Here is a 72,089-nt window from a genome sequence, read left to right on the forward strand (position 1 = left end):
AAAAATAAAAAAAATAAAAAATGCCCATCATTCACATTGTATTCATATGTGGCCCCAGATTGATCTTGTACTATGCAAACACAGTGTCTCCTGCAGCCAAAATGCTGGCCAGCTCTGCCCCATTGTTGTGACCCAAAATTAGTTCACATGCAGACCCTTTTTAAAATCATTTTGCTAAATACGTGTAATCTAGACCCATCCACAAATTTACAGATTGAGACCTTTCATGAAGGCAGTATTTAATGTGTACTTAGCCTGCCACTCATCATTCCGGAGATCTAAATACACTTCCTAATAACCTCTGGCCAACCAACACAGAACAATACTTGCATGATCACAATACACCTGGCAAAAACTAAAACTAGGTAGAGCATTCTTCACATCTAGATTTAAGTGATGTGTAAAAGCATTGTGAGAATTTAATTCAGTTTGGGGGACACAATAAACATACTAAGTTGCGTTAAAAGGCTGCAAACAACAGACAAAACCACAATCCCATGGCTCTCAAGTTTCTAGGCCTCTGCTGATCCCATGTTTCAAGTTTGTACCTTATCTCTAGCTCCTCGTGCAGCTCAATGAAATAATCTCCGCGTAAGCAACGTAATCACGTCGGTTCCCTTTTATAGACTCCGCGTGTGCGTGACACATCGTCACCATTGCCATGCCCCCTAATCAATGTTAATTCTCAAAATCTGGCGTTAACTGTGTTACTGCTGTCAAATGTTCTACAAATCTCCGCGTAAGCAACGTAATCACGTAGGTTCCCTTTAAAAGACTCCGCGTGTGCGTGACACATCGTCACCATTGCCATGCCCCCTAATCAATGTTAATTCTGTAAATCTGGCGTTAACTGTGTTACTGCAGTCAAATGTTTTACTAATCTCCGCGTAAGCAACTGAGCAGAAACGGGCGCATAATCTCCGCGTAACCTACGTAATCACGTCGGTTCCCTTTTATAGACTCCGCGTGTGCGTGACACATTGCCATGCCCCCTACTCAATGTTAATTCTGTAAATCTGGCGTTAACTGTGTTACTGCAGTCAAATGTTTTACTAATCTCCGCGTAAGCAACTGAGCAGAAACGGGCGCATAATCTCCGCGTAACCTACGTAATCACGTCGGTTCCCTTTTATAGACTCCGCGTGTGCGTGACACATTGCCATGCCCCCTACTCAATGTTAATTCTGTAAATCTGGCGTTAACTGTGTTACTGCAGTCAAATGTTTTACTAATCTCCGCGTAAGCAACTGAGCAGAAACGGGCGCATAATCTCCGCGTAACCTACGTAATCACGTCGGTTCCCTTTTATAGACTCCGCGTGTGCGTGACACATTGCCATGCCCCCTACTCAATGTTAATTCTGTAAATCTGGCGTTAACTGTGTTACTGCAGTCAAATGTTTTACTAATCTCCGCGTAAGCAACTGAGCAGAAACGGGCGCATAATCTCCGCGTAACCTACGTAATCACGTCTTATTCATTCTCTAGACTCCGCGTATGTAGTACCCGCCGCCCTGGTCCCCGCCCATGACGGGACATTTCCAGATTTCCACGCCCCTAATCTCTGTGGGGATGAAAGATGGCAATGACAGGCGAGCATGCACGGAGCTCTCAGGCCAGAAGTGAGGGGACAGAGGCAGGAACGTCCCGATCCCGGCCTAAACGTTATAAGGCAACTAATATGTCTTTTGACGAAATGGTGGAGCTGGTAGAGATTATGCGGAGGAAGGACTATGATGGGCAATATGGCCCATACAAGACCCCCAACCGCAGGAAGGGGAAAATTATGGAGAAGGTGGCACGTAAAATGCAGAGGATGTTTGGCATCGCAAGGTCCAAGGAGCAGCTACGGAAGCGGTGGTCCGACTTAAAGCTTCGTGAGCCACATCAACTCAAGAAAATCAAAAAAATACTCAAAAAACGTAAGTTATTTTTTGGTTTGAGGGGTGGGGACAATTTTATTCTTTGAATGTTTGGTCAGGTACATTTCTACATCTGTATCCTTGGCCTGGTTGTACTTCTGAAAATCTGTTTAAATAATTGTATTTCTCAAAATCTCATTTGCTTGGCCAACGACTGTTAATAGGAAACCTTGTTCACATCAGGTTGCTTCTCAAAAATACGATGTTGGCCCAGGAACAACACACCTGGACATGCCTCTCTTGCCAAAAACATTGTTTGTAAACATTGTGGTCAAATTTATTAATCGAACAATTAAATCCAAGAATGGGAAATGCAAACAGTGCTACTAAGCAGGTGTTTCCATATCTGTAATCCATAGCACCTGTGTCTCCCCCAAAATATTACACGAAAATTTGGATGGTCTCAGCTCTAAATTAGAAGGGGGGGACATCCATGTGTGTCACTTTGCTAAAAATGGAATTAATCAGAGCTTGGCCTAGAAGTCATCCTAAAATATAGGTTTGGGTTGATAAGACAACTAAATATTTCAAAAAAAAGCCTCTAAACTTCTATGCAATGTGTGCGATTTATGCTCTACAATATCTGTGTGCTGGTGAGTATATACCTTTTGTTTTGTTATTTTTTCTAGGGGAAAGAAGACGCCAGCAATTTGAGGAGGCAGAGAGGGCCAGACACGCCCGGGATATGCCATCTGGCCATGTGGAGGAGGAGGAAGGAATAGAGGAGGATGTTGAGGAGGAGGTGGAAGGAAGAGATGAGGATGTTGAGGAGGAGGTGGAAGGAAGAGATGAGGATGTTGAGGAGGAGGTGGAAGGAAGAGATGAGGATGTTGAGGAGGAGGTGGAAGGAACAGTGGAGGATGTGGAGGAGGAGGAGGAAGGAAGAGAGGATGATGGCGTAATTTTAGATCTGGTAGTTGTTGAGGAGGAAGATGAAATTGAAGAAGAAGATTTTGCTGATTTTGAAGATGGTGGATTGGTGGAAGAAGAAGAAGGAGGAGTTATTGAAGATGGAGAAGTGGTGGAGGAGGAGGAAATCAACACGACATCAGGTCAGTGTCATCCCAGCTTGATAGGGCAAAACAGATGTAGATAGGGTTGCCACCTCATCCCTTTAATCCAGAACACATATGGATTACACATGTTCTGTGGCTAATGTAATGCAGATATGGCACCAGGTGAGTAAAATTACCACCTTTAAATCAGCCACAGAACCTGTGTAATTAATATGTGTTCTGGTTTAAAGTGATGAGGTGGCAACCCTAGATGTATCTCGGCCGGTCAAATGTCTAATTTTATATTTTTTACTAATTTTGTAGGGGATGAAGATGCTGTTCCCCATTTTTCTCGGGCAAGTGCGGGAATTATAATCCAGCAAGTAATGGAGTGCAGCAGCGAAATGGCAAATATGCGTCAACAGATGGTTCAGATGGAACAGAATGTGCGCAATATAATAGTCGACTGCTGTGCCGAGCTGGACACTATGCGGCAAAGAATGGTGGTTATAGAGCAAAACTATAAGAACATCATTGACATGATGGGCCGTGTCAAAGACTAAAACAACCCCCCCCGCCCATCCCCCAACCTGTTTTTATGTCTGACTCAGCAACACGCCAAAATTTGAAGATGCACACACAGTGTGTCAACATGTGCTATCTGCCATCACAGAATATAGAATATCTGTGCTTTGTGGGTACAACCCCCTCCTCGATTATTAAATATTTTTCGAGGAAAGGTTTGCTCCCACAAAACCCAGACATTGTTCACCCATGATGGCAGATAGCACATGTCGCCATTTTAAAGTCTTTTGGTGTGGTATAACTGACATTTGGCGAAAAGCACTGAATGTGTGCATCTTCAAATTTTGGCGTGTTCCGGTGTGACCTCACACCATGACTGTTTTTGGGAATGCAAAAGTGACACATTTGGGGTTGTATTTTTTGGGACATGTTTTCTATTGTATAGTTTAAAAATGGCTTCCATTCAACAAGCCATACAAAACAGAAAAAGTAAACAAAAATAAATAAAAATAATGTAAAAAAAAAAAAAAAAACCACAAAAAAAAAAAAAAAAATTGGTTAACACATCGATCCCAAAAATCAGATCAATCTTTTTAATTGATTTCCAAAAAACACAACACCAAAAAAAAAAAAAAACCAAAAATATTGTTTTTAAATATTTCCCAAAAAAAAAAAAATAGATTATTTGGTGAACAAATATGTTGAAAAAATGTGTAAAATATTTTTAGACAAAATTACGCCAAAAAATATTGAAGAAATTGTTTGGAACCAAAAAAAATCAAAAATGGATACTTAATAAAAAAATAACAAAAAAATAATAAACGTGAAAATTAAAAATGTTGGCATGTTTAAGAGCAAAAAAAATACCTTTTTGCAAAAAACCAGGAAAAAGCTGACAATAAAAAAAGTTGGTTTAAAAACATTACAAGGAGTGGCTTGATTATTTAAGATGCTGAATACCCAGTTTGGAGATGAGTGAATAATGTGCAATTGTGTTTATTTACTAAAACCTGAACCCTACATTTGGCACTAGAAGTGCACTATTTTTTGGGCTAACCAGGAAGACAGAAAAAAATACAAAAAGCAGTAATGACAAACAACTGTATAAAGTCCAATGGTCTAATTATTTATTATTTCTGTGAATATTCCTTTCTTTGGGGGGCCAAATTAGAAAGAAATATGATCTGGCATAGCAATGGCCCCCCGACCCATGAAGTACTCAACATATTTGTTGCGTACCTCACGAGCAGATTGGGTGCCAATGCCAGCGCGACCAGTGACCAGCCCAGGGAGAGGATCTGAGAGTAGTCTTGCCTCAGAAACGCTGTCGGATAGGTACGTCTGGGAATGCCTGCGTAAAAAGTTGTGCAAAATGCAGCAGGCAAATACAACGGTGTTCAATTTATATTCCGCCAAATATATCGATGTCAGGAACAGGCGGAACCGGTTGGTGAGGATCCCAAAGGCATTCTCGACTACCCTCCGAGCCCTGGACAACCGATAATTAAACACACTCCTCTCTGAGGTGAGGGTCCTCTGGGGAAAAGGCCGCATTAGGTGAGGTCCAAGCCCGAAAGCCTCGTCCGCTAGGAACACAAACGGAAGTCCTTCCACATTGTCTTCATCTGGTGGCAGTGCCAGATCACCAGTTTGGAGACGATCGTAGAATTCAGTCCGTGAGAACACTCCCCCATCTGACATCCGGCCATTCTTCCCCACGTCCACATATAGAAACTCATACTGTGCCGACACCACCGCCATCAACACAATACTATGATAACCCTTGTAGTTAAAATAGTAGGACCCCGAGTGGCGTGGGGGCACAATGCGGACGTGTTTCCCATCTATTGCTCCACCGCAGTTAGGAAAATCCCACCGCTGGGCAAATTGGGAAGCCACAGACTGCCATTCCTGTGGGGTGGAGGGTAGCTGTGGGGACAAACAAAAAATGAGATTTACTACTTTGGCACATAAACATTGCAAACATAATCTAAAATCCATCATTGTGCAACATGATCAACAGGATTCACATTTCACACAAGCATTGTGAAGTGATTTATTTTTTGTCAAAATATAGACCCACTTAATTATCAGACTCCACATCCCTCTGATGATAGAGCAAGAAACTATTTTGGGGGGGGGGGGAGGGGCAGAGCTACAATTGATTATCCAAAAAATAACCAACAATTTAGGCTAGGTGGGTTTGGGCCTAGGAAAGCATGCTGGACAGGTTTATGGTGGGTAAGGACAAAATATGCAGCTAGGCCCAAAACAAACATGTAAAGGTTAACAACATGCATGGGGAGAAAAGGGAACATCCCACACACAGCAGATTACAATCTCATGGTTATTAGGGAAGAAAAAAAAAATGACTTTCTCACACATTTAAAAAAAAAAAATTGTGTTGTTCAAATTAGGGAACTTACCTTAAGATACTCCTCCTGCAGAACATGTATGATGGCAGTACACGTCTCCGGTATGATGACCCCAAGTGACTGGGGAGAGATGCCTGTCGAGAACTTGAGGTCCTGCAGGCTCCTCCCAGTCGCCAGGTACCGCAACGTGGCAATAAGCCTCTGCTCGGCCGTGATGGCATCGCGCATCACAGTGTCCTGCCTCGTGATATAGGGGGACAGAAGATCCAGCAGACGGTTGAATACGGGGTCCGTCATGCGGAGAAAATTCCGAAAATCATCCGGATTATTCTCCTGGAGTTCCCTAAGCAGAGGCATATGAGAAAACTGGTCACGCTGGCGCAACCAATTCTTGGCCCAGAAACGCCTCCTCCCACTGTTCCTGGCCAAACAACTGATTCGCTAAGCCTGTCCATAAGCAATCCCATAACCAGCACCAATTCGCGAGAATCGACGCTGCTGCTCCATCATGGATTCAAACCGGCCGGCTGGTCAGTCAAGAACACACTCCAACAGAAAGCACTCGCAAATCCAGCACAACCTGCTAAGCCCGCACGACACACAGATACGAGCGCACAGTACGCGGAAACGTGCTGAAAGCCTGTGCCCGAATGCCAACTGCAAACCCGCAAGCAAACGCACTGAACCCGAGAATACCTACTGTCAAAACGCGGAGAATGAAAAGCACGAATCGGCTCTAACCAAACCTTCACTAGCACGCGGTCACACGGAACTAGCAAAAGCGGAACAGAGGGCGGCGCCGTTGACTTTGGTCTTCCCCTTTATAGTGACGTCTTACGTGGTTTACGTTGCATACGTTCTGGTTCGCGGAGATTTTTGGGCGCTAGTGTGTACGTTCCAGCGGATCAACAGATAAATCCGTCGATCCGCTGAAACCGATCCGCGGATAAATTTCAGCGGATGGATTCTATTGTGTGTATGGGGCCTAAGTGTAAAAGTACCATGATAACATCCAGTAAAACATACTAATAACTGTAGCAATCAAATAAACAGAAGAGAATAAATTACACTACCAATGTCAAAAAGGGAATGATAATGATTTTTGGTAGTCTGTTTTATTAAATTCTTTGGTTTTTAAATGCATAAGTTGTTCTTTTGCATGATTATGTGTATGATATCTCTATTTTGCAGTATACTTCCATGATTAATAATTTCCAAAGTAAATATTTTAATAAGAGACTCCAGCAATTCCTGTGTCTTCTCTGTATCTGTAAAACTTCACTTTACAGAGGCAGCCAAAACCATTCAGGCAGTGCTGGAATTTTATTTAAAACCTGTAAAATGTTACAAAATTCCAAAAACTATGATAGCTTCCCTTGAATGAATGAATGAATGAAAAACTTATATAGCGCGGCACATGCGAACTGAATCGCCTCTGGGCGCTGGTTGTTCGTGTCTCATGCCATCAGAAGAGCAGGGTTTTGATCTGCTTTCTGAAAGACAGGTGGTTTTGCTCCAACCGAATGCTGGTTGGTAAAGCATTCCATAGCCTGGGACCTTGGAAAGCAAACCTTCTTTCTTCTTTGGACTTGTATTTGGTTTTTGGAACCTTGACCAGATTTTGGTCAGTGGATCGCAGAATGCGGTTGGAATTGTGAGGTTTGATCTTGTCGCATAGATATCTTGGAGCCTTCCCATGGATGCACTTATGTGTCAGGCAGAGTGCTTTGAATGCAATTCTGTCTTTCACTGGCAACCAGTGAAGGGATCTCAGTGAAGGTGAGATTGATTCCCATGATTTTTTCCCATGGATTCATGTCTCTGCCTAGATCAATGTCAGAGTTTTTGTCCATAAATATCAATCAGTCTGGGTCCTTAATTAACTTGATATTAGCAAATAATTTTCCTATTTTAAGAAATATTTGCTATTGCGTTTTTTTTTATTCAAGGTATTTTGTGTGTGTGCTGCTGTCAGTATCAAAAATGATCTGCAATACAGCAACGGACTTCATGATAAGCAGGTCTCTGAATTTATCATTATCTAAGAAATATCTGTTTATCTTTAGTCACCTTGACACTGGCCACCAGGGACATATAGAGGGTCCTTGAAGGCCAGGGCACCCCTGCTTACACTGATTATATTGTAACACCCTCTAGTTTGGTAGGTGCTAGAGTGAGGATTTTTTGTTGGCAGAGTAGGTCAATTTATTCAGGCCTAGCTGGTTAATAGGCCTGTTTGTTTTCATTCTGAGCTGGGAGTGGCTCAGGGTAGCAGCTTGTGACTCATAGGCCGCATCACTGCATTGTCACCTCCTTCTTCCTTCTAGAAAGTGCTAGAAGGAGAGGAGAGGAAGAGAGGTAGGACTGCCTGGGGTGTCTTAATAAGCCTTGACCAATCCCCAACTTGGGTTGGCAGGGGGCAGGCCTCCTTAGGTACCTGAGGTCAGCCAGCTGGGGAGAAGTTGTCGGGTGGAGGGGCTGGAGTGAGAGAGTGTGGAGGCTGTCGGGCCCACAGGGAGCTCCCCGGTCGGGAGTGAGTATCCCTGGGCTGGGGCTCGGGTTCACCCAGGAGGAGTGACGAGATCCTGGAAATAGAGGCACATGAGAGAGCGAGTATAAGACAGTGGGGGAGAAGACTTCTAAGAGTCTGTCTATGTCTCTGAGTGACTGAGAGGTGGATGTCTGGCTGGCAGGGGACAGGTGAACCACTACATTCAGCAACCCCTACAGGGACATGGCTACAATAACATAATAAAAAGTGGATGTTTATTGTTCCTTCAATCATCTATTCTTCCACCCTGTCTATTCTCTTTGCTGTCTTCCCTGTGTTGGGTCTCCTTCCCCTATCATGATATATTCCCTTAGTACAGAGCCATTAGGGTTATATCCTTTTTCTCACTTTGTGCAGTGGAGGTAAAACAGATTGTAAGTATTTCCGAATTCACTCATTTAATCTACAGTACATAACATACCGTAGTTTTAAGGAAATGTGAAGGGCAACGTGCAGTTACCAGTGGAGCTGTGGGAATGGATGTACAAGATAAAAAAAAAAAGTTAAACTAAATTTCAGAAAATGTTGATGTATATTTGTCAGGCACTGGATGATATCAGCAATTACTAAAACAAATTAGACCCTGGCCACTCTGACAGCATTTGACTGTACAGTCTCACTATAACCTCACTAATCTTCACTACAGTACCTAAACAATCAATTCAATTCCTATGAACCCAGCTAATTTCTTGCACTACTTAGATGTTGGTAAGTCTTAAGATGACAGTGAATCAGATTTTGTGACCAGTATTAATCTTCTGTCTCAGTCTAAAATAGTCACAATAGTAATTGTAAAATAACAATTGTAATGATTATATTGTGACTAATTTAGCTAATCCAAAGGTATTACTTGGCACAAAAGGTTGTCCTCTACATGGGCAGGTCTAGAATAACAGGGCAATATGGGCTTAACACTCAGTAGTCTGCTTATTTCATACCAAGCTTTTTGTCAATTTTGAGGGAGGAAATAAATTCTAGGTGGGTACTTTACAGAGTAGTACACTCTGGTGTACTGTAAGGCCTTGTACTCACGACCGGATCTGTGCGCTGGAAACTGTCTGCCCGACAGTTTCCGGCGTACAAGGCTGATTTTAGTTTGGTTCCGCTGGCTTGTACACACCAGCGGACCAAATTACCGTCGTACCGGAACGCGTGCACGTAAACTACGTACGACGTCACTATAAAGGGGAAGACCAAACTTAATGGCGCCGCCCTCTGTTCCTCTTTTGCTAGTTACGGGTTTGCTCGTGTTAGTGAAGGTTTGGTTAGAGCTGATTCGCGCTTCTCGGTCTCCAGGCTTTGACAGCGTGTATTCACGGGTTCAGTGCGTGTGCTTGCGGTAACGTAGTTGTCATTCGGCTATAGGCTAGCAGGTTGTTTCTGCTTTAGCAGTTGCATCCTGTGCGCTCGTATCTGTTTGTCACGCGTTTGTCGCAGGTAGTGCTGGATTTGCGAGTGCTTTCTGTTTGAGTGTGTTCTTGACTGACCAGCCGGCCGGTTTGAAGCCATGATGGAGCAGCAGCGTCAATTTTCGCGAGTTGGTGCTGTTTATGGGATGGCTGCTGGATATGTTCATTTTTCCAGTACTTTGGCCAGAAACAGGGGGCGGAGGCGTTTCTGGACCAAGAATTGGTTGCGCCAGCGTGACCAGTTCTCACATATGCCTCTGCTTAGGGAACTCCAGGAGAATAATCCTAATGACTTTAGGAATTTTCTCCGCATGACGGACCCCGTATTCAACAGTCTGCTGGAACTTCTGTCCCCCTATATCACGAGGCAGGACACTGTGATGCGCCAAGCCATCACGGCCGAGCAGAGGCTTATTGCCACGTTGCGGTACCTGGCGACTGGGAGGAGCCTGCAGGACCTCAAGTTCTCGACAGGCATCTCTCCGCAGGCGCTTGGGGTCATCATACCGGACACGTGTGCTGCCATCATCAAAGTTATGCATGAGGAGTATATTAAGGTAAGTTTCCTGGCTGTAATAATGTTGCTAACTAACTTTATTTTTAATTTCCCAGATATGCTGTGTGTTTAACTAACGTTCCCTTTTCTCCCTATGCATGTTGATATCAGCTTTACATGTTTTTTTCTTGGCCTACCTGCATATTTGTCCCTTACCCAATATTAACCTGTCCAGCATGCTATCCTAGGGACAAACCCACCTTGCCATTTTTTAAAACAGGACTTTTTGGTTTTTGTGTCCCCCCCCCCCCTTCAAACTTTAATTGTCCCCATCAGAGGGCTGTGGAGTCTCTTAATGAAGTGGCCCTATATATTTCATTTCCCAAATTCTCCATGCACATTTTTTGAATGCAATTTTAATACTTTGAAGTGTCACAAGGATGCTTGTAGGATGTTTTTATTCCAAAGTACTAAATCTCTTTTTTTGTTTGTCCCCACAGCTACCCTCCACACCACAGGAATGGCAGTCTGTGGCTTCCCAATTTGCCCAGCGGTGGGATTTTCCAAACTGCGGTGGAGCAATAGATGGGAAACACGTCCGCATTGTGCCCCCACCCCACTCGGGGTCCTACTATTATAATTACAAGGGTTATCATAGTATTATGTTGATGGCGGTGGTGTCGGCACAGTATGAGTTTCTATATGTGGACGTGGGGAAGAACGGCCGGATGTCTGATGGGGGAGTGTTCTCACGGACTGATTTCTATGATCGTCTCCAAGCTGGTGGTCTGGCATTGCCACCAGATGAAGAGAATGTGGAAGGACTTCCGTTTGTGTTCCTAGCGGACGAGGCTTTCGGGCTTGGTCCTCACCTCATGCGGCCTTTTCCCCAGAGGACCCTCACCTCAGAGAGGAGTGTGTTTAATTTTCGGTTGGCCAGGGCTCGGAGGGTAGTCGAGAATGCCTTTGGGATACTCACCAACCGGTTCCGCCTGTTCAGGACATCGATACATCTGGCGGAATATAAATTGGACACCGTTGTATTTGCCTGCTGCATTTTGCACAACTTTTTACGCAGGCACTCCCAGACGTACCTACCCGACATCGGTTCTGAGGCAAGACTACCCTCAGATCCCCTTCCCGGGCTGGACACTGGTCGCGCTGGCTTGGCCCCCCAATCAGCTTGTGAGGTACGCGACAAATATGTTGAGTACTTCATGGGTCGGGGGGCCATTGCTATGCCAGATCATATTTCTTTCTAATTCGGCCCCCAAAGAAAGGAATATTCTCTCAAATAAAAAATAATTAGACCATTGGACTTTATACAGTTGTTTGTCATTAATGCTTTTTCTCTTTTTATCTGTCTTCCTGGTTCTCTAACTAACTTCTTCAATTTTAATGCATAATTGATTTCTCCACTTTTAGTAAATAACCACATTTTTAACAGTATTCACTCATCTACAAACAGGGTATTGAGTCTAGAAATAAGAAGCAACTCCATTTGTACATTTTGAGGTCAAGTTTTTTAATTTTTGCTTGTTCATGACCCCAAAAATTATTTTATATTTTTTTCATTACTCCCTGCTTTTGTACTTAGGAGTCTACAAAAATTTTTTATAATTTTTTTTTTTTCAGGTAATTCAACCAAAAATATTATGCAGATTATACATTTTTTAACAAGTTCACATTTTTGTTTATCAAATATAGTTAGATTTATTGTTTACATATATATATATATATATATAGAATATTTTTGGTGGGGTGTTTACCGCCTTAGTATTTTTTATTTTCGGCATATTTTTTATGCACAAAAACCAATAATTTTTTTACATTTTTTTTTTTTTGGGTGTGTTTTTCAATAAGAAAATTTGTTGTTGAGATTTAGGAGTCAAATCTCGACTTCACTAAATTCAGTGATTAGAGAGATTTATAATTCTATATATATATCTTTTTTATTTTTTGGCGTTGTTTATTCTTTATGGTCTAAACTTTATAGTATACAAAAATGTTCAACATGGTCAAAAAGTAACAAAATACAATTAAAAAAAAAAAAAAACTCACAACAGCAGTCAGTCATGGTGTGCTTTCACACTGGAACACGCCAAAATTTGAAGATACACACATTCAGTGCAAACTCGCCAAATGTCATTGGTTCAACAGACAAATGGCCACATGTGCTATCTGACATCATGGGTGATCAATGTCTGTGTTCTGTGGGAGCAAACCCTTCCTCTCAACTACTTGAGGATGGAGGAGGGGGTTGGACCCACAAAGCACAGACACTAGATATTCTGTGATGGCAGATAGCACATGTTGGCACACTGTGTGTGTATCTTCAAATTTTGGCGTATTCATTATTAAAACAGTAAAAATGTTTGTGGGGGCGGGGGATGGGCGGGGGGTGTTTCAGTCTTTGACACGGCCCATCATGTCAATAATATTTTTAAAATTAGATTCGATGACCATCATTCTTTGCCGCATATTGTCCATTTCCGTGCAGCATTCCAAAAGGACATTTGTTAAATTCTCTTCCATGACAACCATCCTTTCACGCATATTGTGCATTTCAGTGCTGCACTCCATTACCTGTTGAATAATTATAGCAGCACTTGCACGTGAAAATATTGGCACACCATCCTCCTCCCCTAAAAAAAAAAAAAAAATGGTCATTTACAACATTATTTTTCGATGAGGCCTATCTACATATGTTTTTTTTAATCAAGCTAGGGTGACACTGACCTGATGGGCTTCTCCTTTCCACCTCTTCGACATCTTCTATCACTCCTCCTTCTTCCACCACCTCCCCATCATCTTCTATCACTCCTCCTTCTTCCACCACTTCCCCATCATCTTGGACTCCTCCTTCATCCATCAATCCACCTTCTTTCAATTCGCCAAATTGTTCTTCCGCCACTTGCCCTTCATCTGCTATAAATTCTAAGTCCAAAATTACTTCTTCCTCCTCTCTTCCTTCCTCCTTTCTTCCTTCCTCCTCTCCTTCCACATCCTCTTCTCCTTCCACATCCTCTTCTCCTTCCACATCCTCTTCTCCTTCCACATCCTCTTCTCCTTCCACATCCTCTTCTCCTTCCACATCCTCCTCCTCCTCCACATGTTGAGATGGCAGATTTTGGCCTTGTCTGGCCCTCTCTGCCTCCTCCAAATGCTGGCGACTTCTTTCCCCTGAAATAAACAAAAAAAAATGTAGACTCATCAGCACACAGATATTGGAGAGCATAAATCGCACACATTGCTTAGAAGATGCTTTCATTTAGTTACTTTTATCTTTCACCAAACCTACATTTTGCAATTACTTCTATATGGCAAGCTCTGATCCTGCCCCTTTTTAGCAAAGTGACACACATGGATGTCCCCCCTAAACAGTATTTCTGGGAGACCCTACCAAAACCCTTTTTTGGTTTGGGGAGACACAGGTGCTCTGCATTGCAGATGTGAAAACATCTGCTTTATTACCACTGTTTTTAGAATGAATCCTGTTTGCCTTTCCCATTCTCATAATTTTATTTTCTAGAACTAGCTTTTACACAATGTTTACAAACAAAGTTTTTGGCCAGTGAGCCATGTCCAGGTGTGTTGTTCCTGGAATAACCGAGCCTTTCTGAGAAACTATGTGATGTTACGTGGTTTACTAAGAACACTATTTGTAAATATGTAGGTATTTATGTCATAAAAAATAAATGACAACATGTCTTTAAAATTACAAGCAGGCCAAGGAGGCAGATGGTGAAATATACATGGCAACACATTATTGCAGACAATCACCCACCCCCCCCCCCCAACCCCAATATATATTTACTTACTTTTACGCAGAATTTTAAGTATTTTCTTCATCTGATGTGGCTCCCTCAATTTTAAGTCTGACCATCGTTTCCTCAGCTGTTCCTTGGACCTGGTGATCCCAAACATCCTCTGCATTCTCCTCGCCACCTTGTCCATAATATGTGCCTTTCGGCGGTTAGGGGTCTTGTATGGCCCTAATTCACCATCATAGTCCTTCTTTCGCATGATGTAAACTAACTCCACCATTTCCTGGAACCGCATATTAGTGGCTTTGTATCTTCTTGGCCTTGATCGGGACGTCCCTGCCTCTGTCCCTTCACTTGTGGCATGAGAGCATCGTGCCCGCTCGTGTGACATCGCCATCTTTCCTTTCCCACAGAGATTATGGGCGTGGAAAAGATGAATTCTTACGCCATGGGCGGAGAAGAGGGCGGCGTTTAATACATACGCGGAGTGTAGAGAATGCAAACAACGTGTTTACGTCGGTTACGCGGAGAATCTTCGAGCGCATCCAGAACATACACAGTTAACGCCATATTTCCTAAACTCATTGATTAGGGGCCTCGCAAAGGTGACGAGGGTGGGGTTTAATAAATACGCGGAGTGTTTAAAAGGTGCACGCCGTGATTACGCATCTTACGCGGTAATTAGGCGAGCGTGAGAAACGAGGAGCGAGAGACAGGAAGGTAAGGAAATTAAAAATGTGATCAGCAGAGGCCTTGAAAATGTAGACACATGGGATGGGGGTTTGGGCTGTTGGTTGCACCCTTTTTAAGCTATTCTGTCTATGGGGTACCACAATGTTATTTTGGTATCCAAATGCTTTTGGACACCTCACAAAATAGAGATGTGAACAATGCTGTACCTCATTGACAAGTTTTTGAATGGTGTATTCAGATCAGGCAAAGTATTGTTCAAGTGTTGGTTGTACAGAGGTCATTAGGAAGTGTCTTTTATGTCATCCATTGTCAGGGGCATGAGATTTACACATGAAAGAGTGCCTAGATGAATACTGTCATTTGTAAGCATTGTTTATTTTTCTATATTAAAAATATTTACTGCAATGTTAACAATGGCTCTGCATCTAGCAAATCAATGTTTGGTACAACCAATGCGGCCGAGCTGCCAATCATTGTTTAAACAAGAGAGACTGTGTTTGTAATTAGATATAGGTAATAAATTTGAACACACATATTATATCAAGGTCAACGCTGATCCTTTTGAATATTTATTTTTCTTTGGTTTATGTTTTTTGAATCTAGAGTAAAAAAAAAATATCATATTTCAAAAAGTAAAATGGACCAACTACAAACCAAGGAAGCTATAGAGGCCTTACTTCTAAAATATCAGGACACGCCCATCCTGTGGAATTCAAAACACGCATTATATTGCAATAAAGATGTACGAGCGGCAGCACTAGAAGAGCTAGCAAACTATATGCAAACATGGGTGCCAGGATGCACTGCCAACATGGTGAAGGATAAACTTGCCAACCTCAGAAGCACATACAGGAGAACATACAAAGCTAATAAAACCAAAAAATCGGGAGCAGCAGCAAGACAAGCAAAGGAACCCAAACTGTGGTATTATAAACAGATGGCTTTTTTGCGGGACGAAATGGAAGGCAGGAAAACGATGTCGAGTCTTTCTTCCAACCTTTCCTCCATGCTACCTTCCAGCGGACCTTCCCCAGATGACCACAGCCCTGCAGAGTCGGAGGAAGAGGGCCTGGCTGACAGAGATGCAGATCTGCCACCCTTCGATGAGGAGGTATAGTAGTTTCCTCTATATTTCTGGCGTAAATAATTCTTGGTGGATTAATGATTTGATATTGTAAAAGAAAAGCCAAGCTGGGAAAAAGCAAAAAAAAAGGTGTACAGACAAATAGGTGTCAGAGATGACAACTGCAGGGGTCAGAAGTAGAGTGTATTCAAGTAATAATGAACAGAAAATACTAAACGAAAAACATGAAAATGAGTGTGGTTTTATTTAGCGAAATTGTAAAAAATTTCCTTTTTATTCCACACAGGAAGAAGAGATCAGCCAGGAGGTGGCAGATCCTCAGGTGTCTGTCAGCCAGGAGGAGGCCGGGGTCAGTGGCAGCCAGGAGGAGGCCGGGGTCAGTGGCAGCCAGGAGGAGGCTGGGCCCAGTGGCCTGCAGCAGGTCCCCCCGGCCAGGAGAACCACCACCAGCCAGTCTTCTCCCCCCCAGGTGAGGCCATCAGGCCGAAGGAGGCAGTTGAGGCCTGTGGAGGAGGCAAGCCTCCGCATGATACAGGAGGCAAGCGCCATCATGAGGGCCCCCCTCAACCCCACAGAGGCCTTCAGTGCCTCATTGGCCCATGATTTGAATGAAGGGGAGGAGGACCAGAGAAGACTGGCAAAGGCCCTGATGAACCAGGTCCTTTGGTGGATGCAGAGGGGCCTGCTGACCCCAGAGACTGGGCTATGTGACCCGGCCCGGCTTGCGGAACACCATCCTCCTGCTGCCACATCGACCCCACCTGCAAGACCCCGTGTTAGATCCGCTGGAAGGCTGCCTGGAGGGAAGGCTGGAAAGAGGAGGAAACGTTGATTCTCTGCCTTCCATTTCCTTCCACATAAAGGACATCTTGTTTGGACTACCACAGTTTGGGTTCCTTTGTTTCTGTGCTGCTGCTTCATATTTTTTGGTTTGGCTCCTGAGGCTTGGAAGTTTATCCTTCACCATGTTGGAAATGCAAGTTTGCATATAGTTTGCTATCTATTCTAGTGCTGCCGTTCTGTTTATTTTTTGTGATGACATTTGCCTGAATAAAAGGCTTTTTGCTTTCATTTGAAAACATGTCTATTGTTTGTTATACTGTGGGGATTATTAGGCAGCAAACCTTTAATAAATATACAATGGGTCATTTACAAAGGACACACTCCTTGGGGGGGGGGGGGGGACATTTGGTGTGCCAACATGGTTTAATATTCTCAAATGAAACACAAAAAAAAAAAAAAAAAAAAATACAAAGAAAAAAACATGTTAAAAAAAAAAAAAATTAAATGGTGACATAACTAGAAACAACAACAAAAAAAAAAAGATGCACATTACTTTACAAAAATGACTACTATAAATTATGGAGGACCACCAACCAAAACACACGTCTGGCATAGAAAACATTATTAAAGGATTACATCACAAGCAAGAAATGTGACATTTCAGTATGGGACAACTCTATTGAAATTGCATCAGCAAGAGAACGGGGTTATTCTAGCAAGTGAAGAATTAATAAAACGAGGCAAGAAAATGTGGTTTAGTGCGCCTTTTTAAGACATTGTTCTCTTGCTAGAATAAAAGGTTTCTAATGACGAATGTGCCATATCCCAAACAAACGCGAGTTTTACCTGAACGAGCGCTCCCGTCTCCTCATTTGGACTGAGCATGCGCGGGGTTTTTGTACGCTGCTTTTGTGTACAGACGACCGAACATGTCTGACGGACACGATTCCAGCAGACTGTTTTAAAGCAAGACCAGGAAACAGTTGTTCGTTGGAAAACGGTCTGGCCGACGATTGTTTGCTGGAATCCTGTCCGTTACTGCCTACACACGAACGAACATGTCCGCTGAAACTGGTCCGCGGACCAGTTTCAGCAGACATGTTTGGTCGTGAGTACGGGGCCTAAGGCTTAAAGTACACTAGCCTACATTTACCAAGGCTGCAGGAAAATGCAAAGCATGGCAAAAATGTGCCTGGTGGTGAAAACATTTCTTTTCCTGAACACGATTCTTTCGCGTTCTGGATAGGGATGTTGAAGATCATCAAAACACAGAAAGCGGAGACTGTGAGCCAGGCCTTCTATTAAACATCAGTGCATGCTCTTCTGGAAGAAGGGTTAAACATTCCCAAAGACACACTCCTAAACCTTATGGACAGCCTTCCCAGAAGAGTTGAAGCGTATTATAGCTGCAAAGGGACGACCAACTCAATATTGAACCCTGTGGACTAAGACTGGGATGCCATTAAAGTTCATGTGTGTGTAAAGGCAGGCTACCCAATACATTTTTTTAATATATTGTATGTGTACATGGACACAAAAGCTTTTATGGAGTTGAGTTTAGAAGTTTTGGCAAAAGAACGCCAAGAGCTCCTAAAGTCAAGTTTAGGAGCTGTCAATGTAGGCTAGAGTACATGAAGTCTAATGCCTCGTATACACGTACGGGATTTCTGACGGGAAAAGTTACCATCGGAAATCCAGAGGGGAAAGCCGAGAAGCCGCTCGGTTCAGTCTTTCCCCTACACACGGCCGGATTTCCTGACAGGAAAACTATGATGGAGCTTTGGCCGGGAATCCCGGCCGTGTGTATGCTCCATCGCAGTTTTTCCCATAGGAAAACTGCCAAAAACCGCTGGACAAAAGTGCCCCGGATTTCCTGGCGGGAAAAAAGAGAACTGGTTCTCTTTTTTTGTCCGCCGTTTTTTGGGCAGTTTTCCCCTGGCCAAAAGCTCTCCTCACAGTTTTCCCGTCGGGAAAACTGATCGTGTGTACGAGGCTTAAGGTGGAGGTTGCGATAAAAGATGTAGTATAATAGAGTAAAATCTTTAAAATAATCACCCCCCCCCAAAAAAAAACAGGTATCAATTCAAATGACTTGGAGGGGAAATCTGCTAGTAGCCATTTGCATTATACAGAAGGTTTACAGAAAATTCAGAACACCATATACTAATATTTCCTAGTCAAGAAAAGCTTTTACTCAATATATAGTGTTTTAAGAGATTTACCTGGATGAAACGCTCTTGACATAATGTGGGCTGGCTGTATATTTGAGCACATATTTAAATTGTCTACCCTTGCTGATGTATAGTAGCTCCCAATCAAAATTTTCAGTAAAGGTGTACAATCAAATTGTGACTTAACTCACTGATTACACATAAGGTAATAATTAAAGAACTTGCTTGTTTTAAAGTGCACAAAGAGAACGCTATGTGCACTACCAGTGAGTGGGTCCCTTAGTGACTATGAGCTAGTCAAAGCAGACACTGAATAGCACAGCATTACCTCATGCCTTGAAAAAGGCAGGAGAAAATGAACTGGCAGACACTTCCTCTTTATTTATTTAATTTTCATGGGGTGATTTCTCCCTCCAGCTGAGGGTAACATGAGTGCAAAATGATGAAAAAGGGTTTTATGCAAGATGTCTGGACAAAACGTGAGTTCAAATACAAAGTCCATGGTTTCAGCCTGGGAGATCTAACGGATTCAGAATACAGACAAGTTGAGCAATCTAAGCCTTTTCAGGGTTCTGGAAGGAAATTATTGTTTTGCATCCAAGCAGAAAAAAGGCATTCTCATAGAGTGGCAAAGAAAAAATTGGAAAGAGGATGACAAACCTTCTGCACACAGAAGCTTGAACGATAAGAATGGGGAGAAATGTTCTTAAAAGCAAAAACATTAGCATAGGAGAAAATGGCTTTATGTTCAGACTTTCATTTTATTAGGCAAAGTTTTGTAATCAACAAGGAGAAAATTCAGTTGCTGGGTAAAGTACTCTGTGTGTGTATACTACGTCAGTATGTGTGTGCATGTATATATATATGGATATGAATTTATAAACATTTGGTAATTGAAGGCTCAGCTTTATGTTCATGGTAGTGATGGATATGAATGCAAAATATAAATAAACATTTGCTATTCTGCTGTTTTGAAGACTTTGAAGGTTTATGCTTTTAATAGTAATCAGGAGTTGTGTGCCCACATGCATTAAATGAATTAGAGCTGCAGCCCATTTTGGAGTAGCAAAACTATCCAAATGCCTTAATTAGTGTGCTCTACATAGATTATATTTTATTGCCAAATTGCTTATTGTCCAATTTGGCAAAGTAGTGCTCAAATATGGTCACTCTGCTTATTATGTCCATCTATTATCTGCTGTAAATAAATTATATTGTGGCCATGCAAGCAGCGCCCTTTGCTCGGTCACAGAGCTAACAGGGTTGGTTCCACAGCATAAATGCTGCCAGAAGACAGGTACAGTAAAACCTTGGTTTGCAAGCATAATTCGTTCCAGAAACATGTTTGTAATCCAAAACACTTTTATATCAAAGCAAATTTCTCCATAAGAAATAATAGAAACCTAAATGATTTGTTCCACAACCATTTATTCATAAGTCTTTCCATTTATAGTGCATACAAAAAGATTATAGCAATGTGATAGGTTGTGTAACCATAAAATGTCCATCCACAAATGGAAGCCTCCACAAGGGGATTAGAAGCAAAATCCAGCAGGAGCTCCAGAGTATAAAAGAGAAGACTTGTGCCTATAATTGTAGCAATATGTTGCTAAATGTTGTACCTTCAATAAATGTAACCATATTGCTAATCTAAGGCCCCGTACACACGACCAAACATGTATGCTGAAACTGGTCCGCGGGCCAGTTTCAGCATACATGTTCGGTCGTGTGTAGGCGCGAGCGGGCCGAATTCCAGCAAACATTTGCCCGCCGGGCCTTTTCCCAGCAGACAAATATTCCTGGACGTGTTTTAAAACCGTCCGCTGGAATCCTGCCCGCTCGGACATGTACGGTCGTCAGTACAGACCTACCGTACATGTCCGAGCGCCCGCCGTCCCTCGCATGCGTCGAATGACTTCGACGCATGCGTGGAAGCCTTTAAATGGCAGGCCCGTCCACGTCGCCGCGTCATCGCCGCGTCATCATCGCGGCGACGACTCGGACACGCCCCGCGTAATGTTTACGCGCGGACTTCTGTACGATGGTTAGTACAACCATCGTACAGAAGCCCTCTGGCAGGCATGTACGGTGAAAACGGTCCAACAGACCGGTTTCACCGTACATGTTTGCTCGTTAGTACCCGGCCTTACAGGCGCCTCTCTCCTCTTTGATACTCAGTTGTGACATGATACTACTCTTATATCAAGACTTCGCTTGTATATCAAGTCAAAAGTTATTAAAAAATTTTGCTTGTCTTGCAAAACACTCTCAAACCAAGTTACTCTCAAACCAAGGTTTTACTGTATATCACAAACCTTAATTCTACTAGCTTACTATGTCTATTTGTGTTAAGTGTCAGGGTTGACTTTAGACACTTTGGGATTCCTTGTATTTTCGATCTGCAGAAGCAATGTACTTGCTGTCGTTTCTACCACAGTATTATAACTTACATCACATATGTCAGAAGACAGTTCACATTAGGGATCTTCTCATACAGTATGTCACATATAGTAGACTTGGGTTGCAAACTGTCATTAGCAGAACATTCCTGTTTATAGTTCAGATTAGCGCATACACCATTTTTTTTTTAACCAGCAGTTCAAAAGATGAACAAATACATCAAGCATTAATGTTTGATGTATTTGTTCATGCAGTTAGTGCAGTTAGTTTGTGTGGGAATCTCATACACACATTATTTTGGAGTCATAAGAGGTACTTTCACTCTTCATTAACTACTTAAGGACCGGAAGATTTTCCCCCTTAATCGCCAGGTCATTTTTTGCGATATGACACTGCGCCGCTTTAACTGACAATTGCGTGGTTGTGTGACAACGTAAGCAAACAAAATTGATGTAATTTTTCCCCACAAATAGAGATTTATTTTGGTGGTATTTGATCACCTCTGCGGTTTTTATTTTTTGCTCTACAAACAAAAAAAATGTCTTCGTCAGTTTAGGCCAATCTGTATTCTTCTACATATTTTTGGCAAAAAATTAGCAAAAAAGGTAAATTGATTGGCTTGCACAAAAGTTATAGGGCCAGATTCACAGAAAAGGTACGCCGGAGTATCTGCTGATACTCCGGCGTACTTTCAAATTTTCCGCGTCGTATCTTTATTTGTCATTCACAAACAAAGATACAACGGCTTTTGGCTAAGATCCGACAGGCGTACGGCTTCATACGCCTTTGGATCTTAGGTGTTATTCTCCGGCGGACGCTGGGTGGAGTTTGCGTCGTTTTCCAGCGTCGGGTATGCAAATTAGCTGATTACGGCGATCCACGAAGGTACGCGCGTTCGTCGCATTCTCTTACGTCGGTTAAAGTATGGCCGTTTTTCCCGCGTCAAATTTTTCATTTTTTTTTTCGTAAGACGTCCGGGAATACAAAATTACGTTACGCACATCGCCGTTCAAAAAACACGTCGGGGCACCGAAATTTCGCGCAAAGCACGGCGGGAAAATTCCGAACGGAGCATGCGCAGAACGTTCGGCGTGGGAGCACGCCTAATTTAAATGGTACACGCCCCATTTGAATTAGGCGGGCTTGCGCCGGACGGCTTTACGTTACACCGCCGTAAGTTTACACGCAAGTGCTTGGTGAATCAGGCACTTGCGCTGAAAACTTGCGGCGGTGTAACGTAAAGACGCCGCAGATCTCTGAGAATCTGGCCCATAGCGTCTACAAAACAGGGGATAGATTCATGGCATTTTTATTATATATATTTTTTTTAATTGTAATGGCAGTGATCAGCGATTTTTAGCAGGACTGCGACATTGCGGCAGGCAGATCGGACATTTTTTACACTTTTTTGGGACCATTGACAGTTATACAGCGATCAGAGCTAAAAATAGCCACTGATTATAGTATTACTGTCACTGGCAGGGAAGGGGTTAACACTAGAGGGCGATCAAGGGGTTACGTGTCCCCTGGGAGGTGTTTCTAACTATAGGGGGAGTGGACTGACAGAGTACAGAGAGATTGCTGTTCCTGATCACTAGGAACAGATGATCACTCTGTACTCCCCTGACAGAACGGGGATCTGTTTGTTTACATTTTGGCTTTCTCCCAGTCACTGCAGCTCAAGTATATCTTATGGAGAACCACAGGGCTAAGTAAGTAAGCACTGCGTATTAGATGTCATGTTTACAGTGGTTAACTGCATAACACTGGATACTTCTTGCATATTGTGGCAGTAGTGTCACTTTTATATATAAGAATGGTTGTTATATATAGTATTTTACAAAAGTGAGTACACCTCTTTTTTGTAAATATTTTATTATATGTTTTCATGTGACAACACTGAAGAAATTACACTTTTCTACAATGTAAATGAGTGAGTGTACAGCTTGTATAACAGTGTACATTTGCTTTCCCCTCAAAATAACTCAACACACAGCCATTATTGTCTAAACCGCTGGCAACACAAGTGAGTACACCCCTAAGTGAAAATGTCCAAAATGGGCCCAATTAGCCATTTTCCTTTCCCGGTCTCATGTGACTCCTTAGGCCACGTACACACGGTCGATCCATCGGATGAGAATGGTCCGACGGACCGTTTATATCAGTTCACCGCTGAAGCAAACTGATGGTCTGATGTGGGTACACACCATCGTTCCAAAAACCGATCGGGTCAAAACGCGGTGACATAAGACACACGACGTGATGAAAAAAACAAAGTTCAATGCTTCCAAGCATGCGTCGACTTGATTCTGAGCATGCGCGGGTTTTGAACCGATGCTTTTGTGTACTAACCATCGGTTTGGACCTATCGGTCAGCGGTCCATCGGTTAGATTTTAAAGCAAGTTCTCTAACTTTTGTCCGACCTACAGACTAAGCCCCCGAGCGCAGGATATTGTATTTATGGTGGTGGGAGTGTCATGGTCTGGGGCTGCATGAGTGCTGCTGGCACTGGGAGCTACAGTTCATTGAGGAAACCATGAATTCCAACATGTACTGTGACATACTGAAGCAAAGCATGATCCCCTCCCTTCAGTATTCCAACATGATAATGACCCCAAACACACCTCCAAGATGACCACTGCCTTGCTAAAGAAGCTGAGGGTAAAGGTGATGGACTGGCCAAGCATGTCTCCAGACCTAAACCCTACAGAGCATCTGTGGGGCATCCTCAAATGGAAGGTGGAGGAGAGCAAGGTCTCTAACAACCACCAGCTCTGTGATGTTGTCATGGAGGAGTGGAAGAGGACTCCAGTGGAAACCTGTGAAGCTCTGGTAAACTCCATGCCCAAGAGGGTTAAGGCAGTGCTGGAAAATAATGGTGGCCACACAAAATATTGACACTTTGGGACCAATTTGGACATTTTCACTTAGGGGTGTACTCACTTTTGTTGCCAGTGGTTTAGACAATAGACATTAATGGCTGTGTGTTGAGTTATTTTGAAGGGACAGCAAATTTACACTGTTATACAAGCTGTACACTCACTACTTTACAGCAAAGTGTAATTTCTTTAGTGTTGTCACATGAAAAGATATAATAAAATATTTACAAAAATTTGAGGGGTGTGCTCGCTTTTGTGAGATTCTGTATATACAGATTTGCATGACCTCAAAATTGTCATTCAAAGTGTGACAGCGTTGAAAGCTGAAAATTGGCCTCGTCAGGAAGGGGGTATAAGTGCCCAGTAGGCATGGCAAGTGGTTAAAGGTCACTCCAGTACTCCACTGTTCTAAAGTAACTCTAAGGTCCCTAAAGAGGACATGTAACCAAAATTTAGGTTAGAAGGTTAGAGGTAACCATAAGAAAAAAAAATGAAAAAAAAATGGAACTCCCCCAAAAATTTGTGCTAACTTAAAGTATTGACAACATAAAAAAAAATGTAGATGTTTCCTCAGGAAGCAGAATATGCAGGTCTATGGTAAATATTAGTGATTAAAAAAACACACACATACATACATACATACACAGGTTGAATTGTACGGATCTAAGCCTTGTTTACAAACTTATAATTATAAACTATTTATACACAAATTCACTTGGAAAGGTAAAAAAAGCTCTTCCACTTCCTTAGTGGGAAGCCGGGGCTCCACAGGCTTTTTTTCAATCCTCATGAAGTATGGTTTTACAAACAGAATGTAATAGGAAGGTCACAGTAGCCGGTCACAGTAGCCACAGACCTACTGTATAATACCCAATGCCTGGAACAGCAGGCTTATCTCCTAATTGCAGGGTAGAATGCATTGCATCAATCAGAGGATCAATGATTTCTTATAAAGCTGATACATTGTGGGATTTGCGATAAAAACCGGCTCTTCAGAAGGCTTTGAAGACTCTGGATTTGAATCAGAGATAGTAATACCTCAGGCCCACTTATTAGTGAAGGTACAGTAGCGGATTCAGAGGCAGAATGCACCAGAGTGCACTTAGAACCCTTGTGGGTACGTTTTGGCATCAATTGTACATACACCATTAAATAATCCATACCAGATAATTAAAGGTCTTAACCACTTAACCCCCGGACCAAAATGCAGGTAAAGGACCAGGCCCCTTTTTGCGATTCTGGACTGCGTCGCTTTAACTGACAATTGCACGGTCATACGACGTGGCTCCCAAACAAAATTAGCGTCCTTTTTTTCCCACAAATAGGGCTTTCTTTTGGTGGTATTTGATCACCTCTGCGGTTTTTATTTTTTGTGCTATAAACAAAAATAGAGCGACAATTTTGAAAAAAATTCAATATTTTTTACTTTTTGCTATAATAAATATCCCCCAAAAATATATAAAACATTTTTTTTCCCCTCAGTTTAGGCCGATACGTATTCTTCTACATATTTTTGGTAAAAAAAAATCGCAATAAGCGTTTATCGGTTGGTTTGCGCAAAATTTATAGCGTTTACAAAATAGGGGATAGTTTTATTGCATTTTTATTAATTATAATTTTTTTACTACTAATGGCGGCGATCATCGATTTTTTTCGTGACTGCAACATTATGGCGGACACTTCGGAAAATGTGGAAACATTTTTGGGACAATTGTCATTTTCACAGCAAAAAATGCATTTAAAATGCATCTTTATTGTGGAAATTACAGTTGCAGTTTGGGAGTTAACCACAGGGGGAGCTGAAGGGGTTATGTTTCACCTAGTGTGTGTTTACAACTGTAGGGGGGTGTGGCTGTAGGAGTGACGTCATCGATTGTGTCTCCCTATAAAGGGGATGACACGATCTATGCAGCCGCCACAGTGAAGCACGGGGAAGCCGTGTTTACACGCGGCTCTCCCTGTTCTTCAGCTCCGGGGACCAATCGCGGGACCCCAGCGGCGATCGGGTCCGCGAGTCCCAGAGCTTCGGACCAGGTCGCGGGCGCGCGCCTCGGGCGCGCGGCCCACGGCTGGGTAGATGTACAGGACGTGCCGGTACGTCCATCTGCCCAGCCGTGCCATTCTGTGGACGTATATCTACAGGCGGCAGTCCTTAAGTGGTTAAAGTGGATGTAAACCCTCCATACACCCAGTGAAGTGAACAGCCTCAGATGATACACAGAGATTAACTAAATCTCCCTACATAGGTTTTATATTTATATCGGTTGTGTTCACATTTATATACTGTTTCGAAAGTTCAGATCGTGTTGGGAGATTTGGGAGACGCGATCGATGCAGCCGACACAGTGAAGTACGGGGAAGCTGTGTTTACATACGGCTCTCCCCGTTCTTCAGCTCCGGGGAGCGATCGCGAGGGGGCGGCTATTCATCCCGGATCGCTCCCCGACGATACCCGACCCGACCCGATCGGACCCCCGACCCACGTCTAGGCAGCGACGTGCGGGCACATCGTTCTGCCTGTCCCTGCCATTCTGCCGACGTATATGTACATGCGGTGGTCGTTAAGCGGTTAAAGGAATTTTTCTTTTTTTTCTTTTCACTTTAAGCATCATTAAAATCGCTGCTCCAGAAAAAACAACAGTTTTTAAAAGTTTTTTTTTCCATTGATACATGTTCCCTGGGGCAAGACCCGGGTTCTCAAAGACGTTTTCCAACAATAACTTGAATATTGGGCTTAAAAATTAGCACTTTTGAATTCGAACGTTCAAGTCCCATAGACTTCAATGGGGTTCTAAATGTTCGCGCGAACGTTCGGTCTGTTCGAAAGTTCTGGTGCGAACCGAATGCGAGGTGTTTGGCTCATCCCTAGCCGGGAGTGCCTTCACCAATGGGCAGGGGGAGAAATTAATACTCTTACCATCCGGGGTGGACCCAACTTACCATACGGTGGTGGATAAACAGCGCTTAGTCACACCAAAAGCGATCAGGACTAGAACCTTGGGACGTCTCCCTTCCTTGGCGAGCAAGCTGGTATATCCGAGCACTCCAACAGTGTTGAAATCAGGTGTTGGTCCACCAGAATTATATCAGGCCCATTTGAATGCCTATTATCCTTGTAGGAAGTGTAAAGTTTGTTTAGTTAACACACTTGTGGACGTAGAAGTGTCAACACTTTTACCTCCACAGCTACTGGTGAGGAATACAAAACTAAGCAGTTCACCACCTGTGCCACTAGGTACATAGTTTACCTTATCATCTGCCCTTGTGGAAAACAGTACGTAGGGCGTACCATCAGGACTTTTTCCACAAGGGTAGGTGAACACATTGCGAGCAATTGCAAGGGTAAAACTAACCACAGCTTCCCGAGACACTATTTGAGGTTCCATAACAAGAACCCGATGGGCTCCAAATTTCATATTATAGATAAATTTGTTCCCAGTTGAAGGGGGGAATCGCGTCTTAGGGGTGTTTCCAGGTTGCAAACTTTCTGGATATACCAGCTCAAAAGCTATAGGCCTCATGGTCTTAACATAGATTGGGACATCAATGCCTTTATTAATTTAGCATAACACCCCCCCCCCATATTTCCTACTTCATTATCCATTATTTATCTTATTTTGTACCTGATTTTTGGCTGATGGTACTTATAAGATTATTTCGGGAGTTCTCTGAATATATGTCCGGTCACGGGGCTGAGTGCATTATCTTTGCACACATATTCATTATACATTCTTTTAAGTTATATATGTCATTATTAATAATAGATTTCATTTATAAACTTTTTTCTTCATTGTTGTAAATGTTTATTACATTTATATTATCTTATTTGCATATGTGTGTTGCACCGTCGGTTGCATTTTGGGCGCTTGGCCTCCCAATCTATTTTCACACATATACTGTAGACAGGGATGGACTAGCCATTGGGACTACAGGGAGTTTCCCGGTGGGCCGATGGCTCAGTGGGCCGGCTTCAGTGACAGCAGACCGCCGCCCTCCTCTGCTCCTCTGCCTCTCCCTTCCCGCAGCGCTCATCTCCTCTCCCTCCCCAAAGCGCTCACCTGGGGGGAACAGAGAACAAGGGGGAGGACCAGAGGAGTAGGGGGGACGACAGAGGAGCAGGGGGAAGGGGACAGACAGCTCACTCAACAGCTATGGCCTGGGAGTTTCTCACTTCTGCCTAATCTTGTCCCATAAGGGGGGGCACCGAACTGATTCTTTTCCCCGGGTGAAATAATGTCTAGCTTCCCCACTGGTACTGCCTCTAAAAGTACCAGTACCAGCTGCTCTACTCTAATAAAGTAGAACGGCTAGTGGCTGGCTAGTGAAGGGGGAGAGGGGGCTTGGGTGGCCGGGGGGGGATGCAGGAATTGTCCAGCCGCCATGGGAGAGACCTGTCAAAGTAGGGCAGTCTGGATGAAGTCCAGGGCCAAATTTTTGTCCCAGTCCAGCCCTGACTGTAGATATACATAGTTATATACATTATTTTTATCACATTCACAAGTGTTAAACACAAGAAGTGCATCTGCCTGTTTCCTTAAGGGTTGTCTTCTGACACTTTCACTGCTATGTATATTCTTATTATGACATCCTTCCTTGCGGTGCAAGTGGATGTTTTTTTGCTGTATTATAGAAAACATATAGTTTTTTTTTATGATTTTCTTTCCTTCCATGTTTGTCAGCACTTATACAGTGCCTATAACTTGTTCCACCCTGTCAGCACTCGGACCTGGAGGGTCACACGTATTTACAATACGTAGTTGACTCCTATGGCAGGCGGAGTCCTGGAGCTAGTTGTGACTCCAAGTCCCACACTGCACCTCAAAATACTCGGTTGTCATTGGTACATAACGCACGGGGCGTGGCTGTGGTGATGTCACGGTGCTCTAGTCTGTGGGCGGCGACCATATACGCCATTGGGTGCTGGCGTCTGTGTTTTGCTGACTACATGTCCCATACTGCACCGCGCACTTCTTGGCGGTCACATGTATATGACGCACGGGGCTCGACCATCACGGTGTTACAACGCCCGAGTCTATACGCTATTACTACACGTACCAGGGATTGGTCAATGGCTGCTAGTGTCGACACTCACATGGTTGCGTCACATGCGCCAATCGTGGCGACCCCGGAAGTGCATTGGACAGTGGGACACATATATGGTATGGGTTCCCTATATAAGCGTGGAGGCAGGCAGCTGGCGTACACCCCAGTTGATGCCTTTTTAGACGAAACACGTTGGGTTTGTACGTCAGCACCAGCTGCCCTACCACGCCATATTCATCCTCTCTGCTATTTTTTACTTATTGGACATTTTAATATTTTTATTCAATTAATTTTGATTTTTGTAATGAGTTTTTTTAATACTACCATTATATACATTTTGGATTGCGTTTTTTCACCTTGAAGTTTGTTATTTGTCAAAAAAAAAAATTGAAATAAAACTTGCCAGTTTTTGCAGAATCACACTATGTGGAGGCTTTTTTGTTCTTTTTACATGCCCTATTAAGTCCGGCGGAATCCGTGCCTGATATAATTCTGGTGGACCAACACCTGATTTCAACACTGTTGGAGTGCTCGGATATACCAGCTTGCTCGCCAAGGAAGGGAGGCGTCCCAAGGTTCTAGTCCTGATCGCTTTTGTTGTGACTAAGCGCTGTTAATCCACCGCCGTATGGCGGGTTGGGTCCACCCCGGATGGTAAGAGTATTCATTTCTCCCCCTGCCCATTGGTGAAGGCACTCCTGGGTGACATCTTTATTATCACACCATATCTACTAAGATCATATACAAGTCTTGTTTATATTGTGGACTAAACCTCCTCCATTGGGCTACTCATCCGAAGAACTACTTGATGCTTACAAGCTTTGAATTTCAGTACACATGTGGACTGATTGTTTCATTTGTTCCAGCTGTTTAGGGCATTTTTATTTACTTTGGTCCATCACTCTATTGAAATAATATAATTTATTATTTATCTTGTGTGGATTCACTTTTACACAGTGTTCACAGCATATGTGCAGTTATATTTATTACACTGGTTTGTGTACGTAGACATTTTTGTAATAATATATTTATGAGCTCACCTTTACAGTGGGGATCGAAAGTTTGGGCACCCCAGGTAAAAATTTGTATTAATGTGCATAACAAAGCCAGGGAAAGATGGAAAAATCTCCAAAAGGCATCAAATTACAGATTAGACATTCTTATAATATGTCAAAAAAAGTTAGATTTTATTTCCATCACTAGCTGAATACCCGGCGTTGCCCGGTCTTCCTATCTTAACCTTTTGGGGAGGAAATCATAATAATATAAATATACCCATCTTTTATATAAGGGTGTAGGTAAGGGTTAATTTAACTGTCATATATTTTTATTTGGCATATAAGTAATATGTGTACCAGGTATTATTGAAATATATCCAGGCGTACAGAAGTTATGTGGGAACATACATTTCCCATTGATTTGCATGGGACTTTAAACAAAAACCCCGACCCTCACAAATGGGGGTAGTTAAGGGATAAATTAACTATCCTATAGTTTAAGTGGACATATAAGTAACATGTGACCAAGTGTTATCGAAATATCTACAGCCGTTTGGAAGTTATAAAGTAACATGTATTTCCCATAGAGTTGAATGGGACTTTAAAGGAAAACCCCGACCATGGCAAATGGGGGTGGGTAAGGGTTAAACCACCTATCCTTTGTTTGTTGCTGACATATAAGTAACATGTGTGCCAAGTTTCATGTTAATATCTTTAGCCGTTTGGACGTGATGCTGGAACATGTAGTAACATGTATTTCCCATAGAGTTGAATGGGACTTTAAAGAAAAACCCTGACCATGGCAAATGGGGGTGGGTAAGGGTTAAACCACCTATCCTATGTTTGTTGCTGACATATAAGTAACATGTGTGATGGACGTGATGCTGGAACATACAGTACATACATACATACACACACACACACGTTGAGTTTTATATATATAGATTTACACTTTCAAAATTACAGAAAACAAAAAAATGGCGTCTGCAAAAGTTTGGGCACCCTGCAGAATTTATAGCATGCACTGCCCCCTTTGCAAAGCTGAGACCTGCCAGTGTCATGGATTGTTCTCAATCATCGTCTGGGAAGACCAGGTGATGTCAATCTCAAAGGTTTTAAATGCCCAGACTTATCTGACCTTGCCCCAACAATCAGCACCATGGGTTCTTCTAAGCAGTTGTCTAGAAAACTGAAACTGAAAATAGTTGACGCTCACAAAGCTGGAGAAGGCTAAAAGAAGATAGGAAAGCGTTTTCAGATGTCAATATCCTCTGTTCGGAATGTAATTTAGAAATGGCAGTCATCAGGAACAGTGGAAGTTAAAGCAAGATCTGGAAGACCAAGAAAAATATTAGACAGAACACAAAAATCAGCGTTTGAACTTTGCAAATGAACATATAGACAAGCCTGATGCATTTTGGAAACAAGTTCTGTGGACCGATGAGGTTAAAATAGAACTTTTTGGCCGGAATGAGCAAAGGTACGTTTGGAGAAGAAAGGGCACAGAATTTAATGAAAAGAACCTCTGTCCAACTGTTAAGCATGGGGGTGGATCAATCATGCTTTGGGGTTGTATTGCAGCCAGTGGCACAGGGAACATTTCACGAGTAGAAGGAAAAATGTGTTCAATAAAATTTCAGCAAATTTTGGATGGTAACTTGATGCCATCTGTAAAAAAGCTGAAGTTAAAGAGAGGATGGCTTCTACAAATGGATAATGATCCTAAACACACCTCAAAATCCACAGGGGATTACATCAAGAGGTGTAAACTGAAGGTTTTGCCATGGCCTTCACAATCTCCTGACCTCAACATAATTGAAAATCTATGGATAGACCTTAAAAGAGCAGTGCGTGACAGACAGCCCAGAAATCTCAAAGAACTGGAAGACTTTTGTAAGGAAGAATGGGCAAAGATACCTCAAAGAAGAATTGAAAGACTCTTGGCTGGCTACAAAAAGCGTTTACAAGTTGTGATACTTGCCAAAGGGGGCAGTACAAGATATTAACTCTGCAGGGTGCCCAAACTTTTGCAGGCGCTATTTTTTGTTTTCTGTAATTTTGAAAGTGTAAATGATGGAAATAAAATCGAACTTTTTTTTTACATATTATAAGAATGTCTAATCTGTAATTTGATGCCTTTTGGAGATTTTTCCATCTTTCCTTGGCTTCGTTATGCACATTAATACAAATTTTTACCTGGGGTGCCCAAACTTTCGATCCCCACTGTAGCATCACTTTCACATTTTGTGCTATTTGATGATTGATTTCAACTTTCTCATTTCTACAGTGCTACACTTTTTCATTTATTTCATATCTGTTACAGCAGAGGATGTAATTTCATCTGTGCCCAGTCTTGCCACAAAGAGTTAATGCAGCTCTGAGCAATCCTCTTATCTTTCTTCAGTAAGATAAAAACAGACACAGAGAAATAGGTGTCCATTTCTTCCCCCTTGCTGTGAATGACAGGGGATTTCCTTATCTCATGCACCAGTGTGAGAGAGGCATTCTGTGTACTTCACATCCCCCCTCCTTTCTTCTCCAGCTCTCCCAGGATTGGCTGCTCCACTCCTCATCATGATTGGGCATGCTGAAGTCATGTGGTGACTTTCCTGGGTTTTGACTGGATGTTAGTGATCGTGGGGCATAATCCACGAGACCAGCAGAAGTTCAGTGTAAGAAATATTGATGCCTGGCCAAGGGGAGTGTTGAGGTGGGCGGGGAGTCTAATGACATCATTACTCCACCCACCGAGCCCTGGACAAAAGACCTGCCCATAGAATCTGGAGTATTGCAGAGCTCCAAACAGCTAAAGGGGATATATATGACAGGTAAGGAGGAATGTATATTCTTATAGATATACACTATGAAAGTAATTTAGAATTGATGAGAGTGGGTTTACATCCACTTTAAGTGCAGTTTGGGCTTCCAAAGGTATACTGAGGAAATACCCCTATGCATCAGGCTAAACATTTTATGCACAAAGTGAGACAACAGAGACAGTAACTGTGCCACTGTTTTGGATTCAGAGGAAAATCACTCTCTGGCTGACCAATACAACACACAAGGTCTATAAAGTTTCAAAACGCAGAGCCCAATAGCAAAGGTGACATGCTAAGTCAATCTTTGCCATGTCCATACGTTTATTCACACACCAATCATCAGAGACAGGTTCACAGCAATGGTTGTGCTATGGCTCTGGATTTAAAAGGGAAGTATGTTTTTTTTTTTTTTTTTTACAGATTTATACTTCCCGAGGTGGATGCAGCATGGGTCTGATGCTGCATCTGTCCCCCAGCTGGCTCTAACAATCAGAACCGAATGATCTAACACAGCAGATTGCTCGGTTCTCACAGCTCCCAGAGCAGAGAGCTGCTGACTTTCAGTCACTGCTCTCTACTCTGCCCCCTCCTCACTCACTGGAGTGCTGGTCTGTGAAGGGGGTGGGAGCGGACGGGTCAGCCTCTCAGCGGCTCACTGTGAGGCCCCGTACACACGAGAGGATTATCTGCTGGAAACGGTCCTCCGGACCGTTCCCGCGGATAAATCCTCTGGCGGATTTGGATCTGATGGTTGTACTAACCATCAGATCGAAATCCGCGCGGAATCCCTCCGCGGTGACGTGTCGTGCCGTCGCCACGATGATGACGTGGCGACGTGCGCGACGCTGTAAGATAAAGACTTCCACGCATGCGTCGAATCATTACGACGCATGCGAGGGAGGGAATCGGACGGATTGATCTGGTGAGTCTGTACAGACCACCGAAACAATCCGCTGGACTGGATTCCAGCGGATGGATTTTCTAGCATGCTAGAAATTTTTTATCCGCTGGAAATCCATCGGCCCGAAAAAAATCCGCGGATAAATATCCGCTGGGCCGTACACACCACCGGATCTATCAGCTGGAACTGATCTGCGGATAAATCCCAGCGGATAGATCCGGTCGTGTGTACGGGGCCAGAGGCTTAGCCGAGTGGCGGTCCAGGCATGTGGATGGATCCCGACTCCAGTGTCGCAAACTTGCTCGAGCCTGGACTGGCTCCGTGATGTCAGCAGACAGAGGATTTCAGCCTGCTGTCTGCTGAAAATGGGTAACAGGAAGAAACAATTGTTGGCTGCACTTCTCCTTCAAGGAAAAAGCTTTGCAGCTAATTGTCACAATGCCTTTAGGTTTGGAAAATAACACAGTGCAGTTCCCAGTACCTAAAGGTCACATTGCTATCTTTCCCTCTGTGCGGTTACTCACAGAATAAAGCCTAGTACACATGAATGCCGGAAACATTGGCCGGTTCAACAAAAACCGGCTGACATTCAGCCCATGTGTATGGCAGCCAGCTTCTGTCGGACGAGGATGCTGGATAATCAGCAGCTGAACGGCTCCAGATCAGAGTTCTAAGCCAATGGCACTGACCGGGGTGTTCAATAGCTCAGCGGGGGAGTTCGCTGTACTAACGTCGGATTGTTATTACTGGGGCTCCGATCTGAGCTGTTAGTTTTTTTTTTTTCCATTCAACCCTTCACCCTAATAGTGTGTACTAGGCTTTAGTCTTCAGATTCTGTGTAACACCAGAGGCTGTGCCAAGCCATGGATCAGAAGAGTGTCCTGTGGCTAAATATTACAGTACACTAAGGTCTGGAAAGTACCAAAAAAGCAGAGACCAGTGCCTGAAAGTCTGATTACAGTGTCCCTCAATTAACGATACAAAAGCATGTCTTTTAAACATCATCACAGTACAAAATCTAGTGAATCTAGAAAATTCCTGGTGGAGTAATGCAAGGCTTTCTCCCTGGTGTGGAGTGTCGTGCTCGCCCCCTCCCTTGGATTACAGGAGAGTCAGGACGCCCACTAACACACAGCTCCTTTCTCTATCTGCAATGTAGAGAGCGTCCTGACTCTGTAGTCCAAGAGAGGGGGCGAGCACAACACTCCACACCAGGGAGAAAGCCTTGCATTACTGTGTGGAGTTACAGACAGAAGAACAGGAAGTGAGGATTTCTCAGAAGAAATAAGGACAATTAAAAGGAAAATGGAAGGATGAGGTAAGTGAAGGAGGACTGCACTAAGGTAAAGGAAGCCATTTAGGGGAAAAAAATGTACCTTTACAATCCCTTTAATAAAAAAATATATGATAATTGTACAAAATCTATACTTGTATGAACTGTATAGGTCAGTGATGGTGAACCTTGGCACCCCAGATGTTTTGGAACTACATTTCCCATGATGATCACCTACACTGCAGAGTGCATGAGCATCGTGGCAAATGTAGTTCCAAAACATCTGGGGTGCCAAGGTTCGCCATCACTGGTATAGGTACTTGAAACCAGAAATGGGAAAGTCCTAGAATTCAAGTCCTAGAATTCAGTAGGCTCATTGGGACATAATCCATCTGAACGCCATATTGTTTATTATCTACTGTAGTTCGTATAACTGAGCAAAAGGTAAACCACAAGCATACAGATCAGTTTTGTTATTCTTTAAAGCATAACATTTAATTCCTGCACAATGATTTCTTTCACTTATATCTAAAATGAATGTTATCAGATAGAGCAGATTATTTCACGCTTGAGCTGGGTCTCGAAATAACATTCCAAATGCTTAAGAATATCTAAAGAATTCCTGCCTCTATTGTACCTTATAAATATGATATGTCTGATTAGAAATGACAGATACAATAGTAAATAATGTTGTATAAAATAGCAGAGCCCTGAAACTGGATATGTATTGAATGAACAGTTTTAATGTATTCATGCCCCTGAAGGACGACAACATTGTTAGTTTAAGTGAACAGAACAGAAAACAAATATTTCCCTATTGATTTTTGTTAATCATAGGTATTTAATTCCAGGAAGAACGCAATTATTCAAAGCAAACGTGTGCGGCACAAACACCCACGGTGACCATACATGTGCCCATTATGGAAACTGATTGAACCGTTCTACAACTATCAAACCAAATAGTGGTAAGTGTAGTGGTAAAAATCACCCCCAACAATGACCCTTTTAATATTATGGGGAAGCCTTTCTTTTAAAATGCAGCTATCTCATTGGGAATTTTAGTGTCCCCATAAAGTAAGTTTATCCCTTCATCTGCATCTTGCATGTTTTAAATATAACTATCTGTTGTTTTACGACATACAGTGGAACCTTGGATTACCAGCATAATCTGTTCCAAGATAATGCTTGTAATCCAAAGCACTGGCATATCAAAGCGAGTTTCCCCATAGAAGCCAATGGAAACGAAGATAATTTGTTCCACATTGACCTCTATGTCATGCAATACCTCATGTGGCCAAAGGTGGGGGGGGGCGGAGAGCCTAGAAAATACACATTGACAGCTTGGCTGATCTCGGAAACCCTTGGAAAGGTTCGGGAACAGAGTATTTCCAAGTGATTCTGAGTATTTCCAAATGGCTCGGAACGGCTCCGAACCGTTCCAAGTGTCACCGGCGCCCCTGCACCTCTGGCCAAATGCAGTACTGCACACCCCATTAGCTTGAATCCTGCTTGTTTTGCGAGACAACACATGCAAACCGAGTCAGAATGAAAAAAAAATAAGTTGCTCGTTATTCAAAAAGCTTGTTACTCGTAAACCAAGGTTCCACTGTATCCTATTTAGGCCAGGGGATGTGATTGATTGGTCTCAATGCAGTGAGAAAATAAAAAGGTAAAAAGCCTGACATATAGCTACATAAAAATTTCCTCTTCCACGACCCTCCCCCGGTATAAGTGAGATCTGAAGTGTGCAATAGGAATGCATATGGCAATACTTGGGATTGCTAGAAAACTGGAGGAATCTGTTAATTGCATTACTGTGTGAATTTACAGACAGAAGAACAGGAAGCGAGGATTTCTCAAAAGAAATAAGGACATTTAAAAGCAAAATCAAAGGATGAGGTAAGTGAAGGAGGACTGCACTAAGGTAAAGGAAGCTATTTAGGGGGGGGGAATTGTACCTTTACAACCCCTTAAATCATTATATGCAGGGCAACCATCAGAAATCACTAGCCCCTCCTATAACTTGGACACGGGGCTCTTTAAAATTACAGCCCATATATATGATTTCCCCAATAACAAGCAGGGGGTGGGATTGTGCTCCTCCAGGCATTGCCGGCCAGGACAAGTACTGTCAGTGAGTAAAGCGGTGATATGGTGGCCTTTTTTGGGGGGAATCGGATTGGCCCGGGGGGGGGGGGAGTGGCTGTGTCAGTTTCATTCCGGAACACTGTATTGTCCTGGAATAAAGGTGCCCAGGACAGACCTGCAAAATGTCCCGGGCAACCTGGGACATGTGGTCACCCTACTCTAACGTCAACAAGGCATTTTCGGCCACACAACAGCCACTCACTAGATAGTTTCTCTTTTTTGCACCATTCTCTGTAAACCCTAGAAATGGTTGTGCTTGAAAATCCCAGTGGATCAGCAGTTTTTGAAAATACTCAGACCAGCCCGTCTGGGACCAACAACCATGCCACGTTCAAAGTCACTTAAATCCCCCTTCTTCCCTATTCTGATGCTCAGTTTGAACTTCACCACGTCTAGATGCCTAAATGCATTGAGTTGCTGCCATGTGATTGGCTTATTATCACCGTGTGTTACCAAGCCATTGAACGGGTGTACCTAAAAAGTGGCCAGTGAGTGTATATAATGTTTATAATGTCAAGTCAAATATTTAATGAGCCTGATCTTTTAAATATTTCATTTAAATTTGGTAACTTTTAATTAATTTTCATCTCTATTTTAATTATTTAACTGATTTTATAGCAGGACATTAAAGGTGAAAACAATTGGAAAGGTTAAAAAAAAAATTGTTATTTATGCCATTTCTAGTCAAATGGAGCAAATGATCAAAAGAAAATAACATTCACAGCTACCATCAAAGTCTTCAAATACACTTTTCTATTAAAAGTGATAGCATCAAAGCAACAATATGGTCAGCAGAGTAGCTTCCAATTCATTTCCATGTTAACTGCCATGTGCCCTGCCTTGTGACAGAGGCTTTGACGGTGCCTGAACTCTGAGTGGGACAATAATCTGTCTTTTATCGAAAATCACACTTTTGTAAAGCTGCTCTTTCATGTGTTTAGCTATCTCCAACACATATTACATGTACATCTGTCAGAGGAAATAAGAACATATTCCTAAGCCAAGTGTGAATTTTATCTCAGCTGGAAGTGCTCTCCTGTTTGCCAATTTTAACCCTGGTATTATAAGTCACATGAGGAGGCCAGAACCTGCTGGATTGTCATTAATCATGACAGCTTAACAATAATTCAACGTCGTCCTTGCCACAACGATCAGCCTACTCCACAAGGCTCCTTTTATCATTGTGATTCCTGCCCCTAGGCTTGTGTCAATGTGTACAAGCTCCAAGTGAGTGGCTGGCCCTATGTCAGCAGGAATTGATTTCACTTTCTTCCACCACTTGAGGTCCCTGTGCCATAGTTATTAATCACAATCAATGACAGCTCTGGCCAGGGACAAGGAAAAACCAATGAAACTTTACATTCCTGGACGTGGCTTGTATTTTCATTTTTGGGGATGTAGAAAGATTGGAATTTATTTAATCTTCAATATAATCAAGGTTTAAGTGTATGTGTGTTTTTCTTGCAAAGCAAAATTAAGCCTTCACTCATTTATTAATATGGCAAGACCTGTTCTATTTAATTAAGTTTGCCTTAATTGTACTAATCCAAACATGAACGTGAGGATGATCAGAAACTGTTTTTGGTCAGTGCAATCTTTTTATTTATATCAGACACAATTTTAATTGTTTGTACTTGGTATTAGGGATGAGCCGAACACCCCCCCCCCCCGTTCGGTTCGCACCAGAACCTTCGAACGGACCGACCGTTCGCACGAACATTTAGAACCCCATTGACGTCTATGGGACTCGAACATTCAAATTCAAAAGTGCTAATTTTAAAGCCTAATATGCAAGTTATTGTCGTAAAACGTCTTTGAGAACCCGGGTCTTGCCCCAGGGAACATTTAAGTTTTAAAAACGGTCGTTTTTTCTGGAGCAGTGATTTTAATGATGCTTAAAGTGAAAAAAAAATAATTGAAAAATTCCTTTAAATAGCGTTCCTGCTGGGTGTCTATAGTATGCCTGTGAAGTGGCACGTGTTTAGAACTGTCCCTGCACAAAATTAGATTACTATTATATACTATAAGAAAAAAGTAATTTAAAACTGCTTGCGGCTTTAATGTAATGTCTGGTCCCTGCAATATGGATGAAAATCATTGAGAAAAATAGCACAGACACACACCATGTAGCTTTAGGTGCACACTGCAGAGGACAATGGCAGTACACACGCCACGTAGCTTTAGGTGCACACTGCAAAGGTCACAGGCAATACACACCACATAGCTTTAGGTGCACACTGTAGAGGACACAGGCAGTACACACACCACATGAGAATACTGCAGCTAGCACAATCACCTGCCTGCCTGTCAGTAAATTAGGAAGAGCGGATCTAGCTCAACTATACAGTGTATAAATATATATACAACACCTGGAATGCATATATATCCTCTACACACTGTAACTTTAACTGACTAGCCTGCCTGTCTGCCTGCCTGCTCTATCTACCTACAAAAAATGACACTCTCTCTCTCTCTGTCTTCTCTCTCTTAACCACCGCAACACACTACACAAGGCCGACCTGCAGGTGGCCTTTTATAGTGTGTGGCATGTACTAAACCCCCTGAGCCATAATTGACCAAAGCCACCCTGGCTTTGGCCAATTATGGCTCTCCGTTTTTTGCAAGCTGTGATTGGCCAAGCATGCGGGTCATAGTGCATGCTTGGCCAATCATCAGCCAGCAATGCACGGCAATGCCGCAGTGAATTATGGGCCGTGACACGCCACTCGAATTTGGCGCGAACGGCCCGAAACGTTCGTAATTCGACGAACGATCGAACATATGATGTTCGAGTCGAACATGAGTTCGACTCGAATACGAAGCTCATCCCTACTTGCGATTCTGAGAACCAAAACATGGCAAAGTATTCTGCCTTAAAGGGGTTGTAAAGGTACATTTTTTTTCCCTAAATAGCTTCCTTTACCTTAGTGCAGTCCTCCCTCACTTACCTCATCCTTCCATTTTGCATTTAAATGTCCTTATTTCTTCTGAGAAATCCTCACTTCCTGTTCTTCTGTCTGTAACTCCACACAGTAATGCAAGGCTTTCTCCCTGGTGTGGAGTGTCGTGCTTGCCCCCTCCCTTGGACTACGGGAGAGTCAGGACACCCACTAACACACAGCTCATTTCTCTATCGGCAGCGTCCTGACTCTCCTGTAGTCCAAGGGAGGGGCTGAGCATGACACTCCACACCAGGGAGAAAGCCTTGCACTTGTAGAGCAAAGTAGATTTGCCTTTAGTAAATAACCCCCCCAAAGTATTTATCACCATCCCACACATGCATTTTCAAGACCCATTCATAATTCATTGTTTATTTATACTGCAGCATGCTGGTTATGTCAAAGACCTGACTTTGTAAAATGCTAAATATTGTTAGCACTTTATAACTAATGAGAATGAAATATTATATTAGCACAAGGAGCAATACAGATTACAAAACACAATCTCATAACAGTCTGTAAAATTTGAATTCTGGCTAGTAATAATGACTGCAGCACCATCATGCTGTTAGAAAACACGGAGCCCCAGACAGCCAACCTGACAGGGCCCCCACCCAAATAAACACAGTTTACTATGCTTCAGTGAGGGATTGGTACTGATCACTAATGTTCATTTAGGAAAGGAAGGGGCTGGAAAGTATGACATGATTACCAGACCCTTCCCACACTTTCTTAATCCTGAAGGATCCTTTTGTGTGCTAGCAGCTTCCGGCTGGGTGGAGAGGAGGAAAGGCGGCAGCACTGCGGGGGGAGGGCTCATAGGGGGGTAAACATATGGTGCACAGGAAGGGTGATTAATGTGGTGGGGAAGTAATTACTGGATCTAATCCCCTGTATGGCTCTCTCTGCAGCAGATGAAAGCTGGTGGGAGGGAGAAGAGAAGACAGCTTTCAGCTGCTGCAGAGCGCCATACAGGGGATCGGATCCAGTAATTGCTCCCTCACCATGCCAATCGCCCTCCCTGGTGATTGGCCCTGTGCTGATCACATGCACTCTTCCAAAAAAAAAAACTCTTTAGCAAAACACACTAAACTGAGCATGTGCAGCCTGACTCCAGTAACTCTGTCTTATCCGGACATGTTTTGTAGACAGTGCAAGAATGGGAGGATCTGTGTATTAAATCAAACAGCCTTTTTACACAATGCAGAGTATTAACCCTTTAGATTCCACAGTGAGTATACAAACATGCATGCTTTACTTTATATACAGACTGATTTTACTGTTGTGGGTTTAGTAACACTTTAATTATTGTAAATGCTGTAGCTCCATGACTGTTGACAAGGTGCTTATACAGCCTTTTTCTTAATATAGACAGTAGAAGTAAATAGAAAAATGTATTTTCCTGAAAGTAATTAGAGGCGAACTCCAACAATTCAGCTACATTGCAAAAACTGCAGGCGTACCACAGCTTAAAGCAGAGTTCCACCCAAAAGTGGAACTTCTGCTTATTTGTCTCCTCCCCCCTCCAGTGCCACATTTGGCACCTTTCGGGGAGGAGGGGGGAGCGGATACCTGTCCTTGACAGGTATCCTATCCCCACTTTTGCAAGATCAGGCCGTGGTGCATTACGTCAGCAGCTTGGCTCCTTCCTTCTTCCCCCAGAGCCGGGCCAGTAGGAGAGCACAGCGGGGCCTCGTGCATGCTCAGTAGGGACCCGGCTTGAAGCCATAATGCTACACTGCCGGTTTCCCTTACCCGCAATGGTGGTGGCAGCACCCAACAAACATCAGCTGCGGTGCCGACATCGCTGGACTCCAGGACAGATAAGTGTCCTATTATTAAAAGTCAGCAGCTGCAGTATGTATAGCTGCTGGCTTTTAATTTTTGCAGGGGTGGGCAGTCCTCCTCTTTAAGTCCAGTAAAGTGCATGCCACCTAGTGGGCATTATCTCTTTCATTTACATCTCGCAGGTTTATTGTGCTCCAGAAAATAACTGGTCTCAGTTCCAGCTGCACATGTGCATGTATGGTGTGTCCTAGACACATCAGTCACCACCATATTTATGTTCACCCATGTAGCTACAGGTAGCTGGGGACTATTCTTGCATCAGGCCGGATATTTTCCATGTGGCATGGGGACCCAATTCACTTGCCGCTTGCTGCATGGAGAGAGACAGCACCTCACCGACAAAGGGGAGACCTCTTTTCTGGCTACCACCTGCTCCAACCCAAGCAGATTTGCACTGGAGTTGCCCATTATATTGCCCTGTGTGTTGTGATAGGATTGTACTAATCTAGCAGTTAGCCTAACAGGGGTGCTACCCCACTTTACATCACTAATGGTAACGGTATGCACTTTACTCACTTCTAAGCATTCAAACATTTACAGTATTATATTGCAGCTTATCAATTCTTAGATGTGATGGATGCATTTGTTTTCTTTTTTAGACTTTATTTATTTTATTTTCCCCGGGTGATCTGAGAAGTCTGATGTTTTTCAAAATAATAAAATCTCTTACAGATTGTATCAGTCACAGGGATGAGACAAACCATTCAACACTGGCTTACAATTATCAGTTTGCTCTAAAACCTTTATCACAAATGTAAAAAAAAAAAAAACGTTTGCCAAAAATGCTTATAAAGTGTGTGCTGGAGTTTGGATTCAATTTCTAAGTATACATACCTCCCAACTGTCCCTGATTTTGAGGGATTGTTCCTGGTTTGGAGAAATGTCCCTCTGTCCCTCATTCTCCTCATTTGTCCCTCATTTTGGTCTGTTCTATATAGATGTATATAAAATGCACTTTTTATCTACCAAAAAGTGTTTTCCAGTGCTAAACTTTCATCTGATTTCTAAATTGCTGCATTTTTAAATTCCAAGAGCCAATATAAAGGAATAGCAGTGGTAAAAAAGTAATTATGGGTTTAACCAATCGTATGTTTTTGTACAATTCTCCTTTAAGGGGGCGTGGCAAAGGGTGTGTTCTATGCCTGCATACTTTTGCCGATAGGTGTCCCTCATTCCCATCTCAGAAAGTTGGGAGGTATGCTTATATCCAAATCTGCTACAGCCACCCTTCCCCTAGAATAAAAATTCTGCTGTTCAAGTGTGCCCCCTGTGATCCTTCATCCAGCGTGAAGGCACTCTAAAACAGGAGGTGTGTTACTGGTCAGATCACCAGGTGTTACCGGAGAGGGAAAAGCCTAAAGCCTAAAAAAGGAAAACTAATGCTGCCACCACCTGTAATGATTGGAAAGCAGCAACATATTATATATTTATTTTTGGGGTTAATATTGCTTTAACTCAGACAATACAAGTCCTTTTTGTGTGTATGTGTATATATCAGTTTCCAGTAGGAGGGGTGCCCATCCTAGGGTAGCAGAAAAGATTTTTAAGTCTTTATCCCATCCTTAGATTAGGCTCTGTCCTTCCTATCAGCCGACTGCCCTTGGATAGTCTCCACCTACAGCTTAAAAAGGATCCTGCCAAGAAGGATACAAGGGGGGTTATTTACGAAAGGCAAATCCACTTTGCTCTACAAGTTCAAACTACAAGTGCAAAATGCACTTGAAATTGCGCTGAAAGTACACTTGGAAGTGCAGTCGCTGTAGATCTGAGGGGTAGATCTGAAATGAGGGGGAAGCTCTGCTGATTTTATTATCCAATCATGTGCAAGCTAACATGCTGTTTTTTATTTTCTTTGCATGTCCCCCTCGGATCTACAGCGACTGCACTTCCAAGTGCACTTTCAGTGCAATTTCAAGTGTACTTGCAGCGCACTTGTAGTGCAAAGTGGATTTGCCTTTCGTAAATAACCCCATTGTCACCTCACTTCCTGGAAGGATTTAAAGCAGAATTCTCCTCAACAAGTTAACCCGTGCATACTTGCTGGTAATGTACTGTACAGCATGTACAATCTTCTAAAGTGCACTTCAAATGCAGGAAAACAACTCGCAACTACAAAGGCCCTCATATTTTTTCGCAATTCTCTATGCTGAACAACTTGACCTTCATGTACAGTAAGTACTACTGGATTTTCTGCAGAGTCTTCAGACTTACCAAAACCATGTAGTGCAAGAGCCTGCCTGATTGCATACAAATTGAAACGCTTAAGGTTTGACCTCATATTAGATGGTTTTGGTAAATCTGAAGACAAAAAATCTGTAAAAAATCTAATAGTGTGTATGGGGCTTAAAGGAGTTGTAAAGGAAAAAAAATTTGGGCTAAAATGAATGTCTGCAAGGTAGACAGACAGAATAGTGTAATGATTCTGTACAAAAAATACCGTATTTATCGGCGTATACCACACACTTTTTTGCCCTGAAAATCAGGGCAAAATCGTGGGTGCGCGGTATACGCCTATACCCGCTTTCCCGTGCCGAGTTTTGAATACTGCGCCGACATATACCGAGCGCAGTACTCTCAGGTATAGTCGGGTAGTCTCGGCACCTTCCGCGCTCACGTCCTGGACGTCAGCGCGAGAGTTGCCGACAATACACAAGTGTACTGCGCTCTGTATATGTCGGCGCAGGATTCAAACTCAGGGCGGGAAACGAGCGGGGAGGACGCGAGGACGCCGCAGAAGGACGCAGGACCCGACGAAGAGGACACCCGAAGCCGCAGAAGGACGCCGGACCCGACGAAGAGGACACCCGAAGCCGCAGAAGGACGCCGGACCCGACGAAGAGGACACCCGAAACCGCAGACGAACGCCGGACCCGACGAGGCCGCCGATGAACGCCGCGCAAGACACCAAAACTGTAAGTACAAAAAAAACTTTTTTTCCACAGGATTGAGGGCAACTTTAGGGGTGCGCGGTATACGCGGGAGCGCGTTATACCGCGATAAATACGGTACCTATTAAATTCCTTCATCTATATCACCTCCGGCATTCTAGTTTCTGTTCTCTCATTCACTTCCTGGTTTGCGGCGCTCGTTCATGTAAGAACTACATTTCCCAGTATGCATTGCGGCCCAGTAATTCACACCTCCTTGAAGTCTCTAACATGTAGAGAGCGTCCTGCCGCACAGATGTAGTTCCCAGGAGGGGGTGAGCACGTCACTGACCACCGCAGAAAAGCCTCCCTTCACGGTGGTGCGTTACAATCAGACAAGCAGGAAGTGAACAGAACAGAGAAGAAATAGAGCAACTTCTGAGCAAAAACAAACAATGAGGAAGTGAAAAGAGGAATGTCTGCAGGTAAAGGATGCTTATTATGAAAAAAAAATGTTTCCTTTACAACCCCTTTAAATGTGAAGGAAAAAAAAAACAAATAAATGCAATACATATGTATTAGCCACTTGCCAGAATACAATATTTTGCATTATAAAGGTCTATTATACATACAGTATTTGAGTGACCAACTATGTACGGTAATATGGTTTCACTTTAAAATGTATTTTGGCTCTCTTAAGGAATTAAATACTCTGTGCTAGTAGATTACTACTAGTAATCCACACACGCTCACTAAAATAAAAACTGTTCATAAACAATGTGCTGATGCAGCCATTATTACACAGTACCAATTAGCAGCATGACGTTCACCACAGCAGGAACATTTTCATTAGCTCTTTATGAAGACAGAGATCTTAATTTAAAATGTCCATCTTATGGGGGAAACTAGTTGTTTACAAGTATATCTACTTATTCTACCAACATTACTTTTGCTCCAAACTTAAAAAGAATTTCAGATAGTAGCATGTTGTCCTATAAAATACAGAATACCGGTGCATTCTAACATTGACCATGAGGCCAACAGTAAATACCTCAGCATTCTATTTTTTATATACAGTATATAAAGGCCTATTTACATGTGTTCCCTTTTCCTGCAGTAAAACACACAAATTTTACAGCATGAAAATACATTTTAAGTAGAAATCCAATTCTTTCCTACATGACTAGTTTATATCTTTGTGTTCCATGTCCATGTGCATAAGCCAAGATTATTCTAGTAGGCATGTGTCAGTTGACTTGACATATGAGGCTTTTTATCTGTCTAATCAAAAATGCTTTTTTATAATCTGACAAACAAAAAAAAAATGTTCTATTGTTTATTTATTGTATTTTTTTAAGTAATATAAATGCACTGAATAATTTCACTATTAGATAGTTGGCACTGCAGATCCCACTGCAGCTTACAGGTGGCAGTGTTTATCTGCAGGCTGAAGACCTATTTTTTCAATGAAGTCTTCAGCTTGCATATGATCATTTGATCCATTCCCAGTTGTTTTCATTGGTATCAGTTTATCACCAATGGGGAGATGCCCCCTTATTTCCTGTTCTAACTTCTGTCAGATGTTATTTGGATAAATCCCAATGGGGGACACAGAGGGCCAGATTCTCATACATTAACGTTGCTCCTGGGCAGGGTAATGTATGTGCTGTATGCTACACCGCCACAGGTTTACAGGTTTACATCCTGATTCTCAGAACACTTACCTGTAAACTTGCGGCGGTGTATTGTTAATTCGCTCGGCGCAAGCCCGCCCAATTCAAATGGGGCGGGCACCATTTAAATTAGGCGCGCTCCCGCGCCGAGCGTACTGCGCATGCTCCGTCGGGTAAATTACCCGACGTGCATTGCGCTAAATGACGTCGCCCCAACGTCATTTGCTTAGACGTTTACGTAAATGGTGTCCAGCGCCATTCACAGACGTCTTACGCAAACGACGTATTTTTTTTAAACTTCGACGCAGGAACGACGGCCATAGTTAACATTGGTTGCCCCTGCTAATAGCAGGGGCAACCTTACGCGTCACGTACACTACGGCAACAACGTAAATTCTCAGCGTCGGACGCGCGTAGGTTCGGGAATCTCGCGTACTTACCTCATTTGCATAGACGGGGAAAACGACGATGCGACACCTAGCGGCGGGAAAAAAATTACTTTTAAGATCTGACAGCGTAACAGCCTTACGCATGTCAGATCTAATGGGTATCTATGCGCAACTGATTCTAAGAATCAGTCGCATAGATACCCGGGGCCAGATGAGGAGTTACGACGGCGCTAATGGTGTTGCGCCGTCGTAACGCCTTTGAGAATCTGGCCCAGAGACTCTAATAATTCCCCACCTTGTACAAAAGTAAAAAAATAAAGTTTTGGTTAGAGTGGAGCTTTAAACCCTGGCAGAGGCTATATTGTTGCTTTGGTTTTGATGCTTTGTGACCATAATGTTTCTAATCAGACTTTTTTTATATATCTTAACCACTTGCCGCCCACCGCACACAGATATACGTCTGAAGCATGGCACGAGCAGGCAAAAGGACGTATATATACATCCCCTTTAAGAAGCGGCATTGTGCACGCACGCGCCCGCTGCGATCTCCGTGACTCCAACCGTGGGTCCCGCGGACTCGATGTCACAGTGAGGAAAAACGGGGAAATGCAAACAAGCATTTCCCCAGTCTTCCTAGTGACAGGACAGTGTACACAGCTTCCTGTAATCGGAAGCAGTGATCACTGTCATGTCACACACAGTCCATCCCCTCTACAGTTAGAAGCACTTCTCAGGGCACACTTAACCCCTTCAACGCCACCTAGTGGTTAACCCCTTCACTGCCAGTGTCATTTTCAAAAATGTGTCAAAAGTGTCTGATGTGTCCTCCATAACGATTGCCGCCATTACTATTAAAAAAAATAATAATAATAAAAATGCCATAATTCTATCCCCTATTTTGTAGACGCTATAACTTTTGCGCAAACCTTACTAGGGATGAGCCGAACACCCCCCGTTTCGGTTCACAACAGAACATGCGAACAGGCAAAAAATTTGTTCGAACACGCGAACACCGTTAAAATCTATGGGACACGAACATGAAAAATCAAAAGTGCTAATTTTAAAAGATAACCCCTTCAATACAGGGCTTTTATACCGACCTCCATACCGGGCCTATTCTGGCACTTCTCTCCTACATGTACAAATCATCATTATTTTGCTAGAAAATTACTCAGAACCCCCAATCGTTATTTTTTTTTCAGCAGACACCCTAGGGAATAAAATGGCGGTCATTGCAACTTTTTATCTTGCACTGTATTTGCGCAATCATTTTTCAAACGCCTTTTTTTGGGGAAAAAAAATGGTTTCATTAATTAAAAAATAACAAAACAGTAAAGTTAGCCCAATTTTTTTGTAAAATATGAAAGATGATGTTACGCTGAGTAAATAGATACCTAACATGTCACGCTTTAAAATTGCGCACACTCATGAAATGGCGCCAAACTTCGTTACTTAAAAATCTCCATAGGCGACGCTTTGAAAAAAATTACAGATTACCAGTTTAGAGTTACAGAGGAGGTCTAGTGCTAGAATTGTTGCACACACTCTAACGCACGTGGCGATACCTGACATATGTGGTTTGAACGACGTTTACATATGTGAGCGGGACTTACGTGTGTGTTCGCTTCTGAGTGCGAGCTACCAGGGACAGGGGCGTTTTAAATATTTTTTTTTTTTTTTTTTTTTACTTTATTTATTAATTTTTTACACTTTTTATAATTTTTTTTTATCACTTTTATTCCTATTACAAGGAATGTAAATATCCCTTGTAATAGGAAAGGTGTGTGACAGGTCCTCTTTAAGGAGAGATGCAGGGTCAATAAGACCCCACATCTCTCTTCCAGGCTGTAAAGCATGAGATCGTGAAAAAAAATTCACCGATCTCATGCTTACTAGCCGCAATTGCGGCTTTGTTTAAATTCCGGTACCCGCGCGTGACATCATCACATCGTGCCCTGGCCTCCGACGGTGATGCTTCCTATCCGGCGCTGGCGATTCTTTCTTTGGGCCCCCGATGGCACGGGAGAGCCCGGAGAAGCACCAGATGGCGGCGGGAGGGGGGGGTGTCCCCTCCTGCCGCCTATAAGAATGATCAAGCGGTGGAACCACCGCTATGATCATTCTTATGGTGCGCAGGATCACCGCCGGAACACAATGATATCTGAATGATGCCTCTAGGTACAGGCATCATTCAGATATCACCGCACAAAGTACAGGACGTCATATGACGTCCACCCGGGATAGGAGATCCCCTTTGTGGACGTCATATGTCTATGTGTGGTATTGAAGTGGTTAATATGCAAATTATTGTGATAAAAAGTGTCTGGGGACCGGGGTCCTACCCCAGAGAACATGCATCAATGCAAAAAAAAGTTTTAAAAACTGAAGTTTTTTGGGACCTGGGGGGTGTCTATAGTATGCCTGTAAAGTGGCACATTTGTCCTGTGTTTAGAATAGTCTCTGCACAAAATGATAGGAAAGGAAAAAAAGTAATTTAAAACTTTTCGCGGCTATAATGAATTGTCGGGTCACTAAAGGCTCTCCTTTCCTCTCACACTGCATTGGTGTGAGGAGAGGAGAGCGATGAACTTGTAGTGACCCCTTGTCCCTGCTTTGTTTACATTTGTGATCGCACTGTCATTGGCCCTTTACCGCGATCCTTGTTGCTCCGGGTCCCGTGAACCCGGCGAGCACGGATGATTGCGTGGGTGCGCGGGAACGATTTTCTGGGAGGACGTTCATGGACGTCCTTCCAGAGTAAAGGAACCGCTATGGGGCGATGATTAAGTGGTTAAGGGGAACCCCAAACCCTTCAGGTCTGGTATGGATTTGGCATTATTTGGCCCCAGCAATACAGACTTTCATCTGTATTACTGGGACCCGACAATTCATTATAGCCGCAAGCAGTTTTTTCCTTTAGAAATGTCATTTTGTGCAGGGACTGTTCTAAACACGGGAAAAATGTGCCACTTTACAGGAATACTATAGACACCCCCCAGGTACAACATTTAAAGGGATATTTCACTTTTATTGTTTCACTTTAAGAATTATTAAAATCACTGCTCCTGAAAAAACTGCCGTTTTTAAAACGTTTGCATGTCCCCTGGGGCAGGACCTGGGTCCCCAAACACTTTTATGACAATACCATGCATATAAGCCTTTAAAATTAGCACTTTTGATTTCTCCCATAGACTTTTAAAGGGTGTTCCGCAGCTTTCGAATTTGCCGCGAACACCGCAAATTGTTCGCTATTCGGCTAACATTCGATGTTTGTGTTGAACTTAGGTTCGACTCGAACATCGGGCTCATCCTACAGCTTAAAAAAGTGAAATAATTCAGCGCTGGAAAATAAACATTAACTAAATAAATTGCAAGCCAGCACTGTAGATATAATCCAAAAATATCTCAAAGTGAAATTAAGTAAATAAATAGTGCAGCGCAAAAACATAAAATCTATAACAAAATTAATCACAATTAATAACAATGAATAAAAGTCCATAAAGTGCAAGGTGATAAAAGGTGCTCCAAAAAACAAATAGTGACGAGTAGTGCAGCAATCTTTCATTAGATCAGTGACAGGGATATCCTCCACCAGGGCTATGGATGGCCTCTCACCTCAGCGATTCGACCTGTGGCTAGGTCAAAAAGCATAATACATATCCTCCAAGAAATAGATGGTAACAGCATACAAGAAGTCAGCTCTGTGTATCCCCAGATGGAATCAGCAATCAGTAGGACAACTCAGCAATCTCCCAAATTAATTCCATGGACCGGAAAAGGCAACAAAAGAGAAGGACTAGTGCTCTCCGTTTGAAAAAACTTAAATCTAAAACATAATCAGTCTAAAAACACTCACATTTGCGGACACTCTCAGCCGAGTGTATAGCGAACAGCGTGTAACCGGGATTCTGGATCGCAAACAGTGTAGGTATTGTGAGGCAGGCGAACGCGGGTGACGTCGACGTGACTCCTCCTACAGCTTACTAATTATTAGATGTGGTGGCTGCATTTCTTTTCTTTTTTTTTTGGCTCTGTTTTGACATGGTGATCTGACCAAAACCACACATCCTGCATTATTACACAGCTCTGGATGAATGAGCACAGGAGACACAGCAGCATTGCCAGTCTGGGGGGGAGGGGTAGTGTAAAATGTAGTAGATTTAAATACTCTAACAAGTTGAAGCCAAAATCCAACTCACACGTAATACACAGTTACAGCCAACTTTTTTTAGTTTCCTTTTGGGATAAAGGTTTTGCATGAATAAATAAAAGCTGATCAGTAATCACCCTTGCCAATGTTAAATGGTTTGAGTCATCCATGTAAACTGATATATTATTCTGGAGAGCTTGTGTTTTTGAAAATCAACAGACTTGATGGATTACCAGATGAAAATAGAAGAAAGAAAATATACAACCATCACATCTAAAAATTGGTAAGCTGCAATATCATAAATGTTTGCTTTTGGGTTTAATACCGCTTTAAACTGTATACCAACATTTGTTTTGCACATTATGAACATTGATGCTCTACAACGCCAATCATTCTAAATGGAAATGATAAGGCACATTGTGGTGCACTACATTGACAAAATAGGTCATGTACCTTTTGTGTGTGTCAGGAAGCCCATTTAGGCCCCTTTCACACTTGTGCAACTTGTCCCGCGACTTGGGACTGCAAAATTGCACGACAAGTCGTACCCCATGATTTCCAATGAGTACCATTAATATCTGTGCAACTTATAGTTGCACCAACTTCAACAAAGTGAGAAAACAAATATCCCTCATAAATGGTCAATAGGAAATGAAAACTGCTGTCAGGTGGTTTAGAAGGACATATCATTGGGGTTTCTTATATGCTAGCTCCCTCCGATAAAGGTCAGGGTTTCAGTAGCCTTAGTTCAGTGTGTGGCAGGAAACATGGAGCAATTAGGAAATGATCACAGACAGTTTGTAGGTAGAGCTAGGTTCTGCTGTTGCCGATTTTGCTGAAAATGTCACATCTTACATCATATTCTCATTTCAGTGGGCCATTGATGGATTGATGCATTGATGGATTGAAATCTCAACCAAAATATATATAACCCAATATATATACCAGATTTATCGGGGTATTGCGCGCACCGGCGTATAGCGCGCACCCCTAAAGTGGACCCGCATTCCTGTAAAAAAAACATTTTAGTACTTACAGTTTTGGTGTCTTGCGCGGCGTCCATCGGTGGCCTCGTCGGGTCCGGCGTCCGTCTGCGGCTTCGGTGGTGTCCTCCTCGTCCGGTCCGGCGTCCTTCTGCGGTGTCCTCCCCGCTCGATCCCCACTTCCCGCGCTAAGTTTGAACTACTACGCTGGCATATACCGAGCGCAGTACACTTGTGTATAGTCGGGCAGGCTCGTCTCCTCTCGCGGTCACGTCCTGTACGTCCAGGACGTGACTGCGAGAGGAGCCGAGCCTGCCCGACTATACAAGAGTGTACTGCGCTCGGTATATGCCGGCGCAGTAGTTCAAACTCGGCGCGGGAAGCGGGTATCGGCGTATATCGCGCACACACGATTTTGCCCTGAATTTCAGGGCAAAAAAGTGCGCATTATACACCGATATATACGGTATGTATATGAAACTCTCAATAATTAACATAAAAACACATTAACCTTTTATTTATAACTTCCAGTATTTTATACCACCCTGGGGCACAAGGTCCAATCGGCATAACCCCTCACTGTACCTGCTAGTCACTCCTAGGCCTCCAGCCGCTAAAACCTCTGACTCAGAGACAACTAGCAGGTACCCATATACCAACTGGGAGCCGTACCTCAGACGGGTCCCTAACCATGCCTTCTAGGTGCCCATCTGACCTAGCAAGGACCTTGCACCCCGCCACCACGTCCGCCACTCGCGGCCATCAAAAAAAAAACCTTACCTGTAAAATTAAAGAAATAAATAAAATTAACAAAAAAATGTGATCACTTATAAAACAGGGCGGGAGGGTGGAAAGCTTCTTTTCCCCTGCACTCCACGTGGCGAATAGCACCTCCCCTTCCTTTTCCTTACCCCGGGCTGCCTTCCTCCTCCCCTCTGCTCTGACACCCCACACTGCCCCCTACGTCTTGAGGCTCTGCCCCGTTAACCCATGTCATGCCGGCCCTCCACCTACACCTTTGGCGCTGCTCCGTGCCTCTCTTTTCCATGGATTTTTGTCCGAAGGGAGTTGGCCGGGCACACCCATAGCATACACACGGCAGGACTTTTCTGCAAACTTTCCCAAAACTTTCCCAACATCACGTAGTTTTTCTGCTCTTTTCTGCTCTTTCGTTGATTTTAACATTGGTTATGGGCATGCGTATTTGTACTTCGGACAAAAGTCTAATGGATTTCTGTACACACACAATAGGACTTTTGTTGCCGAAAAGTTTGTCCGTTTGCAGAGCGAACTTTTGTCAGATGAAAACTGAAAAAGTATGTCCGATGGAGTGTACACACGGTAGGATTTTTTTGAAAACTTGCTAATTTTGAAGTTTGTTGTCAAAAAGTCCTACCATGCGTATGGGGCTTTAGATGACTTCTGTTGGACGGCAATGTTGGAAAACTTTTGTGGCTACAGTAATAAGTTACATCTGCTGATCAGCGTATTCTGACAGCTAAGGAGTCCTGCTGTCAGAACCCAGAGGGGAGGATTCTTCCATTCACCTCGCTTGTATGGATGGAGAAATTCGTTTTTGTTTTTTTAATCAGCCCGCTGGCTGATAAAGCAGCCACAATCTTCCTTCAAAATTAATTCCTCTGTAAAATCCCTCCGACTGCAAGGCAGGTACCACAGGGTGCCATAGGATAAGACCCTTCTAAAAAACAAAAATACAAGTTTATATACCAGCCATTCTTAACCAAGGTTCCTCCAGGGGCGGCTAGAGGTTCTTTGAGCTTTGGCTAACTGAATTTCCATCTGATGGTGCCTGCATTGTACCAGGTCTAATGCGACTTGGCAGAGCTAATAGTATGACACTGGGTATTCTTCCCACTTACCACCATCTATGTTAGGGGCATTTTTCTAATGACCCCGATGGACAAACCTTACTAGGGACCTGAATATTATTTCAAGGGTTCCTCTGGGGAAAAAAGGTTGAGAAAAAGGCTGGTATAGACAAATAAGCAATGTCCAAGTGAAGAAATTATTGCTCGAGTAACATGTTGCCAGACAAATTGGACAGGGGGCAAGTGTGGCTAATCCTATACAAGTGTATTTATTTATTATTTGTTTAATTATTTATTACAGGCACTTATATCCCTTATAGCACTTATAATGTTATATTTGATAACATTTACATTAGCACAGGCTCTTGCAAGACTGCAGAATCTCTAAGAAACTAAAAGTACCATCTGCTGTAGAAAGTCACTAGAGGAGTCAAGGTGAAAGAAAGTAGATGTACCCTATAGCAATGGGAGAAACAAGATGGAAGCCGCATTGGAGTCAGGACTGGAAACTGGCAGCAGGCAACATCTGTAAAAGTAGGTCAGACAGATCCCTTAAACACATCAGAGGTCAGGGCCGGTAGCAGATAGTAGAGAGATCAATAACCTAACAAAGGTCAATAACAGGAACAAAAAGGCAACTATACAAATGCGCAGAGCCAGGGTACAGTATATGTGGCCAGACTTGTTACCCTGCAACTGACAAGGGAGATGGTAAAAGTATGGCGGCAGCTAGTAAGCACAGCAAAGAAATTGTTGCTAATCTTATACAAATGTATTTATTTATTAATAAAAGGCACTTATATGCCAACCTTTATAAAGTTTACATTAGCATATGCTCAGGCTCCTACAAGACTGCAGGAACTCTGATGCCTAGTACACACGACCAGTTTTTCCGTCGGATAATAAACCAACGGTTTTCCCGACAGAATTCCTCTCAGCCTGCCTTGCATACACACGCACAGACAAAAGTCCGCCGGTCCAAAACACAGTGACGTACAACACGTACGACGGCACTATAAAGGGGTAGTTTCATTCCAATGGCGCCACCCTTTGGGCTTCTTTTGCTGATCCTCATGTTAGTAAAAGATTGGTGAGAGACGATTCACGCTTTTCAGTCTTCGTGATTTTCAGTCCATTACGAATGTGCTATCTCCATTACGAACGCTAGTTTTACCAGAAAGAGCGCTCCCCTCTCATACTTGATTCTGAGCATGTGCGGTTTTCAGCCCATCAGAAAACAATACAGGCGACCGGTTTTCCTGCGCGGATTTTTGGCCTGATGGGAAAAAGAGACCCTGATGCTGATCCTGGTCCGGCAGTTTTCCCGTCAGAAAAACTGAGATGGAGCATACACACGGCCGGGATTCCCGACGAAAAGCTCTCGTGTGTACGAGGCATTATACTAATAATCTCCTATACAAGCAGGACTTTACCTGAACATTTTTTTGAGATAACACAAGGTCACTGACTACAACACCTGTAGCTAGAGAGCATAATACAATATGATAGAATCTAGTCATAGCAACCACTCAGATTTCACTGTATGGTAACCTGATTGAATAAGAAAATTTTGACTGGTTACTATGGGTTTATTGCACTTAGCACACTTTTATTACTATATAAGCCCACAAATGTGGTAGACTAAACAATGTTTATTCTTAAAAAATATGTGCTTAGTGTAAAGGCAACATTATTCAAACCAGAAACCATTACAGCTTTCAGATAGAAATCTAGGTCAGGGTATACACAAGCTATGAGCAGGATATTTCAAATACCTTGGTTTTCTTGTTTGTCAAAAGAGTAACTTAAATCTTCTGCAGTCCTAGCACAAGTTTGCCAACAAAGTTTCGTACCCCACACGGAGAATCTCCTGAGACCTACGTGACTTACAAGCAGCCAATGAAATATTCAGCTTGACAAGGATTACATAACTTGCTAGGTGACAAGCTCTGGCTGCCAGGTGAAATTTATATTGACTTTTTATCGAAAGTCTAAGCCAGGTGCTGCTTTACTTTCATTATGCTGAACCATTGTTTTCCTGGGTTCATTTTGCACTTAAACGCCAATCTAAAATTCCAGAACACTGACAGAAACCATTGACATTGTGTATTTAGACAATACTCTCTTCTACTCAGTTATTCCTCGGCATTCACATATTCTGTGTTCTGTAAAATTCTGTACAAGCAAACATGAAATTTTAATAAAATGTGCCTTGCACACCATTAAGTGTACTTGCCATGCAAAAAGAAAACTAACACTGTAAAAACAGTAAAGAATACATACAATGCAATTACATACGTTTTCAAATCTGAAAAACCTGCATTTAAACTGAATGAGGGGATAATATCTACTCTGATGAATTGTTCTGGCATTTACTTTGAGCACATGTTGTCTAAATCCCTATGGTTGCAGATATATTTATAATCTAAAGGGGCCAGAGCCTACAAATTTACAAGATCAGTATCTCCAAGCATGTCATTAAAAAATCATTTTATATTTTTAATGTTGCCATTCAAGCCACCTAAAAAAGAACCTCTCACCGTGGAACAATAAAATATTTTTGCATTGGTACATGTCCAGCAGGGCACTGTCCAGTGGCATTAGTAGACATGTGCGTTCCCGTTAGTAACAAATGGATTTTCCTACGAATTTGTTTGTTTTCGTACATTCGTATCAATTCAAACATCCGAAAAGCTGAAAGACCCAAAATAAGAAAATTACGGAATTACGAATAAGCAAAATAACGAACAAGCGAAAATACAAACGTATGATTGGACAATCTTACTAAAATACGAAACACCGAAAAAGCAAAAGAACGAAAATGACATCTATAACAAACTATTTGCATTCCGTATTTTAAATTCTTTGTTCGTATTTTCATTCGTATGTTCGTATTTTCATTTGTGTGTTTTGTAAATCCGTTTTTTGTCTGTTGGTAAATTTGTGTACTTGTATCGTTCTTTCGAATGGGCACTGGGCAGTGTAGTTAGTGAGTGATTACTTAATATCTTAGCCAATCAGCTTATCTCTTTTGTGCTGAGTCACATTGTACAGTGTAAAGCCTCGTACACACGATCGGACTTCAAACAAACTTTTCCGTGGATTTTTGTCTGAAGGGAGTTGACCGGACTTTTGGAAAACGCTCATTTTGACGTTTGTTGGCAAAAAGTCCGACCGTGTGTACGGGGCTTAAGAGAAAGTATATCTTAATATGTATTAGCCGCGTGTTGCTATGTATTTACGAAAGTACAAAATTACGAATCCATTAAATGAAAATTATTATCTAACAGAATTACGGATTTCAAATCAACGAAAATAAATTAGACAGAATTACGAATCATTCAGTATAAACGAAAATAAAACTGTTACGAAAATACGAACGGGTCCGAATAGGAAAACTTGCGTCTTACGAAATACGAACGGGTCCGAATAGGAAAACTTGCGTCTTACGAAATACGAACGGGTCCGAATAGGAAAACTTGAGTCTTACAAAATTACAAATCTTTACGAATCTACAGAACGAGACAAAACGGAACAAAAAAATACGGATTTTTTTATTGTGCAGACGAAACGGAACAAAAAAATACGAAAATTTTTGTTGTGCACATGTCTAGCCATTAGTACATGTCCAGCGTGCTGACGCAAGACGTTTCTTCGTTCTGTGTGGACGGGCGTTTGATTGAGCCGGCCGGCTTCTATCTATTTCTGTTTTTATCTTCGTCCTGTAAGTGTTAAACTTTTTTATTATTAAAACAACTTAGTCAACATACTTCACCATGTGGGCAATATCATTCTTTTTATGTATCCACTGACCACATTACACCGGAGGACTTCAGGATATATCACCACCGCTCAGGATCTCAAAGGCCCTGGCTAGGGGTTTAGCCGCATGCTCGTATTGCTTTATGCTCTGGTAAGCCTCCCATCCATAGGGTGTTTGGTGGTGGTGGTCCCTTGAGTCACAAATATCCTATATGTGCTGGTCCTGTTGTACTTCACTATTAAGTTTTTCTTGTGACACGCTGCAATCCTGTGGATCCGTGTTTGGGAAGTCTCAGCATCCATCCCTTCTCATCCCCCTGCGAGGATCATCAAAAGGCCCTGGCTGGGGTTTGCAGCCGCAAGTTTTTTATTGCTTGCCATCCGGTAAGCCTCCATCCTTTTTTATTTAGTGGTGTCGGCCACCACACATGATTTCAACTTATGAACTTTTATTCAACATTGATGAACTTATCTTTAACCATTTCCATAGATACAAAGACTATACTTTCATTCATGTGTTCTATCTCCTTTTAATTTTGGGGTCTTTTTAATTTGATATTTCATCATATTTTTTCCATTATCAACTGATTGTTTAGTTTAATTTATATTAATAGCGCAACGTCTCTTTTTTCCTTACATGTCCAGTGTGGCCTGGCGGGGCTATCACATAGCAGGCTTTGAATTGATGTGCAGCTCCCGGGACACCTATCACTCTCTACCATTGCTTGGAGCAAAGACAAGCACCCTTCCCGGCCAGCACTTCATTCCCATACAGTCTTAGCGGCTCACACACATATCTTGGTTCACAGTGATATCTTGTGGAGCTGTTAGACAAATGTAAAAGGAACATGCACTGTTCATAGTAAAACCAGATTGAGGTTGTTTTGAATTGTGAGGATTTTTACTATGTTGTTTCCCCGGAAGGATTTGCCCACTTAATGACCAGGCCATTTATTGCGATACGGCACTGCATTGCTTTAATTGACAATTGCGTGGTCATGCTATGCTGTACCCAAACAAAATTTTCGTCCTTTTTTTCCCACAAATAGAGATTTCTTTTGGTGGCATTTGAATGCCTCTGCAGTTTTTATTTTTTGTGCTATATACAAAAAAAAGTGTCAATTTTGAAAAAAATTTAAATATAAAAAAACTAATTTATTCATCGGTTTAGGCCGATATATATTCTTCTACAGGACGCCCACTAACACACAGCTTCTTTCTCTATCTGCAACGCAGAGAGCGTCCTGACTCTCCTGTAGTCCAAGGGAGGGGGCAAACACGACACTCCACACCAGGGAGAAAGCCTTGCATTACTGTGTGGCGTTACAGACAGAAGAACAGGAAGTGAGGATTTCTCAGAAGAAATAAGGACATTTAAAAGCAAAATCGAACGATGAGGTAAATTAAGGAGGACTGCACCAAGGTAAAGGGAGCTATTTAGGAAAACAAATTGTACCTGTATAACCCATTTAACTGTTCTGTTCTGTGGCTGATGTGAAACTGATGCTTTGGGGCAGGGGGATGGCTAGAATGGAAAGTCTACAGTGCACAGACTATTCACAGGGCTGCAGACAAGAGAGTGGTCAGGTCAGGCATAGGTCTTTGCAGGGCCATCTTTAATATGGTTTGGGCCCTGGGCAAAAAAAATGTTGGGGCCCCCCAATGCAATTTTGCTCTTTACCCCCATGCCATGCCATGCCATACCATGTGTAAAATAGAAGAACTTTTTAAAACACTGACCACACCGCATGCCATGTGTAAAATAGAATAACTTTTTAAAACACTGACCAGACCTGCACCTGCAATGCATTCCATGTCACATGGCATGCATTGCAGGTCTGGTCAGTGTTTTAAAAAGTTCTTCTAATTTACACATGGCATGCGGTCTGGTCAATGTTTTAAAAGTTCTTCTATTTTACACATGGCATGGCATGGGGATAGGGAGCGGGAGCCAGGGGAGGAGAAAGAAGACCTTACCTTGTCCTGTCTTGGCAAGCTCAGCTCCAGCCTCCGATCAATTCTCTACCGTCTACAGTGACAGTCTGACACACACTGCTAGTGCTAGTCTAGTAGTTTCACTTGACTAAGCATAACAAGCAGGAACCACCAGGCAGCTGCACTCCACTCCGCGGTCTCACTCTGATCTCTCACTCCTCCTCCCCCGCTCCTCCGATCAGGTACACTGGTCAGTGAACACTGTGCACGCTGCACGCATAGCAAGGGGCAGGGCCAGAGCGTCAGTGGAACTCAAGGCCCCGCCCACCCACGGCCTGGCCCGCTCCGGCTCCTCGATCTAAAAAAAATGCAGCACTGACACTGGCTGCGTGTGGCGCGCCGCTGATGACAGTGACAGACACTGTCTGTCTGTTTGGGGATTTTCAGCACCGATTTGTGTGCAGCACGCGGGCTTAACGGGCGGCTCTGCTTTGGGCCCCTAACAGTGACAGGGCCCTGGGCAGGTGTCCCGTTTGCCCTGCGGTAAAGACGGCCCTGGGTCTTTGAAGAGGTAACAGAGTATTCAGGTGGTTCAGGCAAGGGTAGAGACAGACTAGAGAGTAATCAAGTCCTCCTGGAAGGGGTGGAGGCAGGCAGTTGGCAAGAGAATTGTCAGATTAGTCTAAATCAGCAACAGACAGGTAACTAACAAGTATTATAGTGCTTTAGCTCTGGGGTAGTTGGTAATAAGACAGAGCACTAGCCAATTCAAAAGCCAATTCAAAAGCTGGCTCCTAAATACCCTTCTAGTCAGAGGACATGCCCAGTATTTTCAGGAAACTCTGGAAGTCCTGAAAGTTGTGTAGGTCCTAGAAATCTTGGAAGACCAAATTGCTGAAAGGTATTGGTGATTAACTCTTGAAAACTAGTGGGAGCATTTCCGAACCCAAAATGCATTACAAAATATGCATAATGCTCATTATGAGTGCCAAAAGCAGTTTTCCATTAATTCCCTGGGCAGATATAAATGACTGTAAGCTCTCCTTAGATCTTGCTTGGAGAAAACTCCTTATAGGCAGCTAAACAGTTCAGTGATGACAGGTAAATGTTATAGGAACTTTAGGTCCAGCAGGACTTCTGCCATGACCTCCAGAATCCCTACCAATACTCCAGTGCTTGCAGAATCCCAGCCACGGTGTCCAGAATTCTCTCCAAGTACTTCCAATGGCACTTGCAGAATCTCTGCTAGTACTTCCAAAGGTGCTCATAAAATCTCTGTCAGAACTTTTCCTGATGCAGATCCCTAATGGGTGCGGTGAGGTGGTGGTTTGTAGAGACAAGGATACATCTTTGAAGAGTTACTGGCAGAGTCTTAATCCACAAGAGTCAACAAACAGCTTACTCTTTGTAGAACTCAAACAGGTACAGATTAGAGTGCTAAATATGTGTCACCGGCACAAAAAAAAATATTAATGATAATAAGTGTATATGTGTCTTTTTATAGCAGATCTGCTGCAGTCATAGAATACCCACCAAGAGTATGTGGTAAGCAATATTAAGCCTTGAACACACGCTCAGTTTTCTCGGCAAGAACCAGCAAGAAAACTGCTGGCAGAGCTTCCTTGCCGAGTAAACCGTTCGTGTGTACGAGGCTTTCAGGTTTCTCGTCTGGAAATCTGGCCAGAATCTCGACGAGAAAAATAGAGATCCTGCTCTCTATTTTCTTGTCAGGATTCTTGTCGGCCTGTTTCCCGACGAGAAACCCGAGAGTCTGTATACTTACCTGTCGCCGTGGAAACCCGCGCATGCTTGCAATGACACATGCGCGGTAGCTTCCACGGCATAGGTAGGGTGAAGCAAGATGGCGGCGGCAACAAATGTGACGAGCGCATGCTCGTCGTACGCGATGACGTCACCGCGTTCTTGCCTTTTAAAAGAACCATGGTTCTTTTAAAAGGAGTGTGTGCACACTCAGGCAGCAAGAGATTCTTGCCAAGAATCTCGTCAGGAAAAACAACGTTTTTTTCCTGACGAGATTCTGGCCCGTGTGTACGAGGCTTTACAGTATAAACTGTGAAAAAAATAATCAGAGCCAAATACTAGCATAAATCAAAGTGTGAATAGAAATAATCAATATAAATATCTCCACAGCTGCTGTGACACTCAGCGAATCACCACACCTAATACAGACTATAAATAGTGCAGCTCTATGAAATAAACTAAAAAATAATATAGAACAAAATTTATAATATACAATGCTTATTAATAGTGATTATTTCACACTCTAGTCAGTCCTTGTGTGACCGCTCAAAAATTATACAGTATATAATAACAGACTGATGTTGTTTTATATGATTATGTGATGTTTTTACTTTGTAAGTGTAACTCTTTGGGGGTGGTTTATTAAATGTAACAACTGAGAAACACTATGGTAGTATTGCTTGTTGTTCCATGTTACAAATCCACACTGAGTAAAAGCAGAGCTGAGCCTGACTGAGAGAGTGAAGGAGGGTGTTTCCTGGAATCAGCTGTAGTGAAGCCACCAGCGTGAAGGGGCAATCTAAGGATTCTTACCACCAATAAGCTGAGAAGTAGAAGGAAATGAGGGTGATTTGAATGTATGATCTCTTCTATTTGTTTTTAACTCATTCCTTGAGGTGAGCGGGCAATTTGGCTGGTGATGGTGTGCACACAGCATTATACTCGAGAAAGGGAAGATCTGCACAGAGGTGTTTTTGTTTACAACAGTTATATGAGAAAGTTTTTAAAGAAAATACAAGATTTTGTTTTGTTCACTATTATTGTTATTTTTTTTTTATTATATATAATTTTTGAGCCGTCACACAGGGACTGACTAGCCACTTAAAGACCTTAGGTGTTTTTCAGATTTGGTGTTTGCAAGACTAAAACAGTTTTTTCTGCTAGAAAATTACTTAAAACCCCCAAACATTATATATTTTTTTTCTAACACCCTAGAGAATAAAATAGTGGTCATTGCAATACTTTTTGTCACACCGTATTTGCGCAGCGGTCTTACAAGCGCACTTTTTTTGGAAAAAAATCACTTTTTTGAATTTAAAAATAAGACAACAATAAATTTGGCCCAATTTTTTTATATATTGTGAAAGATAATGTTACGCCAAGTAAAATGATACCCAACATGTCACGCTTAAAAATTGCGCCCGCTCGTGGCATGGCGTCAAACTTTTACCCTTAAAAATCTCGATAGGCGACGTTTAAAAAATTCTATAGGTTGCATTTTTTGAGCTACAGAGTAGGTCTAGGGCTAGAAATATTGCTCTCACTCTAACGATCGCGGCGATACCTCACTTGTGTGATTTGAACACCGTTTTCATATGCGGGCGCTACTCGCGTATGCATTTGCTTCGGCGCGCGAGCTCGTCGGGACGGGGCGATTTAAAGAATTTTTTTTTTTGTTTTCTTATTTCTTTTTATTTATTTTATTACTTTTTACACTGAAAAAAAAAAAATTTGATTACTTTTATTCCTATTATAAGGAATGTAAACATCCCTTGTAATAGAAAAAAGCATGACAGGTCCTCTTAAATATGTGATCTGGGGTCAAAAAGAAAAATGCAAAAAAAAAATAAAAAAATTGAAAATGTCATTTTTTCAAATGACAAAAAAAAAAATGTTTCTTTAAAAGGCTGGGCGGGACTGACGTTTTGACGTCACTTCCGCCCAGCAGAGCTATGGGGACGGGCGAAGGAGATTTTTCCTTCAGTCCCGTCCCCAGTCAGCTGCCGAACGGTCCCGATCGCCTCCGCCGCTACTGACGGCTCCGGTAAGCGGCGGAGGGCGCGGGAGAGCGGCGGGAGCGGGGGGGGGCCCCGCTCCCACCACCGATAACGGCGATCTTGCGGTGAATCCGCCACGGAGACAGCCATTATCGTGTACAGGACCGCTCATGCTAAAGATAGATACCTCGGTTGTGGCAGCAGCTGCTGCCATTACCGAGATATCCATCTTTAAAATTTGGACGTATATATACATGAGCAGGTCTGGAAGTGGCTAAATCACTATTAAGAAGGATTGTATATTATATATTTGGTTCTATATCATTTTATAGTTTATTTCATAGTGCTGCACTATTTAACAATTATTATAATTAATATTACAGTATAAAGGATAACTGTGTTGACCCTAAAAAAATACATGTCTTACCACATATCTCAAACAGTGAATATATATTCTTCAATGATCCATCGATAATTAATATTAACCATATATTATAACAGGTGAATGGTATACTGATAAAGGGAAAATTGCATACATGAAACAAATAGTAGTGTGTATTTAAGCAATGAAAAGTCCCAGTATTTCTCTTTAGAATAAAGTGAAAATTACATAAGTGAAACAAATAGTAATAATGTATTAAACAAAGAAAAGTCCCAGTGTTTCTCTTGGGTATCCAGATCCCACGTGCACAGATCTGCATCCGTAATTGAAGAAATCCCCACCAGTCCATAAATTCTACACCACCACCTTCTAGAATGAACAATCGCATAAAACAAATGAAAAAAGCGCCTCGGTTTATGCCTGGATTAACCACTCCACTCGTGAGACTAAAACTGAGGGTTTCCAAACAGTGGCGTCTCCAGCTTTCATATTTAGGGGGGGCACATGGGGGGACAGTGACAAAAGTAGGCGGGCCAACTATAAAATGCAATTTTATATATATATATATATATATATATATATATATATATATATATATATATATCCTGGGGCCCTTTACTACGATCCCACAACGGGCCCTTTCACATGATCTGCAGTGCGCTCCCTTTCTACTATACTGGGGCCCCCCAGGGTGGCAGAAAACAAGAGATATATGTCACCAGCACAACAAGAGATATATGTCACCAGCACACCAAGAAAATATAAGGGTCTAAAGCAGTGGGAGAACTCTCAGGGTTGCAAAGGTTGTCTTGCCACCGGGCCCTGGTGTTCTGCCACTGTGGGGTTCCCCAGCTGTCCTGTCCCTGCTATTGACAGCGCTGGTCTGGCATCTGTCTCCTTGGCAGCGGCGGCAGTCTATTAGGACCTAGTGCTGGTGACATTATGGATGCATGCAGGGGAAGGCTGGCACTATTGGTTATAGAGAGCCAAGCCACCAGCTGGTCACCTAGTAGCAGTAATGCTGTATAACCTTATGGTGATATGCTGATCGGGATGTGATCCAGGTAATGCTCCCAGTCAGATCTAATAAACACAGTATTTATTAGCATCAAGAGTACAACCACATATATATATATATATATATATATATATATATATATAATCGAACGAATGTTCCGCAGCCATGTGGGCTCTATGCCTGTAAAGTGTGGGCTTTGATCAATAAAATCTCTGATATTTAACACTAGGATTTGACTAGGAGCATCACCTGGATTGCATCACGATCAGCATGTCAGAGAAGGCTCCACTGCTGCTAAGCAACCTGCAGGGAGCTCAACTGTCTACAACCAATAGAGATGGGCTCGGGTGTTTTTGAAATCCCACATGCCCGATCCCGCCAGGAAGCCGACACTCCACAGTGCTAATCACAGCCAGTGAGACATTTCCTGATCTGTGCAGAGCTGCGAACAGGGAAATGTCTCACTGCCTGTGATTAGCGCTGTGCAGTGTGGGCTTCCTGGCAGGCTCTGGCATGTGGAATTTGGAACATGCCCAGCCCATCTCTAACAACAAATTGTGCTGGCCCTCCTGTACATCAGCCCCATAAAGTAACCAGCTCTGGGTTCCAATGTGCTGCTGCCGCTGCCACTGAGACAAAAACCAGTGCTGTGAATATCCGGGACAAGACAGCAACTCTGGTTGTTCCAGCATTGGTCCACACTGGGAGGATTCCCCCATCCACCTATAATGTGTAGATGGGGAAATTGGATCATTTCTATTAAACTAATAGTTGAATAAAAAATAGTGATCAATGTATGGGCTTCCTAAGAGCTAAGACCAGCCATAGACAGTTTAAATCTCAGCTGGTTCAGCAGGAACTGGCTGAGATTTGAACCATTAATGAGCAGATTCTCTTATGAATATCACTAGTGGTTGATGTATAGCCACTAGTGATAATCACTGTTTGTCGGGATAATACAATTGCTGGGCAGGAGGGATATTCCCCTGTTAGCACTGTCTGTGTTGATGGGGGAATCATGCACGTTTCTTTCCTGCAATCTGTGGATGCAGGAAAGAAATTTGCACCGTATATTACCTGCCTAACTGAAAGTGAAAGTAAATTGTGAATGTCTTGAAAGAACAGGAGAGGGGGAGGGAGACAGATGGGGGAGAGAAGGGATAGAGATAATGCAGTTCAGTGATTACAGTGTACTGCAGTCTGCAGTGCACACACTTACCCACGGTCCAGGCTAGAATCTCAGGCATTATTCACAAACAGCCAGGAATGCTACTGATTTTCATTATTCCCGCCCACACATCCCCTCTCTTCAGATACAGCACACCGGGGATAGTGTGGGCGGGACTGAAAGGAGGAGGAGGAGCTGTATTCCTCCCTGCTCGTATGTGAGGAGAGTGAGGGGGGGGAGGTGGCTGGACTCGCTGGGCTGTTAAAGAGTGTCATAGACTGGCTGGTTCTCCTGTCCTCCTGTCCTAAGGACAGGAGAAATCAGTCTGTTTTTTCAGTAACTGAGATGAAGGCTTGTGCCCCCCCCCCCCCCACAGTGCTCATGGATTCCTTTCTGCAACTCGCTCTTCTCCGTGCCAATGAGGATGCAGGGGAAGGAGCAGATTGGGCAGCTATGGCTGTGTGAGCACTCACATTATTCAGTGTCAGCGAGCAGAGGAAGGGGGGAATTCCCCGTAGAGCTGACTGGGGACGCTCGCCCTCTCAGGAGAGACTGTTAATCCAGCGGCGGCCCGAGCAAAAAAAAAATGCAAGAAAACATTTTTTGGGGGGGTGGGGCACAGCATAATGTTGGGGGGGTCAGGGCCCCCTCTGGCCCCCCCCTAGGGTCGCCATTGTTTCCAAACCATATGCCAGTAATCTCTACATACATCTCCACATTAGGTGTTCTCATAAAAAGCAAACAGCCATCATTGCGCAATATGTATAAAATGTATTTCATCAATAAAACATGTACAGTGAAACCTTGGATTGGGAGCATAATTTGTTTCCGGAAACATGCTTGTAATCCAAAGCACTTGTATATCAAAGCGAATTTCCCCATAAGAAATAATGGAAACTCAGAGGATTCGTTCCACAACCATTTATTCATAAGTCCAGTTTATAGTCCATATAAAAACATTATAGCAATGTGATAGGTTGTGTACTCATTAAATGTCCATCCACAAATGGAAGCCTCCACAAGGGGATTAGAAGCAAAGGCATCCTTGGTAAAGCTGTCCACATAGATCGTCCTCTGCACCACCAGCTTCCACCGCTGTCAGTCTGCAATCGTGACCGGGAAGACTACCCTGCAGTAGAGCGATCTAAAAGTGAGGCTTGACACGCTCGTGGAGCGCAGTGTGGAAGGGATGATGGCGGTGCGAACGGTCTATGTGGACAGCTTTAGCCCCGGATGCCTGCATACTTAGATGTGCCTCTTTTAATCATCAACCATGCAAGTTGCTAAATGTTGTACCTTCATTAAATGTAGCCATATTGCTACGCTTAGAGGTGCCTGTCTTCTTTTTTAAACTCAGTTGTGACATGACGCTACTTGTATACTAAGACATTGCTTGTATATCAAGTCAAATTTCATTTAAAAATGTTGCTTGTTTTGCAAAACGCTCTCAAAGTAATTCTCAAATTACAGATATGTGGAAAGACATGTATTTTTAAGGGTCAGCGCAGTTATTTTTTATACTGTAATACAGATTAGAGGTGTCCTCAGAGGACAAAGGAGAGGCCCCAATTTGCATGGAAATAGCTATAGAATATTACTAGCTGACTCAAAGTACAAGAAAGTAGACAGAAATGGGAGAAACAAGTTGTAGTTACTTCCGCTCAGCTATACTGTTTTATGGTGTTTTTAGTAGTTCACCCTGCACCCCAGTAGCATAGCGTGGGGGGGCAGAGGGGCAGAGGGGCGGTGGCCCTGGGTGCAACATTTAGGTGGGCACATCCCCTGCTCACCATCCACATAGTCACTCTGTCCACTCCTATTTATTTACACTGTCCTGTCCTGTTGCCCACCCACTTTCCCTCACTTGGGCTGCGCTCTGTGACCTCTGCTCTGTGATGGACGAGCGGCAGACATGGGTGCCCTATGATTGGCTGAAATTGTCACCTGCGGCAATGGGCAGGGCTGGCCTGTGGGTGAAGATCGCAGTTGGTGCATCATGTGCAGCGCCGTTTGTTTCTGGAGTCCCGCCTCACTTTCCGGATCTCCTTGAGTCCTTCTTGAGACAGAAAGAGATGAGTGATGTGCTGCTGGCCCGCCGTGTCCAGGGTAGTGGACATGGTGCGGGGAAAGGGGGGAGAGGTATATCAGTGTAGTGGTCAGGTAGGTCTGTGTAGGTGTCCGGTAGGTCAGTATAGTGGTCAGTTCATTGGTCAGTGTAGGTGTCAGTTTAGGTATTAGTGTAGGTATCAGTGTAGGGGTCAGTGTAGGGGTCAGGTAGGTCAGTGTATGTGTCAGTGTACTGGTCAGTGTAGTGGTCAAGTAGGTCAGTGTATTGATCAGGTAGGTCAGTGTAGGTGTAAGTGTAGTGATCAGGTAGGTCTGTGTAGGTGTCAGTGTAGTGGTTAGGTAGGTCAGTGTAGGTGTCAGGTAGGTCAGTGTAGATCTGTGTAGGAATCAGGTAACTCAGTGTAGGTGTCAGGTAGGGAAGTGTAGGAACCAGGTAGGTTGGTGTAGGATCGGGTAGGTTAGGTAGGTCAGTGTAGGAATCAGGTAGGTCAGTTTAGTGGTCAAGTAGGTCCGTGTAGGTGTCAGTGTAGTGGTAAGGTAGGTCAGTGTAGGAACCAGGCAGCTCAGTGTAGTGGTCAACTAGGTCTGGTAGGAACCATGTAGGTCAGTGAATGTGTCAGGTACAGTAGATCAGTGTAGGTATCAGTATAGTGATCAGGTAGGTCTGCGTAGTGGTCAGGCAGGTCTGTGTAGTGATCAGGTAGGTCTGTGTAATGGTCAGGTAGGTCTGTGTAGTGGCCAGGTAGGTCAGTGTAGATGTCAGTATAGTGATCAGGTAGGTCAGTGTAGGTGTACATATAGGGATCAGGTAGGTCTGTTTAGTGGTCTGGTAGGGCAGTACTACTGTACTAGTGGAAGGGACTGCTACAAGTCCTTGGATTGGGGGGGCAAATTACTTACCTTGCCCCGGGCGCTGACAACCCATGCTATGCTACTGCTGCACCCAAGACCTCCCAAGAAGCGGACCACCATGAAACAGGTCGATCCAATTTATGAAGGGATGATGGAGCCCCATATGTACTACCATTCAACTATAATTATTTTTTATTTATTTTTGATCAGGTGAACTCTTTATTGAGTAAAAAAGAGACATAGTATACAGAGATCAATGCAGTAAACAGTGGTACATAGTGTTACAAGAAAAAAACTAAATCAGAAAAATGTGAAACAGATCAAACAACCAGATTAGGGGAAAGAACCAAGATTGTCTTACAGCATTGAAATGCAACCATGTGTTACACACAGCAGAGGTTGCCAAAACTACATGTTATGCAGGAATATCCCAAGATGTCAAATACAGTGGTGAGTATTATAAAATAAATAATAGTGCATGTTGTGTATATGTGAAAAAGCAAACAATGAGCCCTTACAAATTACACTCACGTGTTCTCAGTTTCATCATCAATGCATGTATAGAAGCGTGATCCAGCCACCTGCACCAAATCTTATAGTATTTGGCCAGGCAGCGTCTATGGGCATACTGTATATGACTTTCTTATAAGGCAATGGAAGATTAACAGCCATTATGCATTCCTGAACTGTTGACAGAAGGGCCCTAAGCCTTACCCTAGCAATCAAAAAAAAAGTGTTTCTTGTAAAAAAAAAAATATGAAGGTGTTTGTCATTTTCCTGACCAGGGAGTAAACCCAACTTACATTGTTTTGGGCATAAGGTAATGGGGAGCCCATGCGATCATGCAGTAACTGGACCACTTGGGACCAATAACCTTGGATGACAGGGCATGACCACAGCAGGTGGTAGAAAGAACCGTTAGGTTCCCCACATCTAGGACAGGAAGGGCTGTGTCCCTGCCGGTATCTGGATAAGTGTTGTAATTGTTGTAAACTTTTGCTAACAGTTCTTTTCAATGTATAAATAATTACTGGTATGTTCTGAATATAACAAAACTCTGCAAAAAAACAGAGGTCTGCACAAGACATACTCTCAATGCATCTGCTTGTATTTCCCGTTGTTCAAATGGGCGAGAGATGTTTAGACCAAGTGTTTATGTCAGGAATCAGGATGGCTATCAGTGCTTTGGTAATTTTCCTACTTTGGCTCCTGTTGCCATAAAATACCTTATTTAACCACTTAAAGACCGCACCAAAAGTGTAAGAGGTAGTCATGAAATTATATGTGTAATTTATGCTCCTAGAATGACTGAAGGTGCTCCCTGCATGTTGGGTCTCTGTATGTGGCCACGCTGTGTAAACGTCTCACACATGTGGTATCGCCATACTCGAGAGTAATAGCAGAATGTGTTTTGGGGTGTAATTTGTGCTATGCATATGCTGTGTGTGAGAAATAACCTGATAATATAAACATTTTGAGGGAAAAAAATCTTGATATTGCAAAGAATTGTGGGAAAAATTTACAACTTCAAAAAACTCACCATGCCTCTTTCTAAATACCTTGGAATGTCTACTTTCAAAATAGGGTCATTTGGGGGTTATTTGTACTTTTCTGGCATGTTAGGCCCCGTACACACGTCCGAGGAACTCGACGTGCCAAACACATCGAGTTCCTCATCGAGTTCAGTGTTGAAGCCGCCGAGGATCTCGGCGGGCCGACTTTCCTCATTGAACAACGAGGAAATAGAGAACATGTACTCTATTCGGCCCGACGAGTTCCTCGTCGGCTTCCTCGCTGAAAAGTGTACACACGACCGAGTTTCTCGGCAGAATCCAGCTCCGACCGAGTTTCTGGCTGAATTCTGCCGAGAAACTCGGTCGTGTGTACGGGGCCTTAGGGTCTCAAGATAGATAGGCCGTCAGTACATCAGGTGTGATCAATTTTCAGAGATTGGCACCATAGCTTGTGGACTCTATAACTTTCACAAAGACCAAATAATATACACCAATTTGGGTTATTTTTACCAAGGATATGTAGCAGTGTAAATTTTGGCCCAAATTTATGAAGAAAAATTACTAATTTGCAAAATTTTATAACAGAAACAAAGAAAAATTTTCAGTCTTTTTTCTTTTATAGCGCAAAAAATAAAAAACCTATCAGTGATCAAAAGAAAGCTCTATTTGTGTGAAAAAAAAGGACAACAATTTCATATGGGTACAGTGTTGCATGACTGAGTAATTGTCATTGAAAATGTGAGAGCACCGAAAGCTGAAAACTGGTCTGGTTAGGAAGGGGGTTTAAGTGCCCAGTGGGCAAGTGGTTAAAGAGGACCTGAATCTGTTTCCAAAAAGGGGCATGCAGAAGACAAGATTAGTCACTGATATTGCCTGTGGTCCGATTCACTCTCCATTACTGATTTATCATGTTTTTATTACATCTGTGTGTAGGCAGCCATCTTAGTAGAGGAGCTTTGATTCATTATTTCAGAGCCGCCCCCCGATGACTGTTGCTCCTGCATTCTATGGGATGTAGGTACACAGGAGTCCAGCACTAGCTTTTTACTGGCAAGGTTACAGATAGTGTGGGAGGCCACAGCTGTCAGAGGAGGTAAGTAAGGACCTGTCTTTTATGTTTAAAAAGGGATGTTCCACTTTTCCTCCCCCTTTCTCTCCCATAATTGGAATGTATTTTTTGGGTGAGAGGCAGGTACCTGATTTTGACAGGTACACGCTCCCACTTCCGGTTAGATCACCAAAGCAGTCTCTTGGGACACGTCACAGGTCCTAGAAGACTGTGGGAAGAGGTGCAGCATGGCTCAAACACGCGCAGTTGGCAACTCGCTGTGAAGCCACAAGGAGTCACAGTCGATTGCCCACCGTTAAGATGCCGATGGTTGGACCAGCAAAGATCCGGGTCCGGTGAGGACAACGCTGTATCCTGGGACAGTTAAGTGTGTGTTTTTAAGTCAGCAGCTACAGTATTTGTAGATGCTGACTTTTACAATTTTGTTAACCAATTCACATCCCGCCCATTGTCATATGACGTCTGCAGATGGGATCTCCCATCCTGGGTGGGCGTCATATGACGTCCTCAGCTTCCCAGGCGGTTTAGGGGGAGAGCGCGCCTACCGCGTCTCCAAGGACCCAATGCCCTTGCCCGGTGGCCACGATGTCCTCCGGGCACCCGCGATCGCTCGTGACAGAACAGGAACGTGGATCTGTGCATGTAACCACACAG

This window comes from Rana temporaria, chromosome 4, assembly GCF_905171775.1.
Source record: "Rana temporaria chromosome 4, aRanTem1.1, whole genome shotgun sequence".
Lineage (NCBI taxonomy): Eukaryota > Metazoa > Chordata > Amphibia > Anura > Ranidae > Rana > Rana temporaria.